The 72,089-nt window shown below is 38.8% G+C and overlaps 1 pseudogene across 1 annotated transcript; it reads right to left on the bottom strand.

Moving 5' to 3' along the window:
• Window positions 1-23,344: 23,344 nt before the first annotated feature.
• LOC307106767 (neurofilament light polypeptide-like) lies at window positions 23,345-62,644 on the bottom strand (annotated as a pseudogene). Its single transcript has 2 exons — window positions 62,523-62,644; window positions 23,345-24,504 (listed from the first exon to the last, which is right to left on the bottom strand). The product of its transcript is annotated as a neurofilament light polypeptide-like (transcript).
• Between the last annotated feature and the right edge of the window lie 9,445 nt (window positions 62,645-72,089).

Raw genomic sequence — 72,089 nt, 5'->3', positions numbered from 1 at the left:
TTTTAGACTTTAAGTTAAAAAGTTTACATTTTCCACCATTAACAAATAAAGACTATAACTACAGCATGTAATTTCCAAATTTTTGGAGCAAAATAATCAATTTAAAAAAACTAACAATGAGAGAGAATAATATAGAAATTATGGAATAGGTTGAAAACAAAAATAAATGGTAAATAAATATTTTAATTTCAAACTATAAAACACTCGTACAAAATAGACTAAATGTTTTACACTGAAATTAAATTAAAATTTATTTATATGCAATTTAAAACATTCACAAATCATACAGCATAAGAGAGAAAGTTAAAGAAGAAAAAGAGTGTGGCAATAATAATATCAGGCAGCCTGCATGTACAGGCAAAGAGATAAGAGGATTCATACCTAATGGTAATGTCATTAACTTACCAGAGAAGAATATAAATTCTAAATATCTATGAATGTAGTCACTGAGAGTAAACATATCTTAGCAGAAGAATTAGAAAAAAATTTACAAGTCTACCAAAATGGTAGGAGATTTTAACACAGCACTCTTAGTAATTAATAGATCAATCAGAAAGGATAGAGAGGATTTGAACTACACATTAGCAAGATTGATCTAATGGGCATATATAGAACAGCATGCTGAGTAACCAATGAAAATGTACTTCTCAAGCACATATGGAACATTTATAAACATTGACCACATACTTGGCAGTGAAGGAAGTTTCCACAAATTTAGAATGATTGATATAATAAAAGCCACATTCACTGCCACAGTACACTTGCCTTAGAAATCAATAACAAACTAAAGCTAACAGAAAAATCACATATATGTAGAAACTAAGAAACCTATTCAAAATGACTCATGGGTCAAAAAATAAATAATATTGGATACTAGGAAATGTTTGTTATATTGATAACTTATCCATATCTAAAACTATAGGACAGCCCTGGCCGGCTTGGCTCAGTGGATAGAGCATCAGCCTGTGGACTGAAGGGTCTCAGGTTCAATGTCTGCTAAGGGCACATGCCTGGGTTGCAGGCTTGACCCCCAGTAAGGTGTGTGCAAGAGGTAGCCAATCAATGATTCTCTCTCATCATTGATGTTTCTATCTCTCTCTCCTTCTCCCTTCCTTTCTGAAATCAATAAAGAAATATATATTTTTAAAATATCTTTAAAATTATAGGACAGAATTACTACACAAATTAGTACTTATGAGAAAAATGTACAGCTTTAAATGCTTATTTTGAAAAGAAAGCTAAAACAGTAAGATAAGCACGCATATTAAAAGAAAAGGAACTCAAAAGAGAATAGAACAAAGATGTACTTTTTTAAGAAACAGAAATTAATTAAATGGAAAACAATGATGCAGTAGAGAGGATCCAAAAATACTTCCGTATGTGTGTGCATGTGTGGGAGCGTGGAGGGGAGAGAGGTGGGTGTTTTTAAAAGACAATAAAATAGAACCTTCTGATGAGGCTGCTGATCAAGAGCAAAGAACAATCCCCTAAATAAATAACATTCCATCGTTTAAATGACTTGAATGACAGGTGCTGCAAAGATTTTTAAAAATTAATGAAATATAATGAATAGCTTTATTTTGATAAATCTGAAAACAGACACATTTTCAGAAAAATAACACATTGAAATTAACTCAAAACAGCTATTCTATATGCATGAAATAAATCAGCAGATAAAAATATTTCTATAAAGAAAAAGCAGGTCAATATGGTTTACTAAGAAAAACTAGAATAGGTGAAAAATTATAAATTTATAATTTTTATAATTTTTATCTTGAAATAATTTGACTTACAGATTTATAAAAATAGTGCAGGAAGTTCCTGTATGTCCTCTACCCAGCTTTCACAAATGTCAACTCTTACCTAACCATGATATATTTATGACATCTAAGAAACCAATATCGGTGAAGATGTGTTAAGTAAATCACATACTTTATTCAGATTTCATCAGTTTCTATACACACTAATACCCTTTTGTTTCAGGATCCAATACAGGATACAACATTGCATTTAGTCATCATGTCTCCTTAGTAACTTCTAGTTTGACACTTTCTTAGTCTTCCCTTGGCCTTCATGACCTTGGCACTTATTGAATATCTCTCACTTTTAGTTTGTATATTATCCATAGATCATGAATATTAAGAAGAATACCACAAAAGTGAGATGCCCTCCTTATCACATCAGAGGGACATTATATTAATATGACTTGCTATGCATGATGTCAAACTTGATCACTTGATTAAGATGGTGTCTGCCACTGTGAAATTCTCCACTGTTTTTCTCTTTCCAAATGCTATTCATTAAAAGGGAGTCACTAAGTCCAGCCAACCACAGCAAAGAGGGAAATTAAACTCCACCTCCTAGAGGAAGGAGCATCCAGTAATTTTGGACATTTGTTAAAACTACCCCAGTATATGTTTGGGGAAATAGTTCAGGTTCTACCATTCTCTTGCTCTTTCTTAAAGTTTCACCTATTAATTTTAGCAGTGGATTTTCCCTGTATTATTGTGGTACTCAAATGGTGATCTTCTATTCCCCTCATTCCCGTAAGCAATTATCTGAGGAAGATTTATCCATTTTGGGGGTGTTTATTTCATATTTTGGGTTATATACATCTATCATTGTTGCTCAAATGGTTTTTTGTTTTGGCCTTTGATAGCTCCTTCAGATTAATTCCTGGGACCTTTTACATGCCTCCATCTTTTTTTGTTTCACTTTCTTACTTTCTGGCATCACAAGATACTCTAGACTCGTGGTCAGCAAACTGGGGCTCGTGAGCCACATGTGGTTCTTTGGCCCCTTGAGTGTGTCTCTTCCACAAAATACCACAGCCTGGGCGAGTCTATTTTGAAGAAGTGGCGTTAGAAGAAGTTTAAGTTTAAAAAATTTGGCTCTCAAAAGCAATTTCAATCATTGTACTATTGATATTTGGCTCTGTTGACTAATGAGTTTGCCGACCACTGCTCTAGACATATCTGTACTTCCCTGGGCCAGACTTGTAATCAGTCATTTCTCCAAGGAGCCTTGAATCCCTTTATGGAGAAAGTTATTAGAAACCAGGCAAAGAGTTCTAAGTGTGCTTTTGGGTACAGTGTGTCACTGTTTGTGGAATATAAATACATATAAATATATATTATATGTATAAATATAAATACATATAAATATACACATCTATATTTATTTTGGAATGTATGTATCTGTGTATGTATATGTATCTGTAAATACACATACACATATGTGTATGGTTACACACACACACACACCTAATATCTCCAACTCTGACCCAGCAGATCAGAGTACTTTCTAGCCTCCACCCCTGTTTATTTGTAGCTTTTAACCCCAGCAATGAGAAACTTTGCTCTCACGTTCCACATTTTAGTTATTTGTTCAACCATAGCATCCCTGTAAAGCTGTTGAAGAATTAAGCATACTCCCATATTCCTGTGAGAAACAAAGTGCCCAACTACAGTATAATACTTATGTATAGTTTTTCTCTTTAGCCTTGTAGGATTTAGCAAATCATTGTTTTTCAAAGTTCTAAGTTCAGTTTTCTACCTATCCCCTTTGGCTATGTTGTGCTATACATTTCTAATATAGTTAGACTCATTTGGCACAGTCTATATTTCATCCCAGGATTGCTGGATAACCTAGACAATTTTTTTTCAATTTTTCTAAAGTTCAATATTTGATGTGTACAGTTCTATAAATTTTGACAAATGCTTTGAGTCATATATCTGCCATCACAGTCGTGGATGTATTTTTTAAAGTTTCACCACTTTAACATGTCTTAGACAGTCCCTTTTTAGTCAATCTCCCCTCTACCAACCACGGGCAACAACTGATCTATTTTCTAACCCTATAGTTTTGCCTTTTTGCAGAATGTCATATAAATCAAACCATGAAATATGGATCCTATGCATCTGTCTTACTTCACCTAACAAAATGCATTTACTAAGATTCATTCACACTGTTGCATCAATCAATAGTTTGTTCTGTTTAATTTCTGAATGCTACTCAATTTTATGGATGAAACACATTTGTTTAGATATTAATCTGTTGAAGGACATCTGGATTGTTTCTGTTTTCTTGTCAGTTATGAATAAAGTTGTTATACACATTAACATACAGGTTTTTGTATGGACATAAGTTTTCAATTCACTTCAGTGAAGAGCTAGGAAGGTGACTGTTGGGTTGCATGAGAAGTGTATGTTTAACTTCATAAGCAACAACTGTCACCAGCAGTGGATTGAGCATTTTATCACTCAAGAATTTGTTATATCTATTTCAGGTGATGTATTTATAATATTATACACTTCAAACTTACGCAATATTACCAATGTCACCCCAATAAATTTAATTTAAAAACTATAATGAAAAGTAAAAAAAATGTTACATTTGTTTTTTTATTATAATAATTCTAATAGGTGTGTGGTATTCTTTCATAGTGGTTATAAATTGTGTTTTTTCAAGGACTAGTTAATGATAGTGAGCATTTTTAAAAATATATTTTATTGATTTCAGAGAGAAAGGGAGAGGGAGAGAGAGATAGAAACATCAATGATGAGAGTGAATCACTGATCAGCTTCCTCTTGCATTCCCCACAGGGGATCAAGCCCACAACGTGGGTATGTGCCCTGACTGGGAATTGAAGCTTAACCTCCTGGTTTATGGGTCAGCACTCAACCACTGACCCACACTGCCTGGATGATGGTAAGCATTTTTAATAAGCTTCTTTGCAAATCAAACCATGAAATATGGATCCTATGCATCTGTCTTATTTTCCTCATTCCCATAAGGAATATATACATTTTGCTACATATACACTTTTTGTGTGTGAAATATTTGGTCAGATCTTTTGCCCAATTTTTTTATTAGATTGTATATATTTTTATTTTTGAGTTTCAGGAGTTCTTTATATGTTCCTGACATAAGTTATTTATCATATATATTCTTTAAAATATATTATGCCATTCTATGGATTATTTTTTAATTCTGTTTTTCCCAAAGTAATATTTATTAAGTTAGATATTTTTATATATTATACCTACAAACTCATCACCAAACCCAAGATTATACAAATTCTCCTGCTTTTATCTGAACTAGAGGCTCAGTGCACAGATTCGTGCACCAGTGGGGTTCCTCGGCCTAGCCTGCACCCTCTCACAATCCAGGACCCCTCAGGGATGTTGAATAGCCAGTTTTGGCCCGATCCCTGCAGGCCTGATCCAGACAGAAGGGAGCCCAATCCTGTACATTGAGCGTCTTTCCCCTGGTGGTCAGTGCACATCATAGCAACTGGTCAACTGGTCATTCGGTCATTTGGTTGCTTAGGCTTTTATGTATATAGATTATTTAAGGATTTGTCATTTATATTATGTTTCTAATCTATTGGAATTATTTTTTTTATGTTTGTGTAAGATTTGTAACAAGGTTTCTTTTTTTTTGGGGGGGGGTGGGAATGTCCAATTGTTACACCATTTATTGAAAGGACTATATTTTTCCATTGCAATACCTTTGACCATTTGTCAAAAAAAATTGTCTTTTATAGCTTTACTAGAGGCCTGGTACACAAAATTCATGCATGGGAGGGGTGGTCCCTCAGCCCGGCCTGCACCCTCTCCAATCTGGGACCCCTCAAGGGATGTCCAACTGTCAGTTTAGGCCCAATCCATGGCAGTCGGACATCCCTCTCACAATCTGGGACTGCTGGCTTCTAACTGCTTGCCCGCCTGCCTGCCTGATCACCCCTAATCCTTCTGCCTGCCTGCCTGATCTCCCCTAACTGCCTCTGCCTGCCAGCCTGATCATCCCTACCTTGCCCTCCTGCTGGCCTGATCACCCCTAACTTGCCCCCCTGCCAGCCTGATCACCCCTAACTTGCTCCCCTGCTGGCCTGATTACCCCTAACTGTCTCTGCCTCGTCCCTGGCCTAAGCCGCAGTCTGGCCACCTTCTGCAGGAGGCAACCTGGCCAATCAGGGGAAGGTGCTGCCCCCAACACGCCACTGCTGCTGCTACTGCCAGCCACCAGGGCTGCCTGAGCCCAGGCACTCATAGCCGCCAAGGATGCCTGAGCCGTGGCCCGCCTCCCCAGTGCGTCCCGCCTCTCTTGCACGGCTGCCTGAGCCGCGGCCTTCCTCTCCTGTGCAGTGCCAGACCGGCCTGCCTTTCCCATGTGGCACTGGCCCTAGGTCCTTGCAGCCACTGTGGCTTTGTCCAGATGGACATCTACTCTAATTAGCATATTACCCTTTTATTAGTATAGATATTCTGTTCCATTGATCTGTGTCTATTCTTTCCAAAAAATCACAATGTCTTAGTAATTGTGTCTTGATATCATGTAATGTTATATCCTCTAACATTTTTTGCCCTTTTTCCAAATTGATTTTTGACTATTCTAGTTACTTCTTTGCTTTTCCTTAAATTTTATAATGAGCTTTTAAATATGGCATTTAGAAAAAATTCATGAAAACTAATTTCTTAACAATGTCTTCCAATCAATAATCATTATACATCACTCCAATTTTTTTTAATTTAAATATATTTTATTGATTTCATAGAGGAAGAGAGAACAAGAGAGAGACAGAAACATCAATGATGAGAGAGAATCATTGATCGGCTGCCTCCTGCCTCCTGATCGAACCTGCACCCTAGGCATGTGCCCTGATAGGGAATCAAACTGTGACTTCCTGGCTCATAGGTCAACACAATCACTGAGTAACACTGGCCAGGCTTTTTTTTTTAATTTTTAAAAACAAAAGTTTATTACTGGTATATAAGAAGATGCTTGACTTCTGGGTATTTACCTTGTATTAGGAAAACATTAGTACTACTTATTTATTGTAGAATGTTGTAATGGCAGTATGTAGATTTAAAATATATATATCATCTATGTCTTCTATGAATATGGATCATTTTTATTTCCAATCTTCATGTATTTTACTTATTTATCTTGCCTTTGGCACTGCTGAGCATTTCTGGTACAATACTGAATAGGAATATTTTAATTTTTATTTATTTCCATTGATGAGAGAGAGAGAGAGAGAGAGAGAGAGAGAGAGAGAGAGAGAGACATCAATATGAGAGGGACATATCAATTGGTTGCCTCCTACATGCGCCCTGACTAGGGCGGGGGACTAAATCTGTAGCCCAGGTATGTGCCTTGACTGGGGAATCAAACCCACAACACTTTGTGCAACACCGACAAGGGCTAAAATTTCTGTGGGTTTTTTCTTCATGTTTAATCAAAAGTTTTTCTTAGAATACTCCTATACTTGCCTTTAGATCTTCCCTTTTCACTGTTCCCCAGGGTTTCTTTCTCTTGTAGCTCTCCCAGTTGAATGTCTATATTATTTGCACTTGACACTCATTAGTGTCAAGTAAAATTTCTTTTTACTTTAAAAAATATATGTTTTTTAATTTATTGGGGTGAGATTGGTTAATAAGATCATATAGGTTTCATGCAATATACATATCATGTAGCATTTTTATTTCTGGAAATTCCACTTGGCCCTCTTTCAAATCTTGTCATTTTGTTAAAAAATATATATTTCTATTAATTTTCCCAACATTTCACTTATTTAGGTAATCATACTATTCTCATTTTCTATTGGGTATTATTATAATAGCTGATATATTTGAGTATCTTAATTGTGTGGGTTTTTTTTTTTTTTACTGACTCTCACACATAATGTCATCTTTTCTGATTTCCTTTTGTACTGTTATTCCATATTAATTTGAGCCTTACCTGTGGAAATTCATTGAGACCTGGGTTGATATTAGGTTCCTCTTGATAGGGTTATTATTATTGTTGTTATTGTTATTATATTTATTTGGTTTGTTGGGAATCTCAAGTATTTACCAAAACACAACCATCTACACTAATAAAAGAGAAACATGCAAATTGACCATCACTCTGCTACACCCACAGCCAATCAGGAGCGAGTACGCAAATTAGCCCAACAAAGATGGCGGCGGCCATGGCCCTGGAGCAAGCAGGAGGCTTGGATTTCCCCCGGCAATGGAGGAAGCCAAGCTTTCCGCCTGTCCTGGCCGGCCCTGGCCTCTGCTCAAGGCTAAAAAGTTTCAATTATAGAAGATAAATAAATCCCAGATACCTGCTTCCAGCTTGCCCTGGCCTCCACTCAAGGAGGCACTAAAAAGAAAGAAAGAAAAGGAAAAAAGGAGGGGCTGAGAGCGTGGATTGCCGGGGGGCATTGCCAGCCTGAAAACGGCCCTCAGCTCCTCACCAAGGCTGGCCACACTCCCATGGGGGGCTTGGCCAGCCTGAAAACAGCCCTTAGCCTCTCACCCTGTCAGTGGGGGTCAGTTGGAGTTGATCAGGACAGCAGGGGGGGGGAGTTTGGAGTGAGCAGGCCAGCAGGGGGGCAGTTGGGGGCAAGCAGGCCAGGAGGGGGGGCAGGAAGGGGGTGAGCAGGCCAGCATGGGAGGCACTTGGGGGCAAGAACATTGGCATGGGGGCATTTGGGGGTGATCAGGCTGGCAGGGAGGCATTTGGGGGCGAGCAGGCCGGCAGGCAGAGTGGTTAGGGGCAATCAGGCAGGCAGGCAGAGTGGTTAGGGGCAATCAGGCAGGCAGGCAGGCAGGTGAGCGGTTAGGAGCCAGCAGTCCTGGATTGTGAGAGGGATGTCTGACTGCCTGTTTAGACCAGATACCTATAAACTGGCAGGAGGACATCCTTCAAGGGGTCCCAGATTGGAGAGGGTGCAGGCCGGGCTGAGGGACATCCCCCCTGCCCCCCCGCCGTGCATGAATTTCATGCACCGGCCCTCTAGTTTTATATAATAAGCCTAAGGTTTTGTTTGTTTATTTTACAGAAACAAAGCTGCTTTGCATTTGGGCTAAATATTAGATTTTGGTTTATTATTCTCTTAAAAAAACTACTACCCCAACTAAATGGTAATTTTATACTGGCAATTTTCTTTTCATGAAGCAATCATATAGATTAGCAATCATGTAAATTTTTGAGATTTTTTCCCCACTATATATATTTTTCTGTATGTTTTTCTAATGCTTTTTACAAATTTTTTAACAGAAGCATTCCTTGCCTTGTTCCTGAATTTAATAGGAATACTTTTCAAGTCTCAACTAAAGAGATACTTTAATATTTACAATATTTTTATGTTTCTGGGAGGTACATTCTATTTGATTACAAAGATCTATTTCATTTAAGATTTACTGAGCTTTTTTATTTAGTAAAATTTTAAATTTTTACTGGGTTGTTTACTTTCCATTTTTTATTACAATGCTATGAAAGCTCAAAATGAGCAATGTGAATTTTCCTAATTTTTAAATATATGAGCTATTATGTAAGATAAAAATTATTTTCTCCTTCAACGTTGGTAAAATTTGCTTTTAAAATTATCTAAGCTTTGGGAGTTTAGAGAAAAAAGGATTTAAACTGTGTGTTAAATATCTCTAAAAGTTTTTATTTTATTCAATCTTATACATTTTTGAGTTATTTTTACTTTTTAGGAAAGTACCTATTTCACCTAGATTATTTAACTAAAAAAATTTATTAAAACTGATCATTTGTATATCTGCAATTTTATTCCATTTTAATATTTAAAATTATATATTCATTATTTTTCCATGATTTTCTGTCTTGAGAGTTATTTTCATATATTACTCTTTTTTTCAAAACAGATTTTTTTTTTACTTAACAAAATTTTTTAGAGCTATTTTAGCTTTACAGAAAAGTTGAGCAGAAAGTACAAATGCTCTCCTTCTCTCCCCATACAATGTTCCCTGTTATTAACACCTTGTGTTACTCTATTACAATAGATGAACGAATATTGATGTATTATACAATAATATTACCTAAAGTCCTTGGGTTTACTTTTTTGATACAGTTCTATGGTTTTTGACCAATGTCTAATGTCATATATGATATTGTATGTGTATTATGTTAACATGACAATTATAATGATGCATACATGACTGCATTATTATACAGAATAATTTCACTTCCCCTAAACTCTCCTGTGCTACACCTTTTCTTGTCTCCCTTCTTCCCTCAAACCTGATTTTTTCCGCTGTCTCTGTAGATTTGACTTTTCCTCAGGGCCAAAGAACTGGAATCATACAGTATGTGGCCTTTTCAAAGTAGCTTCTTTAACTCAGCAATAAGTATTTAAGGTTCCTCAATTTTTTATAGCTCCATAGCTCATTTCCTTTTATCACTAAATAACATTCCATGGTATGAATGTACCACAGTTCGTTTATCCACTTACCTACTTAAAGACAACTTGGTCATTTTCAATTTTTTGCAATTATAAATAAAGCTGCTATAAAGATTCATGTGCAGGTTTTTGTGTGGTACATAGGGATAGAGGCACATAAGGGATACGGTAAGTATTGTGTGGACATATTCTCAACTCATTGGGTAAATATAAAGGAGTGCAACTGCTGGGTCATATGATGAGACCATGTTTATTTTTGTAAGAAACCGCCAAACTGTCCTCTGAAGTGGCTATACTATTCTGCATTCCCACTAGTGATGAATTAAAGTTCCTAGGCAGCATTTGGAGTTGTCAGTGTTATGGATTATAGCCACTCTAGTAGATGTGTAGTCAGAGCTCATTGTTTTAATTTGAAATTCTCTAATGACATATGATGTTGAGCATCTTTGTTTCATATGCTTGTCAAGACAGGATTTTCAGTTTTTCTGGTTGCTTTTCTTTATTTCATTTGAATGATTTTTTTTTCACGTAATTGATCTTTGGTCTTTCTCTTTTTGTGTTTATTTTATCCGTTTTTGTTTTTCCTCTCAGCTTCTTGAGTTGGACTCAGCTAATTTAGTTCATATTTTGTTTAATGGTGGAATATATTTTAATATCCAGTCATTTTATAGTGAGACTTTAGCTTACCTCTAAACAAGCTAGATGAGAGAAGCCCAGGAAATAAAAATGGATGTACGTAGGAATAGAGGCACAGAAGGGATATGGTAAGTATTGTGGTAGGTGTTAGATGTATCTACTTACCCAATAGAATCAATGGAAAGTTGCAGTAAAGACAAACACAAAGTGAAACACAGGTCTCAGTTAAATATCCAACACCCACATAAAACTGAGAGCAGAGGGCAGAAATATGAAAGGATAGGTCATATGCACAAAAGGATTCTTAGCAAATGTTGCATATGCCATAAAATATAAAATGTTTTCATTAGAAATGAGCTCTCTGAACTCACTATCATGTTGTTCTTCATTTATATAGTGAATTTTGCCTCATTCTGAGGATCTTTTATTAATATTTAAAGGCAGAAAAGCAAAAGATCTTAGGCCAAACAGAAAGGAGTTAAGCATGTTGGTTGACTTTAAAAAATTGAAAAGGAGTATCTAAAGTTAAGAAGAACCAATATTTTATTTTATGTGAACTAGAAACAATTAGTAGAAGTCACAAATAAATGGGTTTAGAAGTAGAGGGTTTTATAATAATTTCATTCTTTAACAAAATAAATAGTAATTGTTTATGATGAAATAGAGTCCGGTCACTAACTCTCCTAAAAAAAAAAAAAAAAAAGATTAATGAGCACTGCCCAGTCCTCTGACTATTCACCCTAAATTTGAGTGTCTGTGTCTTCCTATGTGTGCATGTTTCTCTCTCTCTCTCTCTCTCTCTGTGTGTGTGTGTGTGTGTGTGTGTGTGTGTGTGTGAAAGTGAGTGTGTATAAAAAAAGATGTATGTGAGTGTGCATGTGTAATTGTCCACAACAATATTTTTTTGGGGGGAGGACTAATCCTTACCCAAGGATATTTTTCCATTGATTTTTAGAGAGATTGGAAGGGAGGGAGAGGGAGAGACAGAGAAAAAGAAACATCAGTGTGAGAGACACATCAATTGGTTGCCTCTAGCACATACCCCAGCCAGGGATCAAGCCAGCAACCGAGGTATATGCCCTTCACCGGAATCAAACCTGAGACTCTTCAGTCTGCGGGCTGACACTCTATCCACTGAGCCAAGCTGGCTAGGGCAAGAATACTTTTGATTGCATGCACTTTCTATAAAGTGTATCCCAATTTTATAACATGTAAGAACACTTTGTGGCTTTCAAGAGCTGCCTGTGCTTAGCAAATTTGTGAAGTCGGACAAGATTGTCTTTTATGAAGAATTTGAGGGTTTTTCCTCCAAATTCATTTTCACTCTTTTTTTCTTTCAAGCACCTTACCACGATATTCTCATCCCTAATCTTTTCAAATTTTCTTAGAAAGAATTTGAATGCATGACATTGGTTTTATACTAGGGATTTAGGGAAGTGTCTTTGCTCCTCCAGGCATAGTTGCTCAAATCTCTTCTCTCTAATTGAGGAATTAAAGTCTGTTCTATCCTTAAAAGTTCCAGTCATTCGTGATTAGATACAGAATGGAGTTATAAATTGAGAAGAGCTTTATCATGGCATCCTTAAAATCCCAATATTAAGCAGGTATTTTGACTAAGAATTAAACTAGAATTGAAGAGGCAGAATCTAAAATGAAGGGCTATGACTTTCTTTGTCTAAATGCTCTGAACCTAGAAAAGCAGCATCTGATCTGTTGAGTGGGTCTCTTCAAACCCATTGTTCCAGTCACATCCCTGTCCAGGAAGGCAGAAGTGGTGTTGATGAAAAATGGCTCATTTTCACTCATAAATGTCAACTCCCCTGTGTCACAGGACTGCCAAATAATGCAACTTGCTAAGGCAAGTGGAGCCATTGGGAGATAATGAATACACAGCCTCTTTATTTTAGCAAGTCTTGATGGGATTCTTTTCTACCCTGGCCCCCAATCTTCCATATGAATTATTAGGGGATGAATGAGTTTCAGGAAATGAAAATTAAACTCAGAAAGTCAAAGGAAATCAGAGTCAGGCAGAAGAGTCCTCAGAGAAAGAGAACAAAGGCAAGAAAGACAAAGAGAAAAGAAGGGCTAAGTGAAGAAAAGGCAGGGAAATAGGAGAACCCATGGAAGGCCCCAGAAGGGCATGAGCAAGAATGGAAATGCCATCCTGCATGGGCTTCTCATCTTGGGAGACCCCAGAGATGGGGACCTGTGTATGGGACACGCTCCTGCCAAGGAAGCTATTTTGTGATATGAGATTCCTCCGAGGTTCAATATCCAAATGAAATGACAGTACACAATCATCTTTTCTCATACAGTGACCAAAGATAGTACTCATCCACTCCTTAAAAGCCAGAATCAGTCCCAATATTGGAATGCGATGTAGTACAAATACACATTATTTGTGCATCATTTCGTGTCACCCAGCCTCTCATAATTCATTTTATTTCTTATTCTTAACTTCCCAACTAAACTGCAAATGCCCTGTGAACAGGACCACATTATGTTGGCATTCCCTTATGTTTCCTCCTCACATAAGGCTGGGGATTATCTCCCTGATGTTTAAGTTCAAAGTTTATAAACGCCAAGTCAACATTGTACAAAGAAGTGCTATGGAAGAAGAAGTATGATGAACTTAATTTCAAATACTTGGCACTATATGAATAAGGAGAGAAGAGAGGAGGCTTTACTAAAGATAGGGTATGTCCATCAATTAGGTGATAGAACTAATTACTCCAGATACAGCATAGGAAAAAAAAGTAAACAAAAAGGCCAATGGGAAAATTAATCAATAGTCAAGCTGCAAATTAATCTAAAAAGAAGCTTTAATATATCCAATTTTTCTGGGTATGACAAAGAAGACAAGTATGTCACCTTACTGCAATTTCTCTAGAGCTTATGTTGTCAACAGCTCGCTGGGATGAAAGAGCTGTTAAAAGTTTTTCTGTATCTCTACAATCAGAGGAAGAAAAAAAAAAGATAGAGCTGAGACTGGTATAAGTATGATGTGTATGGAAGCAAAGATTTTGTGTGTGGATGGGAGTTAGACAGAACTCTTTTCTCATTGTCTAAGCCTTTTATGGAGTACACTACTGGAACTTTACTGTTCCTAACATTTTCCTTTCAATTACCTTCTATTCAAAGGCACCAGATTTTACATATAGCTAAGTTAAGTCAGTTAATATTTTACCAAAGAGCTCTACCTGTGGTTATCGGTCCATCTGCTACATGTTTTGGAATTGATTTTCTTTGCCAGAGCCTGGTTGGTATTCCTCAGTACACTGAGATCAACAGTTTGATTTTCTGATCCATATCAGTCATGTTAGCAAATCCTATGACTTTTCCCATCATGTTGTCCTCTGTGGCAGAAGAACCATAAGGGGTGAAAGAGCAATGATGTCAATAGTCACTTTGAGGTCTCCAAGCCGGTATGCATTTCATAAAGCCAGGATATGCTTCTTAAATGGAAGATCCAAGTGATATCAACAGTGCAGCTATCCAGGGCTATGGCAGCAATATTGCAACACTAAAGATGAAGATTCAATGCTTTTCTAATTATCTCTTACAATGTGCCACACACAGTGTTTGGTATCAGAAATTTCCAAATTTATATTTCTAGTTGTAACCTTATTTTACAAGATGTAGAGATTCTTTTTTTAAAAAATCCTTACTCAATTATATTTTTCCATTGATTTTTTTTAGAGAGAGGGAAAGACAGAGAGAAATATCAATGTAAGAGAAACACATCAATTGGTTGCCTCCTGCATGTGCCAGGGAGGAACCTGCAAACAAGATATGTGCCCTTGACTGGAATTGAACCAAGGACCCTTTGGTCCACAGGCCTATGCTTTATCCACTGAGCAAAACTGGCTAGAGCAAGATGTAGAGATTCTTTAAATGGTGGAAAACAAAACAAAAAGCATGAGTAGATGAAAGGCATAATTCTTTGTTACTTACAGATCCAAATGAGAAAAGGCTGCCATGCGGGCCCACACAGGGCACTACATCTGGGAAGTAGTTAAGGCAAAGGCTTAACAAACTTCCTGAAAATGGGAATTGATATTTTTTTACCTAGGACTTCAAAACTGAGTGAAGATAGCACTTGGGATCTATTATAGATAGACTTCCTCCTAAAATCCTATTTCAAATATTTAACTTGCTTCCAGGCATTTCCACATGAATGTCTATTAAGAATCTCAAACTCACAATGTCCAAAACTAAGCATTTCATCTTCTTTTCCCACACTTGCTGTTCTCAAATGAACCTCCATCCCATCTCAATTATTATAAGTTGCCCTTTACCTTGCTAAGTATCAAGACTTTTATCCATCTCATCTGATCCCAAACTTTCTCACTTTGTGTCATACAATGAGATGGCATGGCTGATAGAAAAGTGTTGAAGCAACAGGAAACAAGACTCAGAAAGGTGGACCAGCTATGACTTTGGATTTACAATGAGCACCATCATAAGTTTTTATAACATGTCACCTGTGTAGTCTTAGTCAATGATGTTAATCTTGGGTGACAAGTCATAAATGATAAGCAGCTGTAACTCTGAAGTTGGTCCCATGATATATTTGACAGGACCAGAAATCTTGACCTGAGACAAAACACCAGCTGCTTCTTCACTGGCTACTTTTAAGACCAAACCTTGCAACACAGAGAACCAAAGAAATGTCAAAATGTCCTCAATACATATTCCATTAACACATAATAAAAATGATCTAGGTGTCATCTTGGAAGGAACAAAAAGTTAATATGAATTAGTTTCACTCACAGTTTTTTTAAGGGATGCTTTCTAGTCCACACTATTGTGAACACTAGTCCACAATAGCTCTCTACTGATCTTGTTAATTAACATTAAATGCATGGATAATAATCTTAACATTATGGTAATAGAATTTTGGAGTTGTTCTCCCTTATAGAATTATAAAACTAAAAGACTATAAAGAACTTTAGCATTAATGTGCTCTAAAACCTCATTTAAACATGAGCAACCGTAGCTCAGTAACTCAAATTTTCCCAAGGGCCACATTGCTATTAAGTGAAAGAGGTGGAATTTCAACTAGTGTCTCCCAACTGAGTCAGGGTTCCTTCTATTTATCACACTATCCTTCCATTTTATGATGATTCAGCTAATTAAACAAAATTGCTTTCTCTGTATTATCTTTGGTCACACTTATAAATAAATAGGCAACTTTATGGTGAAAATGAAGATGCAATGGTGAAAAATTATGAGAAAGCAACTGGATTCAGAAGGTATAGCCTTATTTAGGCCAAAAAGTAAATAATAAATTAAATGAAATGCAAACTTAAATAAAGAATTTTCCACAAAATTCTAGTAAACACAGGATACTTTAGAGATCGTCCTTAGAACAGGGAGGCGAGAAGCAGTAGTAAGAGTTACAGAAGCATCTATAAAGATCAACACTAGAAAGCACCAGTTATGAAGAAAGGATAGCAGCATCCAAAAAGGTTTTATTATCATTTTAATTGTCAAAAATGAAGCTTTGAGTCAGCTCAGTGGCTGTTCACAAATCTTAAGTTTCTGTAAATGTGTCTATTTATCAATAGAAAACCTGAATTCAACCCCATTTAGGAGCCCTCTTCACCACATAATCTCACTGTCTATTTAAACAATTTTTACTCATTCCTGTTGTGGGGTGGTGAGCTGCTGATGCCTGCTCTGGGCCTGGCTGGTCCCCATGTGGCCATCCTGCTGACACACTTCCTTGACCAATGACTATCCACCAATACAGAAAGGCAAGTCTATAAAAGGACAGAGACCAATCATTTTCATTAGTCAACAAGGACAGAGTAGGAGATAATGGGGCTTCTGTTTCAACAGAGGGAGAATTTAGGTTAGTTATTAGGAAAAACTTTGTAACTATTAGAACAGTTAGGACTCTGGAAACAAGGTACCCAGGAGAGGAAGCAAAATCACCTTCACTTAAGGGTACTCAAGATAAGATTAACTCACCATTCATCAAGAAAGATGAAAAGATTATTAAGTCAGGACCACTGGAAAATGAAAAAGGAATATCCTGGCCTGAGATGATCTGACACCACAAGTTGTGTCATTAGTAGAAGGTCAGACATTAGTCTAGGCACCAGGGATGGAACAGTAACCCAAACAACAACAACAACTCTGTTCTCACAAAGTTTGCAATCTAATGGGGGGGGGGAGGGGAGGGAAATGAATACAGTCCACAATAAACAAAATAAATACATAAAATGAAAAGGCCATGTTAAATAGTTATAAGTGCTAAGGAGAAAACTAAAGCCAGAAAGATGATTGGGTAAGAAGAGTGGCATTTTTAGATAAGGTTAACAGAAAAACAAACAAACAAACAAAAAAACCTCACTGAGATGAAATTTTAGTAAAAATCTGAAGGAGCGAAATAACAAGGAACTCTGGAGCGTTCTAGGCAAAAGGAATAGCAAATGAAAGGCCCTGCCATAGAAGCCTTGCTATGTTAAGGCAAGGATCCCTATTTTCTTAGATTAGAGTGAACAAAAAGGAAATTATAAAAAGTGAGAAGAAAGCTCTGATTAGATGGAAATGAAGTAGATGTAGACATCAGCTTTTATGCTGAGTGTAGTAAGAAACAGACAAGTGATGTGATCTCACAGCTGAACAAGATCTGGCTCTAATGGTTGTGTTTGGGATAGACTAAAAAGGAGCAAGAATGGAGGCAAATGAATAATCTTGGAGGGTTTTACAATAACTAAAGTGAAAGAGCCATGATTACCTAACTTTAGATGGCTAGAGTGTAGCTGGTTTAATAAAATCAACAGAATTGGATGAAGAGGTCAGAGAACATCATGAATGACATCATCATCCCTGGCCGGTTTGGCTCAGTGGATAAAGTGTTGGCCCGCAGACTGAATTTCCCAGGTTTGATTCTGGTCAAGGGCATGTATCTTGGCTTCAGGCTTGTTCCCTGGTCCTGGTTAGGGTGTGTGTAGGAGGCAACCAATCAATGTGTTTCTGTCACATTGATGATTCTCTCTGTCTTTCCCTCTCCTTCCACCTTCCACTCTCTCTAAAAATCAATGGAAAATATCCTTGGGTGAGGATTAACAACAACAAAAGAATAACATCATCAAAGTGTAATTCCAACAGATACTACTAAACTATTAATGCAAGACTTGGGGTGGTGAACACACAATACAATGTACAACTGATTTGTTGTGGAATTGTGAACTTGAAACCTGTATAATTTTGTCAACCAGTGTCACCTTTATAAACATTATAAAAAATAAATAATAAAATGTTTAAAAAACAATGCAAAGTTATATACTACTGCTGGTGGGAATGCAGACTGGTGCAGCCACTGTGGAGAACATTTTTAGTTTTTTTCCTCAAAAAACTAAAAATGGAACTGCCATTTGACCCAGTGATCCCACTTCTAGGAATGTATCCAAAGAAACTAGAAACATCAATCAGAAAGGATATATGCACCCCTGTGTTCATAGCAGCACAATTTACCATAGCTAAGATTTGGAAACAGCCTAAGTGCCCATCAGCAGATGAGTGAATTAAACAACGGTGGTACATCTACACAATGGAGTACTACACTGCTGTAAAAAAGAAAGAACTCTTACTATTTGCAACAGCATGGATGGACCTGGAAAGCATTATGCTAAGCAAAATAAGCCAGTCCAGTCAGAAAAAGATAAATACCACATGATCTCATTCATTTACTCATTTATGGAATATAATGAACAATATAAACTGATGAACAAAAACAGATCCAGAGACAGAGAAGCATCAATCAGACCATCACACCTCAGAGGGAAGGTAGGGGAGGGTGGGGGTAAAGGGGAGAGATCAACCAAAGGACTTGCATGCATGCATATAAGCCTAACCAATGGACACAGAACCCAGGGCGGTGAGGGCATGGTTGGGGGAGTGGGGTGGGGGAATGGGGGGATAAGGACACATATGTAATACCTTAATCAATAAAGAAAAACAATAAAATAAAATAAAAAACAATAGAGGAATTAAATGGAAAACTAAAAATTGAAGGGACAAATAGGAAAAATCCACATTATAGCAGCAATTTAATATCTATCTCTCAGTAAATAATATAACTAGATAAAATATCAGCAAAGGTACATAGGATCTAAACAACACATTCAATGATCTTAATAAAAATAATATTTATAAAATACTAAAATTGACAAACAAAGAGTATAAATTCCTTTTAAAGTCATCCAAAATATTGAACAGGATAGATCACATGTTGAACAACAACAACAAAAAACAAGGCTAATAAGTAACAAAAGTCTGATATATTACAGAATCAGCAGTTAATTTAAAAATTAAGTATACATGGAAAGCAACACATATTTGGAAATTAGCACACTTTGAAATAACATTTGAGCAAAAGAAAGGAGGAAGGGGAGGAGAATTAAAAAGAAATTGAATTTTTTTAAAAAGGAATGGTAATGAAAGTACACTGTATAAATTTATAGGATGATAGTAACACAGGGCTTAGAAAACAAGAAACATTTAAAATCACTTATCTAAATTTAAATCTTCATAAATTAAGGGAGTATATGAAAAGGGAGTACATAAAAACCAACTTAATTTCAAAATTAAAGGCAGAAATCGTATCAAAAGAAAATAGTAAAACAAAAACAGGAATCCAAGAAAAATAACACAGACAAAAATAGAGAAAATTTGTAAATATAGAAGCTATGTATTTGAAAGGACCTATAAAAATCAATAAACTTCTAGCAAGACAGATTAGTAGAAAAAATAAAATATCAGTTGCTAATATCTGTGGTTGCCACTACAAATCTTAGAGATATTACAAGGAAAATAAAATATTTGAGTGACATTAGGACAAAACAGTTGATTTTTTGGATGAAATAAAAGAACATATTGGAAAACAACCTACCAAAATTGAAATTAGATAAAAGAGAGAATTTGCATTGTCCCTTATGTATCCCAGAAAATGAATTTTTAATAAAACAAATGTTAAAATAATTTTTAACAAAACACACACACATATACACAAATCCAAATTCCATCATTTCACTAGAGAATTTTACCAAAAATTTAATTGAAGAGAAATGTCATTTATTTATTTTGTTTTTTTAAAAATATATTTTATTGATTTTTTTACAGATAGGAAGGGAGAGAGAAACATCAATGAGAGAGAAACATTGATTAGTTGCCTCCTGCACACCTCCTACTGGGGTTATGCCCACAACCAAGGTACATGCCCTTGACCAGAATCTAACCTGGGACCTTTCAGTCCACAGGCTGATGCTCTATCCACTGAGCCAAACCGGTTAGGGCAGAGAGAAATGTCTTTTAGAAAATAGAGTAATAAGTAAAAACTTTCAACCCACTTTGTGAAGCCAGCATAATTATGATTTCAAAATATGAGAAAGGCATTACAAAAAAAAGAATAGGAAACACAGACATTACTCAAGAACATCAACTTAAAAAAAAAAGCTCAATAAAATAATATCAAATTGAACTCAGCAATATATAAAAGTTAATATACCTTTAACAGGTGAAGTTTATTTCAGAAATGCAATGTTGTTACAATTAATGTAATCTTAATTTTAACATAATAAAGAAATCATATATAAAATTCAATAGATACAGAAACAAGTTTTGACAAAATTAAACACAATTATAATATACTAGAGGCCCAGGGCATGAAATTCAGCCCAGTCTGCATCCTCTCCAATCTGGGACCCCTTGGGGGATGTCCAACTGCCAGTTTAGTGGGATCGGGCCTAAACAGGCAGTCGGACATCCCTCTCAAAATCTGGGACTGCTGGCTCCCAGCCGCTCACCTGCCTGCTTGCCTGATTGCCCCTAACCGCTTCTGCCTGCCAGCCTGATCACCACTAACCACTCCCCGGCCAGCCTGATCGACGCCTAACTGCTCCCCTACCAACCTGATTGCCCCCAACTGCCCTCCCCTGCAGGCCTGGTCCCCCCCAACTGCTCTCCCCTACTGGTCTGGTTGCCCCTAACTGCCCTCCCCTGCTGGTCTGATCACCCACAACTGCCCTCCCCTGCCGGCCATCTTGTGGTGGCCATCTTATGACCACATGGGGGCAGCCATCTTGTATGAGGGTGTGATGGTCAATTTGCATATTACCTCTTTATTATATAGGATATGCCAACTAGATTTTGAGAACTTTTTAAAAATACTGAAGGGCAACTACAAAATCATGCAGGCTTAATAATAAAATAGTTAATTATTTTTCCATAAGATCAAGAATAAAGCTATGCTTTTTATTTTCACCCCTTCCATTCAGCATTATAGTGCAGGTCCTGGCTAATATAATCAGGCAAGAAACATAAGTAAAAGCTGTAAAATTGGCAAAGGGAGATGTAAACTGTTTTTACATACAGATGACATACAGTTTTTAAAAAGAAAATATTAAGGGAGCAATAAAAATATTAGAACTATTAAGTGTGTTGCAGGATTTTGGGTTACAGAATTAATATACAAATGTTGATTATATTTCTATGTATTAAAAGCAGCAGTTGAGATTTAAGATACAAATTTAATTTATATTCACATAAAAATACTTAAACACACTTTAATAAACACTGTTCAAAGCCTGTATATTGAAAACTACAACAAATTGATGATAGAAATGAAATCCTATATAATAAAAGGCCAGTGACTATAACAGCATAATGACCGGAACAACTGATTGAGCAGTTGCTATGAGGTGCATTGACACCTCTCAGTCCCTCCCACCAGCCCGCAGGCTCTGATGACTGGATGGCTAACGGGGAACCACGGGGAACCGGGGTGGGTGGTAGTGGGGCAGGACTGGGGACTGGCAAGTGGGTGGAAGGCAAACCTCTTGGTCCCTACCCTGGCCCACAGTCTCCAACTGCTGGATGTCCAATGGGGAACCATGGGGAACTGGGGTGGGTGGTGGTGGGGTGGGACTGGAGACTGGTAAGCAGGCAGAAGGCAGACCTCTTGGTCCCTCCCCACGGCCCACAGGTTCAGATTGCTGGATGGGAAACAGGGAACCACAGGGAACCGGAACCAGCGTGAGTGGTGGCGGGGCAGAACTGAGGACTGGTGAGCAGGCAGAAGATGGCCCTAATCGCAGGCTAGGCCTAGTGACCCTACCCATGCATGATTTTGTGCACTAGGCCTCTAAATAAATATTTAGTATCTAAATAAATGAAAAGCTATACCATGTTTATAGAATGAAAGGCTATGGTTTAAGACTTTATGCTTTATCATGTCAAATTTCCTCCAATTGGTCTACAGATTCAAAGCAGTTTTAATCCTAATCCCATCAGGCTTTGTACAGAAGCTTACAGAATAATTCTTCACTTTATATGGAAATATGAAAGAGATAGGATTGCCATATAATTTTGATAAAGAAAAAATGTATTTGAGCACTTAATGTATGTGATATCAAGAGTTATTAGAAAACTAGTGGCCTGGTGCACAAAATTCATGCATGGGGGGGTGTCCCTCAGCCCGGCCTGCATCGTCTCTAATCTGAGACCCCTGTGGGATCAGGCCTAAACCGGCAGTTGGACAACCCCCTCGCAATCCAAAACTGCTGGCTCCTAACCGCTCACCTGCCTGCCTGCTTGATCGCCCCTAACCACTCTGCCTGTTGGCCTGCTTGCCCCCAACTGCACCCCCTGCCAGCCTGCTCACCCCCAACTGGTCCCCTCTGCCGGCCTGATCGCCCCCAGTTGCCCCCAGCCCATCAGCCTGATCACCCCTAAGTGCCTCTGCCTCTGCCCCGCCACCATGGCTTTGTCCAGAAGGACGTCTGGAAGGTCTCATGGTCTAATTAGCATATTACCCTTCTATTAATATAGATAGGATATGACATACTGCCATAACTATAACATATCTATCAGTATTACTCTATGAGAATACATACTTCATGTGATAGGAAGGCATCTAATATATTACATTGTAAATGTTGTAAGTAGTAGGAAATACTGTATTCATAGCAATAATATGCACCCTGTGACTTCCCTTCATGATTTAGGAATGGTTCCCCAGTTCTTTGAAAGTTTCCTGGCCCCTTATGTTTTTTTGTGTGTTTTTTTTTTGTCATTCAGTGTAACTTTATTTTAGTTTATTGCACATGATTTGAGGTCTTTAATTTCTAACCACCAAAGATTCAAAGGACTATTTTTTCCATGAAGTTTAACATTAACATCAGTGAATTCATGTATTCATGTGTTTTTATTGTAAACATCTGAATTATTCACATTGTCATAGATCCTGAACTCATAAGCATGGACCATGCATAGGCTGGCAGCAAGCCAGGAAGCCACTATGCAAGCAAACAGATACTCTGCAGAAGGAGAAAAGTCATAGCATAACATTTAATGTCCAACCTGAGTCACCTCAGAATGTTATATATATATTGACTTCTTAATTCATATAGTATTGGGAACTCAACTGCTTGGTTGGTGATGGGGTTGACCTGGTTTCAGGAGGATTATTCCTAAAATAATTAAGGAAAGGGGGGCTCAATTTTTCTTCTTGATTGCTTGCTCCTCCCCAGCAACTTCATCTTTCTTCTCATCCTCAGCTTCTTGGGCATCTTCTCCTTCACCTTCACCTCCTTCTTCTTCCTCCTTTGCATCCTCAAATTCTACCTTGGCACCGTCTTCCTCTTCCTCTCCTTCCTCTTTGTCAGCCACTTCCTTCTCCTCCTCCTCTTCAGCTTCTCCTTCAGAGGGGAGTTCATCCTTAGCTTCCTCAGCTTTTGCAGCCTCAATGGTCTCCTCCACCTTGATCTGCTCCTCCTGGATGTGGCTGGTGTATTAAGGGGAAGGAGCGAGCAGACATCAAGTAGGAGCTGGTCTGTAAACCACCGTAGGCAGATCAACCAAAGACCTGGGAACTCTGGGAGTAGCCGCTGGCTATGCTTCCCACGCTGGTGAAACTGAGCTGGGTCTTCTCGCCTTCCAAGAGTTTCCTATAAGCTGCAATGTCAATGTCCAAAGCCATCTTTACATTTAGGAGGTCCTGGTATTCTTTTAAATATCATGCCATTTCACTCTTTGTAGTTCTCAACTCATTTTCTAATTTGTTGATTGTGTTCTGCATAGCACTAATGTCAGAGTTCTGCTTATCCTCCAGCTCTCGCAGCTGCTTTCCCAACGCTTCGTTCATGCCCCGGCATGCTTTGATCTCCAGGGTCTTGGCCTGGAGCAGGTGGCGGTTCTCGGACACCTCATCCTTGGCAGCGCACACCCTGTAGGTGTTCTTGGCAGTGTTCTCGGTCAGCACGGTGAAGTAGCTCTTGTACCATTCTTTGGCATTCTGCATGTTCTTGGCAGCCAGCTTCTCATACTGGACGCGGATGTCATTGAGCACGGTGGAGAAGTCGGACTTGGAGAACATGTCCATCTCCACGTAGATCTGAGCATACTGGATCTGTGCCTGCAGCCTGGCAATCTCCTCTTCATGCACCTTCTTCAGAAAGGCAACTTAGTCCATCAAGCTGTTGATGCGCTTTTCGAGCTCAGCACAGGCGAGAGCTGCCTTGTCTGCACCTTTGCGCACCTCCATCAGCCAGCCCTCTGCATCCTCATGGTTCAGCACCTCTTCCTGGTAGCGTGCCTGCAGGTTGCTCCCAGTCCCTTCTAAGCCCCAGTGCCCGCTTACTGCCCACTGCCCTCTCCTCACCAGGGATGGGGTGCGGTGGGGCAGGGCACAGGCATCCCATTTTCATTAAAATGTTCAACCTGGGCCTGCTCCACCGGTGTCCGCAAGGTGGCCCGGGGGCAGACAGTGATCCCAGAGATACTGGCCAACCCCACCTGCCCAGGTCCCCAATCGCAACCTGGACCCTGCAGGCAGCGTCTGGCGCTGCCTGCCCCGCCTGCATAGGCAAATTTACCTGCCATCTTTGTTGGCTTAATTTGCATATCACTCCTGATTGGCTGTGGGCATAGTGAAGGTACGGTCAATCAGCATTTTTCTCTTTTATTAGTGTAGATTTAAGTGTGAAAGATAGTATGAAACTGGCATAACTATACAATTGATGTTTAACCAAGTTTTCAAAGCAATTTACAGGGAAAAGGAAAATCAAAGGGTCTTGCAACAAGTGACTACACATGAAAGAAAAACAAACAAACAAACCTTAATCTCTACCTCAAAACATAAAAAAAAGACCTACACATAGGAGTTAAAATGTTTATAAAGCATTCGAAAGAAAATATAGAAGAGGATTTTTGTGTGCTGGAGGTAGGGGAAGATTTCCTATATAGGATCCAGAAAGCAATAACCACAAATGAAAAAAATATTAAGAAGTTTATCTTAATTAAAGCTACTTCTCAAAAGGCTTCTTATCATGTTAAGAAGATGAATATGCAAACCACATACTGGGAGGAAATATTTATCTGACAAAGAACTTGCATACAGTACATGTAAATAACATACAAAACTCAACTTTAAAATGACAAACTATAAAATCTTTAAAAAGGGCAAAGGACTTGACCAGATATTATGAAGAAAATGTATCCTAATATCTAATAAATACATAAAAAATGCTCATTATGGAAATATAAATTAAAACCACAATGAGATTCTACAAAATACCCACTAGAATGGCTAAAATTATACAATTGATTATGATAAAAGTTGACACAGACATGGAATAACTTAAATGGTTATCTATTACTTGTGGGGTATAAAATTGGTCAACAAGTTTATAAAAGATTATGAAAGGCATTTATGAAGTTAAACATGTACATATTTATAATCTAGTTTTTCTGCTCTTAGATATTTTGCCAAGATAAATAAAAACAAATGATCCCCAAAAGACTAGATTGATCATAGGAAATTAGTTCATATTTTTCAAACATTCTAAATAATATAAATAAATATCAATAGAAGAATTTATAAAGAAAACATTGTGGTATATTTATACAACAAATACTCAGCAATTAAAAGAATGAACTGATAGAGGCAAACTTATGGATGAATCTCATATTAGTGGTCGCCTTTAGATGATGTAAGGGATTAATTTTTAAAAAACAAGATGGAGCCTTCTGTGTTGATAATGTTATTAATCTAGATTATTGTGATGTTTATACAGATATATCTATTCATCTTAAAAATTTTGCATTTCATGTACATCAGTTTTACCTAGAAAATAAAAGTAGAAAAGGAATAAAGTGGGGGGTGTGGAAAGTTAAGGACAAAACATTGATAGTCATTGAAACTGAGGGATCGATAGAAGGGCCTCCTTATACTATTTTGTTTATATATGTTTGAAATCTACAATAATCAAACATTTATTTTTTAATACTTTCAGAAATTTTTGTATGAGCAAGTGAAATAAGTATGATATTTGGAAGACTAAAAAGAAGTAGATTATGCAGGTGGTTGAGCTAAAATCAATTTTGAACATGTTAAATTTTTGCTGTTTACTCAATATCCATTTTCAGATGTGTAGTTCACAGATGAAGTCTGGATTGGAGACATATAGCTAAAAGTCAATAGTGTAGAGATTGTACTTAAAGACATGAGACCGGTTTAAATTACCTGGGTGATAAGTAGAGTTAGAGAATAATGGAGGTCTAAGAGCAGAACTCTAAAACTAAGAGATAATTTGAATTGAGAAAAAACATAAGGTTGAAACACAGTAGTCAACTAGTAGGAAGCAAAGCATATGAGTAGCAGGCCCTGAAAGACATTAAAAAAATTGCATAAATTCCAGAAAAATTATACCTGCAGTAGTCTAGGTTATCTAAAAGAAGCAGGAATTGTAAAATGTATGTTTACTGAGGAATTCCTTTACATTAGCAAAAGTTTTCCTGTGAGTTTCTTATACTATTTTTAATTCAATAAAGACTGATGGAGCAGTGTAATATGTTTACATAGGACAAAAATAAATGTTTCATACACGAAATTTATGTTCTAATAAGAGAAACTAGGTTAACATAAATGGAAGGATACATAGAAAATTAAATATGGGTGCAAGCTACAAAAGAGATGCCAGAAGGTACTAGATAAGTACCAAATAAATGGTTCAGAAAGTCAGGGATGCAGAATTTCAGAGAAATTAGAGTGCAGTGTATGTGGGAGTTGCCAGCAAAGTCTTGGTAGAACAAGTTTAGGTTGAACTGGCCTATAAATAAAGGAGTAGGTGTAGAGATGAGAAAAAACTAAGAAAGAGCCTTCAATGTAGGGAAATAGTGAGTAATTAAAGGCCTTGGTGTGTACAAAAGAAACTTTGGAGATGAGTATGTCAGTAATAAAAGATGTGAATACAACAGAGAAAGAAGAGAAGACTGGGTAAGTATGGCCCAGATTGTTGAGTGTTTTGAATGAGCTGCTCTGTAATTTGACTTTTCTCCAAGAAGTTTTCTCAGGGTCTGAAGACCTTGAAAGCATTAGTCAAGGTTGATCCTCAAGAGAAGGTTCAGCAGACAGGATTCCAGAACCATTGCCTATTTGTGTAAAGAGGCGCTGCTCAATGGCTGAAATCCCTGCATATTATTTTTTATATCAATGCAGAAGAGATTCTGTTTTAGAACTTCATAAGCAGGTGGAAGAAGGCCACTTTTCCATTACTCTGTTTTTCGTAAAACAAGGGAAATAACCATCAGAAACCTTTTACCCCTTTCTCCTTCCTCCCTTCAGTGCAAGAAATTGAAGTACCCTCAAGTAGAATCAGAATTGCTCCGTGGGAGTTTTTATGTTATTTCTGTGCCGAGTCTTGATAAAAAAAAGGAGCTGGAAATCAATGCCATAAAAATTGCTATATTTTGTATCATAGGCCTAAGAAATAACAATCCTGTGTTCCACAGGCTATTATGCCATGGAGAAGAAACTTTCTCTCTACCCCACTTTCTCACACTCCTTCTTGCAGCAGTACCAGTGTGAATATTCCTCCTCAGGCCACCTTCCAAACTTACATGTTATTATGGAAATCACCTTGCCATGCACAATCCTGTAAATGCGTTTTGATTTCTCTCTTTCCACTTAGATGCGTATTATCTTGAGGGAAAGAACCCTCCCTATTCTATGCTCTGCCCAGGCCTGTATACAAAACAGCTTGTTAGAAAGATCTCTGTCAAGTTGACAGAATTAGACTTGCGTCAAGAAAGTTCCACACAGGAGGAGGTCCTAACAAATAAAGAAGCTGAGCAGCAGCTGTTGGAAGTTATAACGTTAGCATCGATCTGAAGGTTGTTTGGAAGCTTCTTTCATTTTCTTGCTAATGGTATTAGGGGCTCTGCAGCGGATAACAGCCTGTGACATGGAGACCTTAATCGGGCTGTCTGCAGAAGCCCTGACATTCAAGGGGCACAGACATTGATCAGCACAGAGAAGGTGGGGGATCAGAGGTTGAGAGTCATCAAGCCCCACAGAACTGCAAAAACACAAAGTTGCTGCTCCTGTACCTTGGAAAAGACCCATGTTCAATCCAACCCAGGAAGAGGTATATCTGTAGGGTGTCCCTGAGAAAAATGCACAGCACTGTTTTGTTACCAACTTAGAAAATCTCTTTAAATTTATCTGGAGACCTAGGGCTATTGGAATATCAGACCACGTCCACCAGGAGGAAGGTGGAATGGGGATCCTGAGGCTACATCAAATCCTTCCATTCCAGCCCACATGGTTTAGTGGTTGAGCATTGACCTATGAACCAGGAGGCCATGGTTCTGTTCCTGGTCAGGGCACATGCCCTGATCGCTGGCTCTATCCCAAGTAGGGGGCATGCAGGAGGCAGCCAACCAGTGATTCTCTCTCATCATTGATGTTTCTACCTCTCACTCACTCTCTGAAATCAATAAAAATATATTTAAAATTCTTCCATTCCAACCTAAATCCTATTGCTATAGACATCAGGTGGGAGCTAAATAATTGAAGTTTAGCTCTTTTATGAAGAATTATCTTTAGCTATGATTCCCATTTTGCTTGTTTTTTGTTTGATTGGTTGGTTTGTTTCTTTTTAGTTTATTTATTTATTTATTTATTTAAAATTTTATTTTATTGTTTAAAGTATTACATATAATAGTGCATATATCTCCTTTTTTTCTTTTTTCTTTTTTCTTTTTGTTTGCACAGGTCACAGTCTCTGAATTTAATAGTCTGGTTTTCATACCTATTTTTCTGAATAACACTAACTTACTAGAGCAGAAGCAAAGAAAGTCAAAACACACATAATCTGATTTGAGGCTCTAGCTATTGCCAAGTTTAGTTTTTGTCAACATTCCCAATCTCTAATAGGCCTGACATGTCTCCCTTTTGAGTCACTAACAAGCTAGACTATAAAAATTGAGAAATTGCTCCAGGAGATTACCATCTACATTATAAAAGGTCAGGGGCCGTCACAACCTAAACGACCAGACAGATAACCATTCACCAGGAAGTGCATGGAGCACCTCTAGGTCCTGATCTTGCCCCCAACTGCCAACAACCTCACTGTGCCCACCTTGCCCGCCAACCCCACAGGCCCCTATCACAGCAAGACTGGAGGCTGGTGGGAAGGTGGGGCAGCAAGGTGGGGTGGGCGGGCAAGGTGGGCACAGTGAGGTTGTTGGCAGTTGGGGGCAAGATCAGGCCAGCAGGGGAGGGCAGTTGGGGGCTACCAGGCCTGTAGGAGAGGGCAGTTGGGGACGATCAGGCCAGCAGGGGAGGGCCATTGGGGGCAAACTGGCCTGCAAGGGAGGGTAATTAGGGGGCGAGATCAGGCCTGCAGAGGAGGACAGTTGGGGGTGATCAGGCCAGCAGGGGAGAGCAGTTAGGGGTGATCAAGCTACCTGGGGAGAGCAGTTGGGGCAATAAGGCAGGCAGGCAGAAAGGTTAGGGGTGATCAGGCAGGCAGGCAGGTGAGCGGTTAGGAGCCAGCAGTCCCAGATTGCGAGAGGGATGTTCGAGTTGGACATCCCCCAAGGGGTCCCCTATTGGAGAGAGTGCAGGCTGGGCTGAGGGAACCTCCCGTGCAAGAATTTCATGCACCAGGCCTCTAGTTAATATATATGCTACCTGAAAAAGTAAGAGAGTAGGGTAAGTAGAAATCCAACATTATTGAGTAGCTATTGTAATCAAGGATTAGATGCTGCACATATTTGAATTTATTTAATTTGGTTCAAGGACAGGTCTATGTCAAATTTAACTTTTTCCACGAGCAGTATTTTAATGAGTAAAGATTAGTAAAATAGTCTCAAAAGTCTATTAATATTCTTATATGAATTCCCAACCACTTCTCTTTCTCTCTCTCTCTCTTCTCTCTCTCTCTCTCTCTCTCTCTCTCTCTCTCTCTCTCTCTCTCTCTCACACACACACACACACACACACACACACACACACACACGTAAACAATTTACATTAGTTTGGATTAAGTTTACTAAATGGTCTTCTACTGAAGAGAGAAAAATGAAGTAGTTTTAGTTATGCATTCAAAATAATTTCATAATTTACACTTGAGGAGAAGGTTTTTACACATGTGCATATATGTATGCATACATATGATTTCACAAGAAATACAAAACACTCTTCTTACAAAACTTTTAAACCATACTTAGTATACAGTGAAATATTAAAAAAGTAAAAGCCTGACTTTCATTTATAACCACCATAGGACCACTCCATCCATGAGAACAGACAAGACCAGTGGTGTACATCCATAGGCTTGCTTGCAGAGCTTAGACAGGCCTATGTAAGAGGTTGCTCAACATACATGAGTGGATAGAACAAAAGAGCAGGCTAAGTTGAAAATTTAAGGAGCCTGAGAATTCCAAGTTTGAAACTGACCTTTCATATTTTTATTTAGCTTTTTTGTTAAGTTGATAGAATTTATCTTATTTAACATTTCCTTAGTTTGATTTATAACCTTTAAATATTTTGACAAGTGATGTATTTATCTCCATTTGTGCTTTTATGTAAAACTCTGTTCTGGGAGGAACATTACACACTGGGAAGGGGGATGACTTCCAAGCAGGACATGCTGTCTCACTGAGCTGAGACAGGGACTGAGGTTCAGGGAGTCAGAAGCTACCGGAAGTTGCAGGGCCAAATTCCAAAACACAGAAAGCTGTGGAGAAAAGTAACTTCAGAAATCCACATTTTCACTAGAGCTGTTGCTGATTGTGGTGAGGCATGCAATGTCATGTAAGTTGACTCAATCCCAGAAATCATAGACCAGAGATTGTTTGAATTCCCCCCACAAACTGTTTAACTAGAGAAGAGAATTATAATGTGAGTCATTCAGTAGAGAACTAATCAGGAGGGCCATACCTCAACAGTGGGGCAGAACTCAAAGGTAACCCTTGACATAGCCTAACAAAGCATGAGTCAAAAGGAAAAAAAGGAAACTATAATATTTCCTTTAACTATCCTCAAATAAAAAGCAAATGTATATATATCCTATATAATAAAGAGGTAAAATGCAAATTGACTGTCACGCCCTTGCACAAGATGGCCACCCCCATGTGGTCACAAGATGGCCACCACAAGATGGCCAGCAGGGGAGGGCAGTTAGGGGTTACCAGGTCAGCAGGGGAGGGCAGTTGGGGGTGGCTGGGCTGGCAGGGAAGGGCAGTTGGGGGCGACCAAGCCAGCAGGGGAGGGCATTTGGGGGCAATCAGGCCAGCAGGGGAGCATTTAGGCATAAATCAGGCTGGCAGGGGAGTGGTTAGGGGGTGGTCAGGCTGGCAGGCAAAAGCAGTTAGGGGCAATCAGGCAGGCAGGTAGGCAGGTGAGCGGTTGGGAGCCAGCAGTCCTGGATTGTGAGAGGGATGTCCACGGGCAGTCGGACATCCTTGAGGAATCCCAGATTGGAGAGGGTGCAGGTTGGGCTGAGGGACACACACACACCCCCACCCCATGCACGAATTTCGTGCATCGGGCCTCTAGTCTTCTTATACTTGGAATTCTAGTAGTAGGAATGATTGAACCTGCTGAGGCAGAGAGTGTGAATGATAGATATGTGTGAAGAGGACTCAGCTTTCAGAGTTTGAAAACTTTATACATCAAGAATGCCAGGCCTCTCCATTAAATTGGTAATTTATTATTTAGGATGGCCTGCTACTGAATTAGGAGCAGAACTTGGACAAATGGATAAAAGATAAATGAGAATTAGAAGCTTTATAATAGATTTTCTAGTACCTAAATATATTCTTATTATAGACTAGAGGCCCAGTGCACGAAATTTGTGCATGGGTGGTGTCCCTTCAGCCCAGCCTGCACCCTCCCCAATCCGGGACCCCTCAGGGGATGTCCAACTGCTGGTGATTGGGCCTAAACCGGCAGTCGGACATCCCCCGAGGGGTCCCAGGATGAACTCATAAACTGGGAAGGTGTTCCTGGCATAGAGGGGACTGCAGCGAAGCTTTAGCTACGATCTGAGTATGTAAATAAAGACAGGGAGTAAGGGAGGAGATACCTACTTATAGTCATGAGTCCAGATCACTTCCTCAAGCCAGACTGTTTACTCAGAGTAATTAGGAATCTGTGCCTGATACAGTCAGCTTGGCTCCCACCTTCAGGAAAAACACTTGAATTGGTCTTACCAATGACCTTTCATAATGACAATGTATTCCTCAAAACCTTTAGAAGCTCCTGGCATCTAATGCCACAAGTAGAAATGAGTCCACGTATCCAATTTAGCCTCTTACTTTTGCCTATCTAATGCCTCTATTCTATACAGCCTTCTTATGTTCCCCACAAAACTCCCTGTTCATTCCTACAGCTATGCCTTCACTCATGCTGTCCCCAATTTGCCTACCTTCTCTTCTGACTCTCTCCAAGGCCTTCACAGGTTCTAGTTCCTCTGTAAAATAGTTGCCATCATTCAAAACGGTACCACATGTAGGTCATATGCAGAGCTTTCCACTGTATCTGATTATTTGATAGGGAGCAAACACTTCTTATCATCTCAAGTGCACATTCATTGTCACCTCTGTGCAGTTTATACTCCCTGAGGGCAGGGATCATGCATCAGTTTTGCACTGCACATGAGAATCATGGTAAATTATAAAAGTCATATAAAACAGCATGCATAAAAGATGAAGGAAGAGAATATTTGAAACAGGTAACATGGACACTATTTTCTATTTTAAAATAGTAACTAACTTGTGTTCAACATTTACTAAATGATAGAAGAGTATTCCACATGCTTTTAAAAGTAATCAAGTCAAGTCAATTCTCTCAACAAATAACTATTGAGCACCTACTGTATGTCAGATATATCAAATATAGAGTTGGCCCTTGAACAATACAAGGTTTGAAATCTGTGGGTCCAGTTGTGCCGGAAGCCAGTTCCAGCATGTCATAATTGCAAGAGTTTCATCAAAAGGTTGATGGAACTTGGGGACTCAATAAGGGCTGAGTCACATATGTTGTCACCTGTTGGGAATGGCTAAAGACATTTCCCCAAACCTGAAAAGGATGATTGTTTGCTGCCAGACAGCTCAGGGCATCTTAATCTACATGTTTTTGCCGCCTACTGGCCAGACACCTGAACAGCCGAAGGCTATTCCCCATTCTGACAATGGACTTTGTAGATGAAACCTTACTCTTTGAAGTGTATATCTTCACCTTGCCTTAGGACAATTTGTGTTAATAAAAAGCAAGGGGTCCTGAGACAAGGAGAATTTAGCTCCTTTAGCTAGGCTCCTCTGACCCCCAATGCCTTTCAAAATTATTTTTCATCTCTGGTCTCTTACTTCAGTAACACACAGCTTTTCTGCAGATTGCTGAACCCTTCTTAATGCTGGAACAAGAACCCCGGCATTAATGGTGTCCCAAACTGGGGTTTCCTGAACCCTTGCAGCACCAACAGTTGTACCAGATTTGTTGTTGTTGTTAGTCCTCACCAAAGGTTATTTTTCCATTAATTTTTAGAGATAGTAGAAGGGAGAGAGAGAGATAGAAATATGAGAGAGAAACATCAATGTGAGAGACACACATGGATTGGATGCCTCCTGCATGTGCCCCCAGGACTGGGGATCAAGCTTGCCTTTGACCAGAATCAAACCCAGGACCCTTTAGTCCATAAGAAGATTCTCTGTCCACTGATCCAAACCAGCTAGCACTGTACTAGATTTTTTCAAACAAATATAGTTACCCTTTCTATCCAAGGGTTTCGCATGCATGGATTCAAACAACCACAGACAGAAACAATATTTTTGTATTCCCAAATGTAGTTTCCCAACCAAGGACCCAAAACACTGTTTTGGTAAAATTAGTTTCATTATACATCATTTCACCACAGTTCCAAGAACCTATCAATGACATTAAGCAAGGAGTTACTGTATTTATATTTTAAAAGCCCATAAACATTAGTCACAGACCTTAGGTGACAGTTGTGGTAGATTGAAAATTCTGACCACTGTATTTTGTCACTTTCCATTGGAGGTAGAGTCCATTTACCCAACCCTTGCCCTGGAACTTTCTTTATCCAATCAAATGCAGTGGAATGTGATTGTATGAGTTTTGGAATCTGAGATGTAAGCAGCTACAGCTTCCACTCTTGGAGTGATGCTGCCTCCCTGTGAAAAGGCCAACCCTGAATCACTGAATAATAAGAGACTCATGGAAATAAAAGCCTGTTGACAAAGCCCCAGAAATGTGAGAGGAGTCATCTTGTACCTGCCTACTATCCTAGATCTCACCTGATTGCAACCACATAGGTGAGTTCATATTTTCTAAGCCATGAACTTTCGAATGACTTATTACACAGAAATAGATCATTGAAACAAAAATTATGCAGCAGAGTGGGCCATGCACCCATCTGATGCAGAGTTTGGTCCACATGTTCCTCTATGTTCCAACCCTCCAGGCCCCACTGCCCTCACTAGGTATGAGTTCCACTGAGCCAATGGAGCCAAAGATGTTTTGAATAAAAACTAAATTGTAAAATGCAAAAGGGTTAGAGTATATTCTTATGTAATTGATCTCCCTCTCTCATTGTTGTTATAATCTCAGACTTGTTTTAACTCTCTGAGAATGAGCACGGAACAAGTCTTTCAGTTAAGTCTGCACCCTGAGGCTCATTTCCACATGACCTACAGAGAAACCTTTCTTGTACCTACTCATTTATTTGGGAACTCATTAGACACATAAATATTTAGAAATTAGAGTTGACAAAAATGTGATAAAGGCTTGCATAGGTTTATATTTCCCCAGGGGTAATTTATGAGATCCATATCTCACTCCTGATGTCAAGATCCAGGTACACGTTCCTATGCCAGAGGATTGTGTGTGTTTTTTTTTAATTCCTCAGGTTCTAACTCACCCTCCATGCTAGGACTCTTACCACAGTTCTGCCTTTACTTTATGTTCCCCACAGCTCCTACTCCCCTGACACATGCTGCCTCTTCCCTCAATTTCCTCTCCTGGACCTCATTTTCTGCTGTTTTAACTTCCACATTTAGTTCTACACATGCCTCATCAATAAATCTCTCCCACTCATTTATCTCCCTGAATATCTCCGATTCTGCTTCCATCACTTTCAATTTAGAGAAAACTCCCCTTTTAAGAGTGTATTTAAGTGTCTGGTGGAAATGGAATTCGACCTTTCTGGTTCTCTTCAATGGCATAATCTCATATGCACTACTTGCTGGTCACAATCCTTTCTAGTTTCCAAATTACTCTTTTCTAATCCCTGCTCCTCCTCACCCCAGCAGCAAGAATGGGTCAGATGCAACAGAGGAGCTGGGTATAGTTCCTTCTATTCAGCCTGGGGCTGTGTCTACCTCACCTACAAAGGAGTTTTTAAATAAAATGCAAAACATTGATACTTTGAGACTCTGTTAAGCAATCAGTTGTATTTAAAAGTTATTTTAGATTTACTTCATCTACCAATCAGTAATCAAACAAGCATCAAATATTGTCTGAGTACCTTATTGTACAATAACATTGCTGTGTGCTGGGGAAGATGCACGTATCATCCATGCCCTCCAGGTACTAGCAAATACAGCCAAGGGAAATGATACAGTGGACAGGAGGCTGCTTATATATGTTAATTTTCAAATCTAAAGGCCAAACCTATTGAAAAATAAGTTAAAATATAGAATGATGAAATCAATCACTGAGACCATTTATAATAAGAGATCTAACCTGGGTTTGTCCCTAACACATCTTTTTGGTAATTATAATAAAGTATATTTTTGTGGGCAGAGAAATTAGGAAAAAGCACCTTTCTCTATCTTTGAATACAGTTGTTTGCCAGCATCCAGCCTGGTGAGTGGAGGGTCAGCAGAACTTTGGTGCCCACCTTGCTCCCCAGTCTTGGTCTCTCCCTCTGGGACATACAACTTACACAATACCCTCTGTGGTGCTTCTGTCCTTGGCCCAGGAGGCACCCAACAGTAGAGTTTCAGAGGCTCTGAACTCCCTGAAATGATGTGCCAATTGCAGTGCTTATGGAAGTCTACTCTTATTCTCAAGAGAGAGACCATGGTTTCCTTTAAATCCCAAAGAAGTCCATGCCAAAAATGCAGAAGTATCACCACTCCAGACACAAAACCTTACAGCACATTCAGTACTAGAGTTGATGGACCCAGGACCCAGTTTTTGCACTTTCATTTTTGAACTTGTGAGCTGAGTGACTTTCCTCAAGCTACTTAAATGCTCTCTGTTTTTGTTTTGATGTTGTTGTTCTTATTTCACATATGTAGTTCAACTAAATATTCTTAATGGGTTTATACTGCTAATGACACCCCTTCACTCTGGTCAAATATATTCAAATGTACCTGAATGCAAAGTTTAACTCATTAGATTCCACTGTGTTTGTACTTCCTCAGAACAGTTTCTGAACAAAGAACAAAAAATATGTAGCAGGATAGATACAAAGAGAAGTTTTTGCTTCTTCTTCCCAATTCAATATACATAATCTGTTCTCCCTTTGTCTGAAGTCTAAAGCTTGTCTTTTAAAATTTCCTAAAGATTTTGGTTCTCTGCCCAAGGCTGCAACTAACCCTCACCACCTACCTCTATGCAGTACAACTGAAAGGACCTCTAATTCATAGATTTTATATCATTCCTATATCATACATCTCTCATTCAGATCCTTAAACTTCATACTCTAGTCAGCTTAATTTCCATGAAGCTTGTTTTAATCACTCCTTTGATAAAAATCTTGATTCCCTTCCCCCTTTTATCATATTCATTGAACAATCCCTCAATCTGGCTAAATCTATCCCTCTGCCCAGTTAGTGCCTGTATCTAAGCAACTGAAATTGTTCTAGAAACCATTGCTGGAGGGAGTATAAATTTCTACCACCAATTTGGGAAACAACTTGGCATTATCTTTAAACTTGTGTCTACTCTATGAGCAAACAATTTCATTCTTAGGCAAGTAACTCAGAGAAATTGCACACATATACCAAGAGTTATGCATGAGAACAGCCATACAACATTTTTGTAATAGCAGAACAAAAGCTATACAATAAGTGGAAATAAATGAATTACATCTCCAAGCAACACTATGGATGTAGCTAATAAATATAATATGGAACAAATGAAGTCACAGAAGAACACATTCAATATGTTTTAAAGCTCAAAGCCAGGCAAACTAAGCAATATTTGGTTAAGGCTACATGTGTATGCATTGCCAATATATATATACACACAATACATAAGCATAGGAGAGAGGCAGAATGCAGAAGAGTGGTTTTAGCTTTAAGAAAGAGGAGGAGGAAGGTGAAGGTGTCATATAATTCCTGACAAGATTCATATTAACTTTTGTTATTGAATTTATTTGGGTGATATTGATTAGAAATAGGTTTCAGGTGGACAATTATTTATACATCATCTGTATATTGTATTGTATGTTCATTACCCCAAGTCTCCAGTTATGCCCCTTACCCTATTCTACTGCCCTCACCCTCCTTTCTCAATCGGTAACCACCATACTATTATCTATTGTCTATGTCTATGAGCTGTTTTTTGTTTTTGTTTTGTTTTTGTTTTTGCTTAACCCCTTCACCATTTTAATCCATCCCTACAATCCCCCCCCGCCCTCCATGATAGCTGTCATTCTGTTCTCTATCTTTGAGTCTATTTCTATTTTATTAATTTACTAGAGGCTCAGTGCACGGGGGGAGGGGGGGGGAAGGGGGTGTCCCTCAGCCCAGTCTTCATCCTCTTCAATCTGGGACCCCTCGAGGAATGTCCCAATGCCCGTTTAGGCCCGATCCCTAAATGGGCAGTCGGACATCCCTCTCACAATCCAGGACTGCTGGCTCCCAACTGCTTGCCTGCCTGCCTTCCTGATTGCCCCTAACTGCTTCTTCCTGCCAGCCTGATCACCCCCTAACCACTTCCCTGCCAACCTGATTAATGCCTAACTGCTCCCCTGCCAGCCTGATTGCCCCTAACTGCCTTCCCCTGCAGGCCTGGTCACCCCTAACTGCCCTCCCCTGCAGGCCTGGTCTCCCCCAGTTGCTCTCCCGTGCAGGCCTGGGTCCCCTCCAACTGCCCTTCCCTGCAGGCCCGGTCGCCCCCAACTTCCCTCCTCTGCCAGCCTGGTCACCCCTAACTGCCCTCCCCTGCAGGTTTGATCACCTCCAACTGCCCTCCCTTGCAGGCCTGGTCCCTCCCAACTGCCCTCCCCTGCTGGCCATCTTGTGGTGGCCATCTTGTGTCCACATGGGGGCAGCCATCTTTGACCACATGGGGGCAGCCATCTTGTGTGTTAGAGTAATTTGCATATTATTTTTTTATTAGATAGAATAGAGGCCCAGTGCATGGGTGGGGGCCGGCTGGTTTGCCGTGAAGGGTGTCCTGGATCAGGGTGGGGATTCCCTTGGGGCATGGGGCAGCGTGGGTGAGGGGCCTTTGGTTGTTTGCAGGCCAGCCACGCCTCCTGGCAACCCAAGCAGAGGCCCTGGTATCTGGGATTTATTTATCTTCTATAATTGAAACTTTGTAGCCTTAAGCAGAGGCCTGGGCTGGCCAGGAAGCTTGGCTTCCTCCATTGCCAGGGAAACCCAAGCCTCCTGCTTGCTCTGTGGCTGTAGCCATTTTTGTTGGGATTTATTTATCTTCTATAATTGAAACTTTGTAGCCTTGAGCAGAGGCCTGGAATGGCCAGGGTGTGCAGGAAGCTTGGCTTCCTCCATTGCCGGGGAAACCCAAACCTTCTGATCGCTCCATGGTCGTAGCCATTTTTGTTGGGATTTATTTATCTTCTATAATTGAAACTTTGTAGCCTTGAGCGGAGGCCTGGAATGGCCAGCGTGTGCAGGAAGCTTGGCTTCCTCCATTGCTGGGGAAACCAAAACCTTCTGATCGCTCCGTGGTTGCAGCCATTTTTGTTGTTATTTATTTATCTTCTATAATTGAAACTTCGTAGCCTTGAGCGGAGACCTGCTCTGGCCAGGGTGTGAAGGAAGCTTGGCTTCATCCATTGCTGGGGAAACCCAAGCCTCCTGCTCTCTCTGTGGCCGCAGCCATTTTTGTTGGGATTTATTTATCTTCTATAATTGAAACTTTGTAGCTTTGAGCAGAGGCCTGGGCCAGCCAGGGTGTGCAGGAAGCTTGGCTTCCTCCATTGCCGGGGAAACCCAAACCTCCTGTTTGCTCTGTGGTTGCAGCCATCTTGGTTGGGTTAATTTGCATACTCGCTCCTGATTGGCTGGTGGGTGTGGTTTGTGGGTGTGGCAGAGGTATGGTCAATTTGCATATTACTCTTTTATTAGATAGTATTTTGTTCATTAGATTCTACATAAGAATGAAATAAGTTGGTACTTGTATTTCTTTGACTGGCTTACTTACTTAGCATAATGTTCTCCAAGTCCATCCATGCTGTCACAAAGGGTAAAATGTCCGTTTTTTAATACTGAGTACTATTCCATATCAACTTCTTAAATCTAAATATAAAACCACACACTTCATTTAGACCCTCAACACTATTCAGATGTTCTATTGCACTTTACGAATTTACTCTCTTACTTTTTAAGGTAAGTATAGAATTTTCTTCTCTTTTACCATCAAACCACCAAAACTCCTCCTTGACCTCAGCTCAGAAAGATGAGAAATTAAAATAAATATGGACTAATTCTGAAATTTAAAAACAAACTCTTTTAGTTTTTCTTAAAGTAGCACCTCTTTAGAAGCCTAGTACAAAAAATAGTTAAGATAATAATTAATTCAGATTTGACTATATCTGAAGGTTAGAAATTGGAGGTGGCAATTACACACTACTTCCTTCCCCAACTTCTAATGTATGAAGAGAATAGACACAAGAATCATTAGCCAAAACAAGAACTAAAAACTTAAGTTTTATTAATCATTTGGAAATAGTAATTAATAAATAGTTCCTAGTAAATTGTGTTGAAAGAAATGACTATGGTTTGAGGACCCAAATAGGGCATCATATTCCATTAACAATTAATTGGGGTCAAATAAGTTCACAGGAATTCATATACCTCTTTATATATGAATTAGGAATGGGGAGGCTAAAGATGGGGAGGAGAACCTCTTAAAAGGGAGAAGAAAGCATATGAAAGACCACTACCCTTATGACCAATGGAGAGTCAAGGTACAACATGTATGTTACTGTCAACAAGTCCCAGCAAGCACATGTCTCTGACCAATCTAATTGCTGGCAACTCTTTCCATGGAGAGGGGCCAGCGAGAAGAAACAGAGAAGAGCAGTAGAACTGACACTTGAACAAGGGGGAGGGGAGAGTTAAGGGCACTGAACCACCAACAGTCAAAAATCTACATATAACTTTTGAATCTGTAATTGACCTTCACATCTGTGGACTCGACCAATGGCTTATTGAAAACAATATTTTGGATACGAGGTTGGAAATCCATGGTTGTGATTGTGATAATACTGTGTTATTGGTTTGTTTTTGTTTTGTTTTGTTTTTTTGTTTTTTAATCCTCACCAGAGTATATTTTTCCATTGCTTTTTAGAGCGAGTGGAAGAGAGAGGGAAAGACAGAGCAAAGTATCAACGTGAGAGAAACACATTGATTGGTTGCCTCCTGCACAAGCCCTGACCAGGGCCTGGGTCAGAGAGGAGACTGCAACCAAGGTACAAGTGCTTGACTGGAATAGAACATGGGATAGTTTGGTCTGCAGGCTGACACTCTATTCACTGAGACAAACTGTCTCAGGCTGATTGTTATAATACTGTTTTTGACCCTTGGTTGATTAAATTTGCACAAGCAAGGGCCAAAGGGCCAACTGTTTTTATTGGGGGGAAAATCAAGTATAAGTGGACCCTCGCAGTTCAAACCCATATTGTTTAAGGGTTCACTGTAATTACTTCTCCAGTCTTCCTACAAAGGTGGGAAAGGTTGTCAACAAGTCCCTCACTTCTAGTCCAAGGGAAGGAGCATTAGTACATGGTAAAGAACCTCTTCTGCTGCTCACAGCTGGATTCATGCTTTTATTCATTAAGTAATATTTTGTTAATTGTTCTGTTTTTCCTAAGGTCTTGGAGCTCCTCTTAAGAATATTGTAGGTTAGCCTTAACCAGTTTGGCTCAGTGGATAGAGTGTCGGCCTGTGGACTGAGGGGTCCTAGGTTCAATTCCGGTCAAAGGCATGTACCTTGGTTGTGGGCAGATCCCCAGTACGGGGTGTCCAGGAGGCAGCTGATCGATGTTTCTCTCTCATCGATGTTTCAAACTCTCTATTCCTCTCCCTTCCTCTCTGTAAAAAAATCAATAAAATATATTTTTAAAAAAGAATATTGTAGTTTACATATCTAGAGACCTGCAAGTTGGTATCTGGGTTTCAAACATTTCAGGCATAAATAACTTGCTCAAGTATAGTTTTCTATATTAATGAAAATTAAAAATGTGACCTTTGTGTCCAGAGCAGGAAATGCAGATGAATATGATGTGAGAGATGAAGTTGGTCTTAAATTGCTCCTTACCAAGGTGACTTTATTTAATTTCATGACCTCTTATTTTATTAACTCCTCAGTATGAACAAGTTTTCTGTCATTTGTCTCTTTTTCCATAAGTTAGAAACAAATTCTACTTATGGATTCTGGCTCATTATGTCCTGGTTAACTGAGGCATTCCTGAAAATTGAAAAGAACCCCACCCTCCCTTCAGTCACAAGGAACATGCCCCAATATCATTTCTCAACCAGAACATGTAATTTGCATTTGAAAAATAAATATAGTTCAAGTTTGATTCATTCACCTGGCAGGGCTTGACCTCCTTAGACATCCCAATTTGGGACAGCAAGTGAGGTAATGATAGAGGAGTCCATTCATTCAGTCCACATTTGTTAAGCACCTATACCATACCTAAGGCAATTTGATTAATGTGAGGTGGGGGTGGGGGGAACATGCTAACACATAAAACCCAAACCCTAGGCAGGGAAAAATACCTTTAGAACAGAATATAAGCACTGCAAAAATCCACTAAAACAATGGACTGTGACAAATGTTGTTGTGAAATAGAGTTCAAAGATGATAGAACTTTCAAGTTAACCACCAATCATTTTACACCCCAGAATAAACTGTCATCTCCACCCCATGCCAATGTCTCTACTCCTTAAAAGAGATTCAATTCCAAGGAAAGTTGTGTTTCAATTAAATTACACCTATAAAGTTGGAATGTGCTGGGACTTACTAGTTTAAGAAAAAGGCAGGCTATTATCCTATCTAATAATAGACAAATATGCAAATTGACCATACCTCTGACACACCCACAAGCCACGCCCACCATCCAATCAGAGCGAGTATGCAAATTAATCCAAACCAAGATGGCTACAGCCACAGAGAGCAAGGTTTCCTAGGTAACAGAGGAAGCCAAGCTTTCTGCCTGCCCTTGCCAGGCCTAAGCCTCTGCTCAAGCTACAAAGTTTCAATTATAGAAGGTAAACAAATTCAAACAGAAATGGCGGCAGAATGGAGCTTGAGAGAGCAGGCCAGGGTTCCCGCTGGCAACAGGAGAAGCAAAGCTTTCTGCATAGCCTGGCTGGGCCCACCCGCTTAAGGCAACAAAGTTTCAATTATAAACCAAACACAAATGGCTACCGGCCTCGGAGGGAGCCCCAGGCTTGGCTCCCCTCCAGGCTACAAAGTTTCAATTGTAGAAGGAAAATAAATTCCAGATACCAGGGCCTCCACTTGCGTTGCCAGGGGGTGTGGCCGGCCTGCAAACCACCACAGGCCCCTTGCTCAGGCTGCCCCATGCCCCAAGGGAACCCCCACCTGATCTGGGTTTCCCTTCAGGGCAAACCAGCTGGCCCCCACCCCTGTACCAGGCCTCTATCCTATCTAATAAAAGAGTAATATGCAGACTCATCATCACTGCAACACACAATATAGCTGCTCCCATGTGGTCAAAGATCCTGCCCCTATGTGGACACAAGATGGCCACCACAAGATGGCCAGCAGGAGAGGGCAGTTGGGAGGCACCTGGCCTGCAAGGGAGGGCAGTTGAGAAGGACCAGGCCTGCAAGGGAGGGCAGTTGAGAAGGACCAGGCCTGCAAGGGAGGGCAATTGAGAGGGACCAGGCTTGCAAGGGAGGGCAGTTGGAGGTGATCAACCCTGCAGGAGAGGGCAGTTAGGGGTGACCAGGCTGGCAGAGGAGGGAAGTTGGGGGCAAACAGGCTGGCAGCAGAGTGGTTAGGGGCAATCAGGAAGGCAGGCAGGCAAGCAGTTGGGAGCCAGCAGTCCTGGATTGTGAGAGGGATGTCTGACTTCCCATTTAGGCCCGATCCCACCGGGCAGTCGGACATCCCTCAAGGGGTCCCATATTGGAGAGGGTACAGGCTGGGCTGAGGGACAACCCCCCTGCGTGCACGAATTTCGTGTACCGTGCCTCTAGTAATTCCTATAATAGAAGAGAATGTAAGTTAAAAGGTCCAGAGAAACAGAATTCAGTAGAGGAGCTATACATGGGAAACACGATTTGAGTAGGACCTTCACTAAGATAGAAAAATAATAGCCAAGAGTTGCCATTTCTTTTCATAGTTACAGTTGGTGAAGCTGAAAGCAAAACTATATGGCAAATATGTGATTATAATTAGCTTTGCAGTATGAATGGAGGCAAGAGAAACTTCAGTGGGCCACTATAATGAGCTGAATTGTGATTTTTTAAAGGCAGGTAATCTTGATGGGTAAAGTTTAGTAAAAACACATGCTCCCCAGTTTACAGGCAACTAGAAGTTTGCAATAATGCATGATTGTTGACTTCTTCATGTCCAGTTATAACGGGAATATTAGGATGTATTTGGATGATAATACATTTGAAAAAAAATCAGTATAAACTTTGCTCAGACTTCATTTTATTTTGGTCATAAAAAATAACAGGCTAAGAAAAAATATCAGAAAACTAACCCACATTGTTCCTTCTCTACTAAGCATTTCTAGAACTTTTTTTGATATTAAGAAATGCCCCAAAATGAAAATACAGGTTCCCACTAGCCCCTCAGAAACTATTAATGACTACAAGATCTAGGAAAAAGATCAGGAATTACCCGATTATGTGTTATGCGTTTCTTGGTGAGAGATTTCGTATATGTCTTATTTGAATGGTAGAGAGGAGGAGGTGCTATGTGGTGAGGGAGTAGAAGAAGAAAAGTGCTAACCCAAACCAAATGTAATGGACTTAGCCCATTGGATATTAGGGCCTCCTGGGGCAAGTAACACAGGTCAAGCCTTTTGTTCTGAAATGTCTGGCAGTAGTTTATGGAGTCTATGGAGGCTTTCCAGTGGTGTCCTTGATCTGCTTCCTATCAATTAAAACATAATGCACATTTAAGTGCCTTACCTTTAATGAGTGTCCAATTCATGTTCATTGAATGACTGAATGGATGGATGTATGAGTGAATAATAAAAAGAAAAATACTGGGGCATAATCAACCAGGTAATAAGGTCACACGGAAACTTTGCCTTTGGTTCATGGTCTATTTTGTATGGATGAATATTATGTCCCTAATGAGATTTGGAGTACTCTGAAAGAAGGAATGTGAATTTATCTGCTCCTATGTCCCTTTCCCCAAAATAGCTTGTCAGTAAATGCAGATGATTGATAAGTGGTAAAAAGAAAGCATTAAATTCAGTGACAATGATCTACTTGTATTTCCCATTTCTTGTGGAATTCTCTGTGAAAATCTCTCTGTAAGGTGCCACTAGGCTGAAGGCAGAATTTCAATGACATAATGCAAAGGGAATAAGCTAAATTGTCAGCCCTATGAGGGAAGGATGCTGAGTGTCTTGTGCAGGGGCAGTATTGTATGTTTGTAGAATTTTTTTTTTCAAAATGTAAGGTAGGAGTAAAGGAAGAGCACTTAGTCTAAAAACAAAGGGAATGTGATTCCAAATACCAAAAGCCATGTCCCCCTCTCTCTTTCTTTTCCTCCACCCTTTCTTTTTTGGAATTTGTGATGACTTCTAGAGTATGGTGTTTTGGGGCAGGACTAAGTGTAGTATTCTCAACTCAAACTGAACTCTTTTTTTGGACTGAGATCTCATTGTGTACTAGTGATCTCAAGACTGAAAACCTACACTACAAAAATTCATTAATGGAGAATGTGATGTATTTTACCTGCTTTGGTTGAGATAAAACTAGTTCAAAATTTGCTCTAGTCTAATACCTGTACAACCAAATACAGACTTAGATAGCATTCTCTTATTTGCCTCTGTTACTGTTTGAACATTCATTTTCTGAGCCTTTGAAAGATAAACACAGTCCAAATGGCCCCATTGGCAAAGCTAATCTCTCTCACCAGTCTACAAGCTTCAGCATGGAAAATGGATGCAATTTGAAAAAGCAACTTAAAACATTATTCTCTATACCTTTCACCACCACCCTGTCAGAAATCAATGAAGTAGGTTGCCTGTTGGTTTGTGTTTCATCTTCATTTTATATTCTGGGGGTAACTGAACTCCAAGCAAATGGGTGATTCCTTTAAGACTTAGGTTCCTTCTGGCCCTAGATTTTATAATTTTGGATCTCTTCTAAATCAATAAAGCTTCATGTTAAAACATTGATATAAATCTTATGGCAACATAGAAAGAGCAGAAATAAAAATCTGGAATTAAATTAAAAGGTGACTCATTTTGTTCAACAGCAATTGCTGAAATCGGATATCAAATCTTAACTCCTAGCTTAGGTCATCATGACCCACTGGCACTTACTTCATGACTAAATCTTAGAAAGGTAACATTTAATTCTCCAATCCCAAAGCACACTGAAATCATCAGACTGAAAGGGAAATACAGTTCCATGAAATCACTCAAAGCAGAAGGTCCTGCTGAGAGCCTCAGAGTAATAAAAGAGAAATTTTAGAAATTTTCACAAGAATTCCAAAAGCACAACTCTGGGGTCATTAATTCTAGAAGCAAATTGCAAACTGTATGAAGTAGAGAACAATACTAATTTTGAAAAATATTTTGTATACTCTGTTTAAGAAATCAGAAAAATAAAACATTTTAGCAATATAATCATCAAACCCATTAAACTATTTTTAAAATTCTGGTAAGTTATGGATTTATTTTTAACACAATTCTATACATTTTGGGAAAATGTTATCTATGTATAATAGATATTTCCACAATGGAGACTGATCAAAAGAATTTAATATACTATATTAAATTATTAAATTATATGTGTTTATATAACATGTACTTTAAAAAAAATTGCCATTCTCTTCCCTAACTTTCTGGGCTTGGTTTCACTTGCTTGCTTTCCATACATCCATTCTTGGTTTCATCATGAGCCTTCTCTCATACACAGTGTAGTTTAAAAGCTGGGTGCTAGTAAACACTGAAAAACTTAAGAAAAATCACTCTAAACCATGCTTGTTTCAGTAATTAGCTTGTCACCTTGCCAAGTCATTAATGGTGGTCATTCTAAACAAAGAATGTTATTAGATAGTTAAGCGTGATGACATCGTTAATCCAGAAGACAACACAAGATTCCAGGTGAGCATAACCTCGATGGGCCTGGAATTTTGGATGCTTAATTAATTCGGGAGAAGAAACAGGATCTACCCTTAGGGTGGCCAGGTGTAATAATGCAGAGTAGAGTTGAGGAAGGTGAAGTTGTAGGAAGAACAAGGGTCATGAGTTGGTTCTTCAGAGGAAGCAAAATTTAAAGGCAACTATGGTACATTCCAGATTATGAAAACGTTGGGCTTGGGGGGTGGGGGCATCCCTAAAATTCACTGCTTGAAGTGCAATTCCATAACAATTTATAACTTAGCTTGGTCTCTTCCATTGTACAATCTAAATAGATGCTGTCCACAAATGTTCCTCATTCCCCTCATGTCCAAGGACACATTTTAAAGAATTAATTGGCCATGATTGACATCATAAGTCTTTATATGCATAAGATTAGTTTGGGGCCAAGGTTAGGGGACAGCCTTTTCCCAGGGTTAGGTGCACCCCCCCCCATTTTTTCCCCCTGGGGAATAATGTAAAATTATCTAGTCATGGTGCTACCCTAATAATTATTTTGATATTCTGAGTTAACTGGCCATGAGTTGGCTGCAGATTTTACCCTAAGAACTTGAAAGTCTCTTGTGGTACACAAAGTTCTGTTCTTGAATAGAAGAGGCCAACTACTATTGGTACTTTTGTTGATTCTAGTCATGGCCATGACCTGCTACCATTTTGGGGAGAGCAGCTTTAGAAGAAGAGCTTGTTGAGAATAGTGTGTGAGAAAAAGTGTGTTTAATTGAAGAATTGGCTTTTTGGCCTGTAGAAGACAGAAGTATTGAGTCAGTGTAGCCCATCTCCTACACCCTACATTCCCTCAGTTCAGATATCAAATTCTGTGGAAAGCCTTACCTTACATCCAAGTCCAATTTATATGTTCCTCTTCTGTGCTCTCATATTACAATAATTTTTATGTCTTCTTATAATTGTCTATGTGCTTGTTACTATCTCTATTCTCCACTAAGTTGTGAGCTGCTTTTGGGTAGACATTGAATCTTTTACATTGTTAGGTGCCTAGCTTCTAGGGCCTGCAATACATATTTGTTGAGTGGGTAGGTACTCAAATCAAACACCTCCATGTCTGCCTACTTTGTCTATGCATCCAGCCATCTAGTCCTAACCCTGATTCTGTCAGTTTACCAAGATTGAAGATGACGAGACACGTTACCATCTACGTGTAACCATGTAACTGACCACAATCTGCTCTCAACCTAACCCTTCTTCAAGTACCAACTCAACCACCTCATCTGTTGATCCATGCTGACTACTGCAAGCCAAAATGATGTCTCCTTCTCTGATGCCCAATACTCAGTGCTCGGAATATATGCAACTAATTCTTGATCACACCTTCTCCTGTGCAATGTCTGTGGGTCTGACCTCTGTGAGCACCTCGCATGCAAAGTGAAGTCTTCTCATTCTCTTTTGTTCCTTCTGTGCATTGTAAGCACTGAGCTAGGCACAGAGAGCAGACCCAAACAGTACTAACTGGCATGAAATGATCCTAATCTATATAAAAACATAAGTCTTGAGGGCAATTGTTTGTTCTACCTAGGATTTGCACTGGAAGGGCTGATTTCCAGTGATGAATAAAGCTGCTACAGCCATGGATACAGGACGAGATGAAAAGTAACTGGCAGAGGCAGAACTGTCCTTTTGTTATTTTGTTATAAATAAACTCCCACAGAGGAAACTTGTTAACCTCAGTCCTTGCCTTCACATCTACTTATATGCAAGACCTCCCTCGACAAATCAATCTTTACACTGCAGTGGCACTCTCTTGACAAGATATGTTTGGCTTAGCCACTGTTGATATTTGTTCTTGAAATCTCAGTTGTATGGCATGGTACACTCTGAGAGCAGAAATGGAGACACTTAGTTTTATATGCACAGAGGACGGGCAAGATGCAAACAGAAAGAGACGGTCCACAGCAGGGCAGCCGAAGTGGCGGGAGCTGAGCAGCACTTAATATGTTGTGATGGATTGAATCTTTGAAACGCCTGTTCAATAGCTAGTCAAAGTAAATTTAGAAGGACACAGGAAAGGGATTTATTTTTTCATCATTGTAAAAATGTTCATTATTTCTTAGGCTGCTGGTCATGGTCTACTGGTGTTCTTTTGAGGTCTCCATGCCCTTAGAATCCCAGATAGCACCATTGACAGGATTAGGTGAGGTTTGTTCAATATATCCCTGTTTCCAGAGAACTATGGTTTTATTGATACATTGGGATTGGGCTCTTTTGCTGGATTTTATTATGAAAAGAATAAGCTAGAGAGCCTGACACTCTCTCAAGGTAAATTAGTTGATCTCTTCTCCTCCAGTGCATAACTTTATTGGAGCACTTCCCAAATTTGACTGAAATCATTTGCATACATGTCTGTTTTGCTCATCAGACAGTGAGTGTTTGCAAGCAAGACTGTATCTTATTCATTTATTTTTCCCAGAACAATGGCATTGTGCCCAGCATATAGGAAACCCTTGTGAAATGTTTGCTGAACAAGACATCTTAATATCTATGAAAAATTGCCTGTGGAAGGGATGAAACAAAAAAAGGTAAACGAAAGCTATTTTGATCCAACTTAAGAGAAAAGTAGGTACTATTAGATAATTAATTAAATTTTAATTTTTCTGTAAGTAGTCTCCAGAGAAACATGCTATTTTAGCATTGTACCCTAGACTAGGCTACTGGGTAAACACTTCCTGTGGGCCTAGTTTTATGCTAGATGACATTGGAGAATAATGAATAAAACATGGCTGGTACCATCTGGGAAGACAAAGCTCGAGAAAAGACCCACAGTATGCAGTGCAGAATATTGGAAAGCAAAAGCAATATTGAAACAAAACAAGGCAGGAAAGGAGAAAATTACATGAGTTAGTACAATTAAGGACAGCATTAGGAGGAGCTAAAAATCTATTGCAATGAAGATCAGGTTGACAAATGACATGTGGGTAAGCATTAATTGAATCATGCTGCTATTTTAAGATTCAGGATAAAACTGAAATATTATTTCTGGCAAAAAATAAGTTTCTTCAGAGCTGTTGAAGAATCTTCAGATCACCAGGTTTTCCTTAAGTTTATCAGCAAACAAATTTATCTTAAGAAAGACGGTGTGGTGTTCTAAGAAAGAGTGTGTAATGCACCTGACGCTTTCCCTCAAATCTACTATTAGCTGCGTGACCTTGATAAAGTTAGTTAACCTCTCTGGGTCCACTTTCCTTCATTAAAATTTTGACAACAGGAAACACTTGCCCAGGCCTCAACTTAGGGCATGGCTTTAAATTGTGAAATAAAAATCATCTGTATATAGACAAAAAGTCACCTCAACTTCATAGAGCCAAGACTCATTGAAAAAAATGAGAGGACTGTGTAATCAGTGCTTTTATTTACTCTAACTGGTTTTCCAGTCATTCAGGACACTGTGTCCCCCACCCCTCAGTTATTATTTCCAGTGGAAGTCAGAAATTCTTAGAACACGATTAAGCCTTTATGTGTACACATTTAGACATGAAGCATAGGGTTCTCCACGAATAGAAAATCATATGTCACGGGGCGGGCTGGTTTGAGGGCGGTCATGGGGAATATCAGAAGAACCTGGATTAATGAGTACATTTCCAATTCTTTCTTTTTTAAAAAAAATATTTTTTATTGATTTCAGAGAGAAAGGGAGAGGGAGAGAAAGATATCATTGATCACTGCCTCCTACACACCCCCACCACTGGGGATAAAGCTGCAACCTGGGCATGTGCCCTGACAGGAATTGAACTGTGACCTCCTAGTTCATGGGTCAACACTCAATCACTGAGCCATGCCTGCTGGGAACTTCTTTTTTTTTATCAGTCTTTCTATTTGGAGTATCATTAAGCCAACAAGGGCAGGAGCAAATTCAGATTCTGTAGCAGAAACTTGCAGTATATGCAAGAAAAACCTCTAGAAATTGTCTCCTACACAATCAAGATATTGGCTTTCTCAATTGGATGGTAGAATCCAGGGCCTTTTCTAAAAAGAACAGAGGTTCATAAGGAGAAGGCTACCAGGCTAAAAGGCAAATTCTACAAAATAAAAGAAAAAGAAGATTGATAAGATCATTAATGGACATAAAGAAACATAAAGAAATAAAAATAAAATTCAAAAACCTGGTGGAGTATATAAAAAGAATTGATTTTAAATGACAAGAGATTCAATCACTGATCTGAAGGACAAATTTGAGAAAACTATCATAGAAAGCAAAGATCAAAGTCCCGAAAAAGATCATAACTCACACAGAGAATCCAAAACAGGGGAGAAGTCTGCAGATAAAAAGTGTTTCTTAAAAAAAGAGAAAAGCAGAGGAAAACATCAAAGATCTACTGGAAGATAAGCCTTTCTGCAGCCCTCAAAGGTGTGTACGGATTGAAAGGTCTACAATTTTAGGGCAAAATCAATGAAAAGAAAATACTGTGGAGATCCACATCTGGCAATTTTCATTGTAATCACAAAACTAAGAAAAATATCAATCTGGAAGAATGAGCAGGTAATGTTCAAAGGCATATAAATTATATTGCCATCCAAACTCACATTTGCAAGGCAGAAAGGTGAAGGGATGGTTAATACAAATGCACAACATAGTTTAAAGAAAAACATTTGAGAAAGAACTTTATACTTGTCCAAGTCGTCTTCCATTTGTAAAGATCTCAGCTATCTTCTTAAGGAGAAAACATCACTTGCAGATATAATGCAACCTACAATGATAATGAATAGTGGAAATAATGGTGTGATGGTTAATTGTATGTGTCAAGGTGACTGGGCTAAGGGATTCCTGGTAGCTGGTAGGACATAGTTTCTGGGTGTGTCTATGAGGGTATCTCCAGAAGAAATTAGCATTTGAATCCTTAGAATATCACCCTCACTCAGGTGAGTGAGCAACATTCAATCCATTGAAGGTTTGAAGAGAACAAGAAAGCAGAGAAAGGATAGGTATTTCTCTCCATTTGAGCTGAAATATTTATCTTTTTCTACCCTTGGACTTTGGTGCTGCTGGTACTTGGGCCTTGGGTTTTGACCAGAACTGTACCACTGGCTCTATGGAGCCTCCAGCTTGAAGAGGGCAAAATCATGGGACTTCTCAGCTTCCATAATCACATGAGCCAAATCCTCAATTAAATCTCATTCTATATATGTATATCTACCTATTTGTTCAGTTTCTTTAGAGATACCCATCTAAAACAAATGGTAAAGACATGAAATTAAGTCGATTGTAAACAGTTGCAAAACAGAACCCAAATATCAATAACTTCTCTAGAAACAAGATAAACAGTACAAAAAGATAATTTACTAACAATAATTTGTGAATCTAATAGTCTGCTTAGGCTGCCATAACAAAATACCATAGACTGGGTGGCTTAACCAACAGTCTTGGAGGCTGGAGGACTGAGGTGAGGGTGCCAACAAGGTCAAGTTGTGGTGACAACACTTCCTGGCTTACAACTGGCCACCTTCTCAGTGTGTGCTCACTTGGCTTTTATTTGGGGCAAGCACTTGGAGAAAGGGATCTCTGTCTCTCTTTCTCTTCTTATCAGGTAACAAATCCTATAGGATAAAACCCTATGACCTAATTTAAACTCAATTATCTCCTAAATGCCTTATCTCTAAATACAGTCACACTGATGGTTATGGCCTCAACATTTGAATTTGGAAATACACAATTCACCCCACAGTAATGTAAAAATTATACTGAATATGAATGCATGAGAACATTAAAAGAATACTGTATTCCATAGCCCCTAAATGGGAAGTCATACAAGTGATTTTTCCAATATTGAAAATTAGAGAAACATTGATTAGATAAAAGTTTTGAAACATGTAAAAGTAACCATGAATAAAACCTCCCACAATATGTGCAAATAAAGAAAAGAAAACACAGTGCCTATACCAAAAGTTAAAAACCCCCACAAGAATAGATGATAGATAGCTACATAGATAGTAGCATACCTCATTTTATTGCTCTTTGCCTTATTGAGCTTTACAGATGTGTGTTTTTAAATAAAAGAGCTGCCCTCAGCAAAATGATTACTGATTACTATTTATTTTATTGTGATGGTTTGGAACCAAACCAGCAATATCTTTGCAGTATGTCAAAGATATTATAGATAGATAGATAAATAGATAGATAGATATAGATAGACCAGAAACATAAAAATAAAAATAGATGCATATAGAATAACTATACCATTATAGTTCTAATGGGGGTTAAGCAAACATAATCTATCTATATATATATAAAAAGCCAGCGACCTGAATGCCTTAACAACCAAACTTATAGTTCGCTATGACACCCAATGCGGCCATCGAACCAGCCTGATTGGGGGGTGGAGCCAGCCGGCCAACCTCCCGCGGACCCTCTCCCCAGCTGCCCGCCCCTGATCAGCCTCTCCCACCATGATCGAGGGCGGGGTGGCTGGCCAACCCCCCCACAGCCTCTCCCCTGAGCTGACCCCCATCCTTGATTGCCCCCCCCAACTCAATAGGGGGCAGGGCAGGCTGGCAAACCACTCATGGCCCCTCCTCCCAGCCAGCCTGGCCCTGATCAGGCCCCTATCAGGGCAGGTTGGCTGGCCAACATCCCGCCATCTCCTCCTCCTGACAGGCCTGGCATCAATCTGCTCCAATTGGGGCCAGGCTGGCAAGATCCCACCCATGCATGAATTCATGCACTGGGCCTCTAGTAAAGCTAAGTGACAGAAACGACTGAATGGCCAGTCACTATAACGCTCACTGTGGCAGCCAACCGGCCAATTCGGGACCCTAATTGCCTCTCCCTAACCTCCCGTAGCCCCTCCCCCTCGCTGACCAGGCCTCCAATCAGCCACCCCCACCCAATTGCGGGTGGGGCAGGCCGGCCTACTGCCAACAGCCCTTCCCACCTGCAGGCAGGCCTGATTGGCCCCCATTGGGGCAGGTGACTGGACCCCACACCCATGCACAAATTCGTGCACCAGGCCTCTAGTAAAATATATAGGTATATATATATATAGATATGCTTAAAAAAACAACTATAGGATGCTAATAAGAGATACTTCAATGTTAAAAAGACAAGAAAATGCTTGAAATTAAAAGAGTATAAAAATATATATTGAATTTTAAACAAAGTAAACACAGGATGATAATAATAATGAAAGCCCCATAACCAAAGGATTTCATAATAAAAATACCATCCTATATAATAATCCTATATAATAATAGAGGGATATGCTAATTAGCCCAGACACCAGGCGTGTAATAGTCACAACCGGTCAGGTGTGGCCCGGGAGCAGCCCCCGGCGGAAGCAGCCACCAGTGGAGGCGTGCGCAGGCCCATGGCACCACCCAGCCAGGAGGTTGCCCAGCCGACGGTTGTGAGCAGGCATGCCACTCCACCGAGCCCAGAGGCCACCCGGCCAGGGGTCCAGCAGTCCCAGATTGTGAGAGGGATGTCCGACTGCCGGTTTAGGCCCGATCCCACAGGCAGTTGGACATTCCCTGAAGGGTCCAAGATTGGAGATGGTGCATGCTGGGCTGAGAGACACTTCCCCATGTATGAATTTTGTGCACCGGGCCACTAGTTAATAATAAAAATAATCTGAGGGGCATTTGTATGCAGTATCACAGGCCATTGATACATATTAACTAAATCTTCAAACTTCAAGAAATATTTTATAGAAGTGCAACAGTCTTGGGGCAGTTTAAAAAAATGTACAATATTTTATAGATATGATAGGCAAAATAATAAATAGAAATAAGTATACATAAGATCTAAAAAATGTAACATCTGTTTTCATAAAGTCATCAAAAATCTCATACACACAAAAGGGGAATATACTCATTTTCACAACAAAATTGTTAATATCAGAGAAAAGTTCAGATTTGTACTAGACAAAATACAATTATAACAAAGCAATTGATGATCACTAGTAATCATCCCATATTCACAACATGTCAGGAAATATATTAAATGATTCACATGTATTAGTGCATTTATTCCCAATAATAATGCTGTGAAGTTTATGTAGTTATAGTGTCTCCATTTTACATATCTGGATATTTAGAGTTAAGCATTTTTCCAAAGGTTACATGCTAGTCAGATGATAAAGTTCTCAAACTTCAGTATGCATCAGAGACTGCTGGTGGGTTTGCTGAGAGCCATACTCATAGTGTCTGATTCAAAGGTCTAGGTGAGGGTCTTATAATTTGCATTTCCAATGGTTGCCAGTTGTTACTGATGCTGTTGAGAAGTACTGGGCCAGGTGATACCTAGAACAACATATTTACTACTCTATTGCTTTGGAAAAGGGGAAATTGTAGAGACCAGGTTCTGACAAAAAAAAATGCAATAAATTTAGAAATTTATAATTAGCAAAGCTAAAAAAAAAACAAAAAACAGTGCTTGGAAATTTAATCAAAAGTAAGAAGCAATCATTCCAAAGTCAATCAATTTAATGCATTTCCAATTAAAATTCCAATAGGATTTTTTTCCTTTGAACTTGACAACATGATTCTAAACTCCACGTGGATGGACACCCGACCAACATGGCTCAGTGGTTGAGCATTGACCTATGAACCAGGAGATCACAGTTTGATTCCCAGTCAGAGCATGTACACAGGTTGCTGGCTCAGTCCCCAGTGGGGGGCGTGGAGGAGGCAGCCAATCAATGATTCTCTCTCATCATTGATGTTTCTTTCTCTCCTTCCCCCTTCCTCTCTGAAACCAATAAAAATATATTTTAAATCTATAATAATAATAGCATAATATGCTAATTAGACCAGACGTCCTTCCGTATGACCTTCCAGACGAAGTTAGGGCTGCGAGGGAAGCCCAGGTCCCAGGTGCCAGAGAGAAGCCAGTGCCAGTAGCCGGGGGAAGGAAGGCCTACTTTTGCATGAATTTCATGCATCGGCCTCTAGTAAATAAACAAACAAACAAACTCCATGTGGACAAATAATAGGAAATAGTCAAAACAAATTCAAAAAATAAAAGTATTTCAGGGAAAACTACCTCACCATATAATAAAACTAGATTTCCAGTTTGCACACCCAGCAGGTTCTCCCTTCAGGAGTCTCTGAAATCTCTACTGAAATACCAAAATGAAAGCTTTGAGGTATGACAAGGAATAATCCAATAATACAGATGAAAAAGGACATCACCGAAGATGAGAGAGTACTGGAATTCGGGGCCAATGAATGTGGATAGAAACATGTTAGCAGATAATATCAGAGGAATGGCCTGGAAGAATCCAGACAGGGCTGTGGACTTCATGGAGCATGGTCTGCCTTTCAGAATCCTGAATGGAGGAGCTTTGGGCTGAGTAGAGGCACAGAGGCTAGACAGCAGGTGTGAAAGACAGGGCTGTTAAACAAAGGGGCCCATTAAAGTTCTGTGAATAGAGCAACTGAACCAGGTGCCATTGCCACTCCTGTCCCCATCATCTCTAACCTCTTTTCTTTCTTTAAATTAGAGTAAAGGCAGTCCAATATTTATCTCCTGGTACAACAACGGAGCATTGTTCTCAACAGAAATAGAGTGAAACGTCCCTCAGAAGAATTTCACTCTTTTTTTAAGAAACACGCACCAAAGAATTAATGAAAACAGAATTAAAGTCATTAACAGACTTCAATGTAAAATTCAAGTGGTGAGAACAGACAACTTTACTTTGCTTGATCCTAGGGAAGTGACATTCAGTTTTACTATTAAATATTACCTGTAGATGTTATCAGATTGAGGACATTCCCTTCAAATCCTAGTTTACTGGGTTGCTTTTTTTAAACATGAATGTATGTTGAGGTTTGTCAAATGTTTTTCTGTATCTATTAAGATCATATATTTTTATTGCTTTTGTTTCATTAATGTTGAATTATGTTGTTTGATTTTGGATGTTAAACCAGCACTATATTCCAAGAATAAACTTCACTTGGTCAAATGTATTATCCTTTATCTATATTGCCATATATTTTCATCCCTTATGGCTTCTGCTTTTAAATTTTTATTTTTGAAGTCTCTATCAACCATACATCACAGAGACACTGTACTCCTACACATTTCTAAAGCCTTAATGCTTTTACTTTTATATGTAGAATTTTAATCTGAAATACATCTTTGGATGTGGTGTTAGACAGTGATCTACTGTTATTAGTCCCTAAATCATAAACCAGTTTTCCAAAACTGTCTAAGAATTTGTTTCTCCCCACTGATTTCTGCTGCTACTTTTATTGTATATTATGCTCCCAAGTATATGAGTCAGTATCTCTGTTACTTATGATGTTTTATTGATCTATTTCTCAGTCTTTATTAGAAAACTATACTGTTTTGTTTCATTATTTTACTATAGCTTTGTGTCCCATCTTACTTCCGCATATGGGTATGAACCCCCTCCCACAAACTTTAATTTTCTTTTATAAATTTGCTCAGTTCTTTCTAGACTTTTATTCTTTGATGTAAATTTTATATTAAGTTTACTGAGTTAAACAATAAATCTAACTAAAAAGTGGAATCACATTGTAATTATAAATGAAAAGAGAGATAATTTGCATCCAAATAATATTTAATCATCTCATCTAAGAACACGGACTTTTCATTTATTTAAACTATCTCTGTGTACTTTCCTTAATAAACTTTTCTTAAAAGACATCTCATTATTTTTATTAAATTAATTCTCACATACATTATAGTTTTTGTTGATATTGTGAATTATATTTTACTTTTTACTTATAATTTCTAGCTGATTATTAAATTTTTGGTGTTAAATTTTACTAGTACTTAAAGTTTATTATATGTATAATAAATATTGCTGAACTTTCTTTAAAATACCAATACTTTTATCTAATAGTTTTATTGGTTTTTCATAATAATAAGCACATTATCCAATAATAATGACATTTTAATTTTCTCCTGATTTCATCATTTCTTTCCAACAAATTCATTTAAATCTTTAATTTTTCCTCAAGTATCTTTTAAACTGCTTTCTACATGTTTTAATATATTGGACTCACATCATTAATTATAAATAGTTTGCAATTTCCATTTTCATTTACTCTATAATAAGTGTTGTTTAAAGGTGCATCTATGAATTTATATATGTATGCATGTGCTTACAGATGTTTGGTATTTTAATTTCTAGATATATTCATTTTTATTGGGCTAAAAATATGAGTTGATAATTGTTCTTAAAAGATTGTCAGAAAACATGATGTAAATAACATTAACTTCTAAAAGTTTATTCAGTCATGAGTGAGAAAAGGGGTGGACTGTTCTTATTATTCATTTTTTTCCATGTCTAGTCTTAACCTTTCTTAGTGATACCTTATGCCTTGAGAGACTCACCTCGATGACCTAAGTCACTTGGCCTCCCAGGCCCCCAGCTTCTGTTTAGGTTGATCAAATGTGAGATATTGGCAGCAGATTGGAGTGAAGGAGGAGAAAGAGGTAGGGGTATTTATTCCCCATTTCTTCCTTGTTTTGCTACAGTTCTATGTTGTCTGCTCCCCTCTATGGCCACCGCCCCTGAATTATTTCGCCTTGACCTTATTCATCATCAGAGACCAGGCACAATATTTTCTACTGACTTTTCAGGCTGAGGGCTGTTATGCTTCCCTGCTATTGTAGGCTGCTGGGTGTCTCACCATCCTTTGTTGATATCCCGGATTCTGCCCACATGCCTGTAAAAAATTAGCTTTTTCTTCAGGTAATTTCTTTGTGAGTATGAAAGGGTTTCCTTTCAAAACTCACACTGATCCATTCTCCAATAGGAAATGTCAAATAAAATCATGATAGTACAATTTAGAGTCATCAAACACTTGAATAAAAACAACACCACAAAGGAGAGGTGACAAATTGCATTCCAGCATCCCACCTCTTTAAGTCTTCAGGCTCTCCATATATGTTCTGGCACCTCCTCAGCCTTAATGACTGGGGGCCACTATCTTTTTTTAAGAGAGAGAGGAAGGGATAGGGATAGAGAGATAGAAACATCGATGATAGAGATATTGATCACCTGCCTCCTGCATGCCCCTTTACTGGGGATCAAGCCTGCAACCAGGGCATGTGCCCTGACAGGGAATCATATTGGGGACCCCTTGATTCTTAGGTCAACGCTCACCTACTGAGCCACACTAGTGGGGCTATGGGCCATTATTGAATTCAGACTTTAAGTAACCAACTCAGCAGCAATTAACAATTCTCCCAGGCTGATATAGTACTTGAGCTGATATAGTAAATATGGAATCTTAAGGGCATGTTCCCATCTGTATACAGGGTATCCCAAAAAAATGTATGCACACTTTAACAGCAGATATCTCAATTTTGAAAATGAAATTTATTTTAATAAACATTGCCTTTATAATTATGCAAAGTGAATATACATTTTGGGGAGGACACCTATATATTTGACCTGATCCAGCCCTTTGGAATCTAATTTAAAAGATCCTAAAACACTTTTGATGCACATATTATCCCTTCCTACATCATTAGTTTACTTCTATATTTGGAATTTACCTTCTTATGTTGCTAGAAGCACTGGGAAGTAGTACAAGAGATTCAACTCCAATTGATTTCACCAAATTTTAAAATGTTCTTTTTCCCTAAAGGAAGGCTTGATCTCTCATATTGTAAGAACTTCTTCCAAAGAGATAAGAGAATCAAAATTCTCAGATTCATCTTTGCCCAAATGTTTTCATGCAACATTTCCAATTATTCTTTTTCCCCAGCAATACCTTTATTTAGCTTAGGAGCTTGATATGGTATCTATTGCAACTCAGAAAAGTGTATCTCCAGACCTTAGATCTGAATTTTTTTTTAATCCTCACCTGAGGATATGTTTTACTGATTTTAGAGAGAGGGGTAGTGAGAGAGGGAGAGAGAGAAACATCAATGTGAGAGAGAAACATTGCCCTGCGCCCCCTGGAGATCGAACTCACAACCTAGGTATGTGCCCAGATCAGGAATCAAACTGACAACTCTTTTTGGTGCATGGGACAATGCTCCAACCAATTGAGCCATCCCAGCCAGGCCTTTTGTCTGATTTTTATCTATGCCTTCTCTACGGCTAAAAGAAAGAAGGGTTTTCCTGAAGGTCACCTTAGAAGCTTCCTGGTCCTCTGTCCATGCATTGAGTTAAGAGGATAAATCCTTAAGCTTCTACTTTTATTCTTTTTGTAAGCTCCTCAGTACAGTTAGAAGCAGTTGCCCCACCATCAAATCCTATGTAATCACCATTATCATCATAGCAATTAAGTACCTCAACCACTTGATCTCCCTTTACTTTGCCCTCACCTGTAATTCACTCTATATCTTCTCTGGTGATAATTTTAATAACTGTAATCATGGATTATCAGTGTCCTCATGGAGAGTATCTGTATGTTATTTAAAAAATGTGAGCAATTATATTCCAGATTCCATTTTTTAGGGTAATAGGGAATGCTCTTCTGGATACAAATCTATTAATTAGGGTTCCTTTTGAGTAAAAATAAGGTATAATTTAAAGGGACAATTTGTAGAAGTGTGGGAAACATTAGGCACCACCAAGAGTTTGTTATGTTCTCCTTTTCCTTGCTATCACCACCTCTGGGCACAAGGCACCATATATGCAAGTCCTAACCTTTACAACAGTGTCTCTTAGGCATGTCCTTGGCTCTGGTTTTCCTTCAAAATGTGATTCCCTGATTCTCTTTCATTTGGCATGGTATATATTCTCTTCCACAAAAAGTGCCCCCTCCCCCCGTCACTTTTCTATCATTTCTAGGAAGTCTATATTTTTCAAAACATCCTCAATTTGCCATGTAGACACAAATACCCTCAATGCTACTACTATCCTGATAACTTTTCCATAAATTAAAAAGTTCATTTTATTTTTATAAATATATTTTTATTTAATTCAGAGAGGAAGGGAGAGGGAGAGAGAGACAGAAACATCAGTGTTGAGAGGGAATCATTGATTGGCTGCCCCCTACTGGGGATCAAGCCCACAAACCAGACATATGACCTTGACCAGAATTGAAACCACAGGCCTATGCTCTATCCACTGAGCCAAATCAGCTAGAATAAATGTTCTTGATTAGACAATAGGAAGAGCTATGTTTGAGAGAACTCATAAACTTCAAATTTTCAAATTTCTTTACTTGCTCATGTATTTAATTCATGCTTATGGCAGAATGTACCAATTTTAGAGGAAATGCATTGGATTAACATAAGATTTATATTAGTTTATCAACTACTTTTATAAGATCCTATGCTGATTGGGTTGAAACAGATGATTTCTTTACCCCAAAAGTCCAGAGTGAAAAGGTGATTATACACACACACACACATACACACACACACACACACGCACTGAGTGGCCAGATTATTATGTGTTCAGAGATCATAATAAATAATCTGGCCACTCAGTGTGTGTGTGTGTGTGTGTGTGTGTGTGTGTGTGTGTGTGTGTATATATATATGTGTATATATATATATATATATATATATATATATATATATATATGAGGCCTGGTGCACAAATTCGGGCACCAGTGGGGTCCTCAGCCTGGCCTGCAGGGTCGGGCCGAAACTGACTCTCTGACATCCCCCAAGGGGTTGGTTCTGGGTTGCGAGAGGGTGCAGGCCAGGCCAAGGGACCCCACCGGTGCACGATCAGGGCCAGGGAGGGACATGAGAGGATGGCCAGTTGCAAAGGGACTGCGGGAGGGCTCCAGGGAATGTCCGGCCTATCTTGCTCAGTCCTGATTGGCCAGACCCCAGCAACAAGCTAACCTACTGGTCGGAGTGTCTGCCCCCTGGTGATCAGTGCACGTCATAGTGAGCTGTTGAGTGGCCTTAGCATATAATTAGCATATTATACTTTGATTGGTTGAATGGACAACCAGACAACTGGACACTTAGCATATTAGGCTTTTATTATATATATATATATATATATATATATATATATATATGACCAAATCACTTAGAGGTCAGAATGTTTCAGTACCTAGAACATAAAACACTTTTAGGGTAACCTGTTTACCCTCAGTTTAGGGTAATATGATTTCTTATACAGCTTGAAAACACACTTACCCACTTCAAATGTGCAACACTGATAGTCCATTTTGGAGTGGACTAGTCCTATCCTATATACATTGTGATATGACTACACTAGAAGCTCAACCAAAAGACCTGAAGGTAGGTGTTAGTAACAGGTAAATCAAAGGAGATTACATTAGTATAAACCACATTTTTTAAAAAATATATTTTATTGATTTTTTACAGAGAGGAAGAGAGAGGGATAGAGAGTTAGAAACATCGATGAGAGAGAAACATTGATCAGCTGCCTCCTGCACACCCCCTACTGGGGATGTGCCAGCAACCAAGATACATGCTCTTGACCGGAATCGAACCTGGGACCCTTGAGTCCGCAGGCCGACGCTTTATCCACTGAGCCAAACCGGTTTCGGCAGTATAAACCACATGTTCTGAATAGCTTTAAACAATTCTGTATTGCAATAGACAATCTCACATTATGATACTTAGTAATATATGGTGGAAAAGAACTATGGTGCAAAATTCCTGCATTATGGAATCTCACAATTGGCCCATGCTAACTAAATACCTTTCCAGTGCACACACTACCTTGAGTTGCCTTAACCCTAACTATCCTTCAAGGCCCAACTCAAAACTCTTTTTCATCATAAATTCCTCTCAGGCAAGTATAGTGCAGAGCAGTCAACTTGTCCTTCTCTTGTTCCCCAACTTTTTTTTCTTGACTCTTTTGATATGGAAACCTTATGACATATCCACCACGTTTGCACTTTTAACAATTTGATATTTATTGTACCTTTCATCATAAGCTTCTAAAAGGTAGCCATCATGTGTGCACTGCAAGTACACAAATATGTGGTAAACAACTGATGAATAACTATTTGCCTCTTCTACCATTCTATCTATAGGTGGTGGCATCTGCGATTCAGATGTTTTGGATATTTGGTTATTTTCCCCAAAATATTCCCATAAATTCAGTTTACATTTATTTTTATATAACCTCAATAATTATGGATTATGCCTTTATAGAATCTACCATTTAATTTCTAGTTATGGATTTGATTTTTTTTTTTTACTTTGTATCTGGGAAGATGTTTTGGAAAGGGGTAAACTATCATTATGCCTCTTACTTTACCTTTTCCAATTGACCTCAAATAAGTTGTACCATTTCTTGCCTCAAGCAATATGATTTTTATGTAATATTTTTACTTCTGTACATATGGAACGAAACTTTTATTAGAGAATACCTAATTTTACTCCCTAATAATTATCTCCATCTACTTATTTTTCTCTGCATTTAGATTAAGATCTCTAAATTTAAGAATTTGTCATCTTCTTTTATACCATCCTTTCTTCTAATGACATACTATATGCTTTAATTAGTATGTGGATCAAAAGGCACTTTTTATAAATACTTAAAATATTTCAGTCACATCAAATGGAACACATAATAGTGGCTAAGAAAGCAGTGATGGGTTTATTCTCAGCCAGGATAAATTCTGGAGGTACTATGTTTAATTATCACAGGTACCATTCTGGGCCAGTGGTTAGTAGCCCAATGGTCTACTGCTTTTCTGTGTTCATCTTCATCTTTCCCACTCTTTATCAGTTCTTTCTTGACACTAGGCAGTCAATACAACGTAGGTATTCTGATGGCTGAAGTTCCTGCTTTGGAGATCATAAAGTTGTCATTCAAATAATTTAACGACTTCTTAGAAGCTATTTTGGCTATAAGATATAGCTTGATAATTATAGTCATGTAAGGCAGCTAAATGTTGAGGGTACCTTGAAAGTTGATCTCAAATCCATTAGTTCATTTCCTCCCAGTCATATCCATTTTGATGGTCCAAAGACCTGGTTCACATTTTCTTTATGTATTGCCCTTTAATTATACTGGTAATTCATCTACCATATTTCTTTTTTGTCATTGATACTAATGGCCAAGTCTGAATTGTTCTCTCTAAAACTATAGGTACATACCACATTAAAAAGAGGCACATATAATGCTCCATTTTAATACTAGTTGGGGAAAAAAAGAATACTTCCTTTTTTCATCCCTGATTTACTCTGGCATGAACCATTTATTATATATATTTTTGCCATCTTCTCACTTCCAACTTCCTGCATTCATCTTCCATTCTCTATATTTTCAGACTTCATTGACCAATATTATTTCCTTTTTCAATAAAACTTTGTTATAAAATAAACACAACTCAGGATGTTACCCTTTCAGGGACATTTGCAATATCAATATCCTCCAAACTGAAATTATTTAAAACACAAGACTATACTTCCAGTGAGAAGAAATATGAGACATTTAAACAGATGAAGATGGAAATCTTTTGGTCTGATAAATTATTTATTTTTGGAATTTAAATCATATGGGAAAAACCCACCATATTCTATTCTCTCTAATGCCAGCCAGCCCCATAGCCACAGTAGAATTTGAAGAACAGTGTTATGAGGAAGAAGTTCATGCACCTAGAAAAAGAGGCTCCTGCAGAACTTGCCTTCCTATACCCAATCATGGGAATGAAATAAATTGTCTCTTTTACTTACAAAGAAAGTCTAACATGCCCAGTAAAATGATTACTTATTGTGTCTCAAAATACAGGCTTCTGACTTGCCATCAAAAGTCTCATAACCATGTTGTTGGTGATTTTCATTATTTTTCCAAACATATGATGAACTAAATTGAATAAATCAAACTGACCTTTAAATTTCTAGAATTATAGCCTATTTAAATGTCCATAATGCTGCAATAATAACCCAAGTTAATAACCATTTCACTCTCCTCCCTGAGAGGCTCTCTGGGTGATACACAATGTTATTAATTTTGGCATGATTAAAATTATTCCCATAGTTCAGGTTTAATACAGTATTGATGTTGTTATTAATATGGATTTGTCAGTAAAAATACAAAACTAAGTCAGTCCCAGCTAATGTCAGTTTTAAGGTTAAAAAATGAGAAATAAAAAAAGCCCTAGCTTTTATTGAGGAAAGTAGGGAAAACCCATAAGACCCAAATTTCATTATAAGGATATTGGTTTGCTATGAGAAAGGGCTTAAGGTGATAAACCAGACCCCCCAAAAAATAAACAAAACAACAACAAAACAACAATACTGCAAATAGATCTGTTAGCAACTTAAGTTTTGTGTTTTTTTAAGTGTACATTGGCCATTTTTGTAGTCTTCAAAATTTCTTAGGGAATTGATTAACTCGTAAAAATTCCATAAGGATGGCCAAATAATAAGTTTAAAAGGTTAATTATCAGGGTTGAGTGAAGAGTATAATAATTTTACTTAGAGTACAATTTTGTGAAGCATGTGAACCACACAAAGTAAACTAGCTAAAAATGTGTGACTTAGAGAGAAAAAAAAAATTATACCTGAAACTGGTATTGGCAAAGCAGTCTAGCACAATGGTGAATTCTAGCTAAACCCAAATGCACAGTTGGACTTAATCTTTGGACTTGCTTTTGCTAGTATTCTTGATTACTAAGCATCTTTGTGCAAGATACTTAATCTGAAATGTTACCTCAAACATATTAGTTATCTCAGAAAGTTTGCAAAAAGCAAATGAGATAATGCATGAAAAGTATTTAATGGTGCTTGGCCCATAGTCAAATATTTAAATCATGCAAGCTCTTCTTATTAGGCCATCACTATCTGAGAAAGTTGACATCACTTTCTGCATTATATTTTCATACTTGGAGAAATAAGTAATTTCCACAAGGACTCCAGTTATTAAAAATTTGTGATGGGATTCAAACCATGTCATTTCCAATTACTAAATCAGTTACCATACTGTCCCACCTGCTTTGACTCTTTCCTGAGGTATGATCCTAGGTAAAGTGTATGTGGAATTTGTTGTATGTGTTTTTTCACATAAAAATTGTTTCCCAGACTTCTGCTTTCTATAATTCAAAGTAATCTTTAGCATAGAGCAATTAGAAAAGATGATGTTTGTTTTTGGTTTTTGGTTTTTGTTTTTTTGCTTGAAGATATCAGCTAGTACAATGAAGTAGAAATTTATGGGTCAAATATTGGGAGAATAGGCAGTTTAGATGCTGCCTAACACTATTCTTTCTAATTTTGTATATATTTGAAATTTTCTTTAATATATAAAGTAAAAAACAAGAAACAAAATACTTGCAATGAATGTGCCCTCACCTGCCCTTTCAACTCCTTTGCCTGGAATAGCCAACATTGATTACATAATATTTTCATTCTTCAAACTCCAAAGTCTTTTCCTTCATGACGTCAATATTGCACCCCAAATGAAAGCAATCTCACTATGTTTACTTGCCACTTCCTTTGGCCTTTCCACAGCAATGAACATCTTATCATTTTTGTGTGAATATTTAAGTATTTAAGTCACTTCATAAGCATTTTAGATTTTTACAGAAAGGACTATGACCCACAAATTTTTATCCCTCTGCTATGACAAACACAGAGATGAATTAGAATCTGTGGTACCTAAAGTGTATGCAATTGCTTTAAATTGTAAAGAATATAAAAATTCAAGTACAAACTAGGTACAGTGACTTTGGAGGCTCTTCTGCAAGTTAGGGCCCCTAAAGTTGTGCAAAATCAATAGCTCCATCATTAACTGGCATTTCTATCTCTTCAATTTCCATTTTAATAAAGAAAGAACTCATGATATGATACAAGATAAAAATAGCTTATTTTGAAAACAGCTTAATATAATCTGTTGGAAGTACACCCCAGTAATTTTGTTCAGACATGCATTACACCCCTGGATATTCTAATCTAAAACTCACATTATGTATTTCTTCTTCCTAAAATAACCTAATTTATTTATATGTCAGAATTTACTTCCCCCATTAGTAAAAATACAAAAATGTAGGTGCAATTTTGAGTTCTTTACACTTTGGGGATTAAATTTAACTAATTAACATTTTAATACCATTTCACCATTTGTTCCTGCAGAAGTAGGGGACTTTCTCAAGATAGATTAAGACATATTTTGAACCATCTGCAATTCAAACAGCTTTGATTTTAAATAAGTACTTGTTTTCTTATATGCTTGTGGACCTTTGGGATGATTAAATACCAGTATAGACCATAAGGTAAACAATAGAAAGAATGGAATGTATTTATTTTTATTTTACTTCTCATACTCAAAATATTCTGAATTGCTTCTCTAATTGGGATTTAAATACTGTTGAGTATCTTGGCAGAATAGACACTCAAGCTAATACTGTGAAATCTCACTGATTCAGAATGATTTGAAGGAATGAAATCTGTATATAAAAGCTTTTGAATTATTAGAATTCCCAAAACAAATATTTAATACCTTTAAATATCCATGCAGTAATCCAAACAAAGTTAAAGAGTTGATGATAGAGAAAAACATTGAATCAAATTTAATGAAGACTAAGGACTAGCAGTGTGTGAAGGACACACTGAGAACCACAGTCCAGACAAGGTATAAACTTTCTGGAAGGGAAAATGGAAGACAAACTTGGGTGCTATTGGGACAGAGATAGAAAGCTTTGAATATGATGCTAGGCTAGAGGACCTACAAGTTAAATAAATGAACCACATTTCTCTATCTAAAATAAGCCCCAAGCCAGTTTAGGACCCCAAGATAATTCCTTATCAGGATACAGATAGCACTGGTCAAATTGATCTTCCTTGCTATTTGAGCATATAGTAAGAAAAGAGATTGAGAAAGGCAAAACAATATTAAATGGTTTTTAATGGTTTTTCGAGACCTGATACTGGAGAAATTATGTAGTCTGCAATTGCCCAAGTTCTAGAACTCCCCAATAGCTTTGGTGCCATGCCATGTCCACAGTGACAGGTCTGCTAAAAATGGAATTTGAAACTCAAGGAAGAGTCCAGAACTGACTACTTAACTCCATGTGGAACAATGCCAATGCACATGTCTCTCCTCTCTGTTTGTTCTCCACCCATTACTTTGTCATGATTCTTTCTAAAGCTCACTTTTAGCATAAATTTCTCTAGGACTCATTCCATCTTTTCCCCTTTTTTATTTTCCTATTCTCTCTCTCTCTCTCTCTCTCTCTCTCTCTCTCTCTCTCTCTCTCTCTCTCTCTCTCTCTCTCTCTCTCTCTCTCTCTCTCTCTCTCTCTCTCTCTCTCTCTCTCTCTCTCTCTCTCTCCTTTCTTCTTTCCTTATCTTCATTCCTCTTAATATGTTATTTCTCACTCTTAAAAGACTCAGATGCCCCCTTATTTTCCATATTTGTAAATGCAATACAACTATTGTAACTATTGTATAAATATTATGATGGATTATAAATGGATACTACATAATGCAATGGAGAGAGGCCGGTATGGAGAAACATCTTCACCTTCTTGCATCACATCTCTAACCTGCTTCTATAGACCCCACACCAAAGCTGACTTCATTTATTCCTGACTGAACAGATCAACTAGGCATAGTGGTAGACACAAGAATTGTTTTTGTCAGGCTGTTCTAGGTACTTTTAGAAATGCAGAAAGACAGGATTTAATTAACTTGATAACTGACTTGAACAGAATCCATATTTCATACGCAGTTAAGCACCTGAACTCACAAACCCTTTATTAAGCAGTACATTGACCCTCACTCTGTTACTGCCCTCCCAATCATGTCTTAGCCCAGCTGAGAATTTGAATAAACTATGGACCAAGCAAAGACCTTTAACCAAATTTTTATACCCTGCCTTTTATTATAGAACTATTCAGTCTACTGACTTTGGTCAACAGCTATCCAACTTAATAACCTTAAGAAAATGTAATAGTAAGCATGTCCCATTTCTATTTAAGAACATTTCTGACATTTTACTGTATTTTTTTCTCAACAGTATGAAGTATGCATGGTAGATATTTTTTTTTTAAGAAACAAGTGCAGAGAAATAAAGTGAATTATTAACATCATACAGCAAGTTAGCCTCCCAGTCCAATCAACATTGCAAGTCCCTCCAGCCTAACCTTATGTTATTTCCAGTGTATTGTACCTCTCCCCTGTGCCTAGCCTGTTATGTTAATCTTACATGGCACTAGTAGCCACTTCATTTATTTCCTACATTACATACCAGAACTTATCTCCATTACCTCATCAGCACATTATTTTTTCCCCTGAGGAAGCCAAACCATGCCTTCAAACTCATTTGCTGATGACTAATATAATTTCAATATAGAACAGGAAACAGAAAGAAACTTATTCTAAAAATACATATATTTCTTTACTTCCATTCTAGAAGATGGAGGTTATTATAGATTCTATATACTTAAAGTTTGTTGCAATTATAAAACCTCTTCCCTGGAAGGAAGGGGAATGGGTGTGAGTTCTCAACCTAAGTAATGATTCAAGGAGTTTCTGGAGAGAAGGGGGAAGTTGAGGAGGGATAGATTATTCATTGAATTTTGGACATGCCAGTCAATCAGCTGAAAATAATCTAAAACTGGGGATTGTCAGAAAGTAATGATGTTCTGAGTGGAAGAGAGAGAGAGAGAACCATTTGGAACTGGAAATAGTGCATATTACGTGCTCATCTTGGTAGGAACATGTAAATTGACCATACACCCACAGCCAATCAGAGTGAGTATGCAAATTAACCCAACAAAGATGGAGGTTAATTTGCATACATACCTGGGTTCCTGGGAACCTCTTTGGCACCCAGGACACTCCCAGTTGGCCATTGGAGGGGCAGAGGCTACCTTCCCAAGCCTAAAACCTTGGGTGGAGGCTTTAGGTTTGGGATGGGGCCGAGCCTGGGATAGGAGGGAAGGGGAAAAATCAATGGAAACATATCCTCAGGTGAGGATAAAAAGAAAAATAAAGAAAGAAATGTCATATCCTATGAAAGACACATCTTGAAAATGCCTAAAGAAAGTTGTCATTTTTTCATGGTGAAGGGACTGGAGTCCGTGTTGATGAAAATACCTTGGTGGCTACGGTGACTGGCAGTGGCTGCAGCAGTGGAGTGATGGGGCTGGCACCTTCCCCTGATCAGCCCAGTCACCTCCCCCAAAGGGAGGCCAGACTGTGGCTTAGGTCCGCTCCCAATGGGGAGCGGGCCTAAGCCATCAGTAGGACATCCCCTGAGAACTCCCAGTATGTGAGAGGGGGCAGGTTGGACTGAGGGACCCCTCCCCAGTGCATGAATTTTGTACACTGGGCCCCTAGTCTACACTAATAAAAGAGAAACATGCAAATTAACAGTACCTCTGCTACGCCCACAAGCCACGCCCACAAGCCAATCAGGAGCAAGTATGCAAATTAACCCAACCAAGATGGCTGTGGCCATCAAGAGAGCAGGAGGCTTGGGTTTCCCCAGCAATGGAGGAAGCCAAGCTTCTCGCCCACTCTGGCCGGCCCTGGCCTCCACTCAAGGCTACAAAGTTTCAATTATAGAAGATAAATAAATCCCAAAAAAATGGCAGCAGCCACAGAGCTGGAGAGAGCAGGAGGCTTGGATTGCCCTGGCGATGGAGGAAGCCAAGCTTCCTGCCTGCCCTGGCCAGCCGTGGCCTCTGCTCAAGGCTACAAAGTTCCCATTATAGAAAATAAATAAATCCCAGATACTAGGGCCTCAGCTTTGGTCGCAGGGGGCGTGGCTGGCCTGAAAACCACCATAGACCCCTTGCCCAAGCTGCCCCACACCCCAAGGGAACCCCCACCCTGATCCGGGACACCCTTCAGGGCAAACCAGCCAGCCCCCACCAGGGCACCAGGTCTATATCCTATCTAATAAAAAAGTAATATGCAAATTGACTGTCACTCCAAAACACAAGATGGCTGCCCCCATGTGGACACAAGATGGCCACCACAAGATGGCCATCAGGGGAGGGCAGATGGGAGGGACCAGGCCTGCAAGGGAGGGCAGTTGTGGGCGATCAAGCCTGCAGGGGAGGGCAGTTAGGGGTGACCAGCCTGGGAGGGGAGCATTTAGGCATCAATCAGGATGGCAGGGGAGTGGTTAGGGGGTGATCACGCTGGCAGGCAGAAGTGGTTAGGGGCAATCAGGAAGGCAGGCAGGTGAGCAGTTGGGAGCCAGCAGTCCTGGATTGTGAGAGGGATGTCCGACTGCCCGTTTAGGCCCGATCCTGGGATCGGGCCTAAACGGGCAGTCGGACATCCCTCGAGGGGTCCCAGATTAGAGAGGGTGCAGGCTGAGCTGAGGAACAACGCCCCCCCCCCATGCACAAATTCCATGCACCGGGCTTCTAGTTTTTAATTATAAAATATTAGAAACATACCAAAAACATATAACAATAAAATGAACATCTATAAACGCACCACTCAGATTAAACAGATTAATGCTGCATTGTTTCTTAACATCTTTTTTAAGAAAAAAATATTTTCTATGTAATTAAAGCTTGAAACCATTCTACCCTCTTTTAGAGTAATGACCATATTGACACTAGTGCTGATCCCCTCATTCCAGCTATCTGATGAATACAGAATTTTCCAAACATGTTTACTCATAGGACCTTCTTCTTATGTAACATCTATTAACAGACCCTGGAAGATCTGAACTAAGTATATAATTTTGGAACACTGATTTAAGATTCCCATATGTTTCTTTTAAAAAAACAAGCTGGTGAATGTGCTTCAGGCCAAGAGAAATGGGTCAGAAAAGAAAGAACTGAGTTTGGGGCCAGAATGAACAATAATTCTTGGGTAAGTAAAAGTTGCAATGTAAGGTCTCCACTGAATAGTCTAGAACTCAAAGGATGACTTCTATGAGCCAGATACAAAATTTCCCCCTTTTCCCAGGGGAATCCAACCAAGAGCAGGACCCAAAAAGTCTATATCTAATGAATACAGATTGGATACAGTGGGACTAGATGGGATACCCCAGGGTTTACCCTCAGAAAAGGGAGAGATAGGTTCTGGCCAAAAATCAACAGACTAGAGACTTCTAGAGCTGCCAGCAAGCTGGGTACAAGTCTGTAGATAGGGTTCCTGTGGAAGACTAGGTCTGTTGTCATTTTCCTCAGAAAGTCCCCTCTCTGTTATTGGTTTAAATTTTAGTCCATCTCACCCCCACCACAAGGAAATGGCCATATCATCCACTCATTTCAACTGAGCCTGGTTTTCTTGAATGGAATTGAAGCGTGAGGGAACACTAATGACTAGGGAATAAAGTGGAGTTACATGCCCAGTAACTTCACATAGAAGCAGTCTATATTCCAGGCTGTGTGTAATTCTTAAATCCTATTGAAATTGAGTAAATATACTTCACCCATTTATTGATTATAAGGAATAGCCAACTGCCTTGTATATTTTTGGTAGCCCCTTGAACTATTTTAACTTACCCAGTGCTGCCAAATTTGTTTCCCCTGTGAGTGTGGAGTGTGATAGAAAGAGCACCCATTTATAG

Source organism: Cnephaeus nilssonii (genome assembly GCF_951640355.1).
Source record: "Cnephaeus nilssonii genome assembly, chromosome: 11".
Lineage (NCBI taxonomy): Eukaryota > Metazoa > Chordata > Mammalia > Chiroptera > Vespertilionidae > Cnephaeus > Cnephaeus nilssonii.
The sequence above is the reverse complement of the archived record's forward strand: the minus strand, read 5'-3'. Positions and strand labels throughout refer to the sequence as shown.